Below are 72,089 nucleotides of genomic sequence, written 5' to 3' on the forward strand. Positions count from 1 at the left end.
AATGATTGATTTATTATACTGACAGATCTCACAAAGTTTTGTTGAGTTTTGTGTGTTGAAGTTTTCAAGTTTTTCATGAGATCACGATGGATGAAGCAATAAGGAGCGGCAAGACCCTAAGCTTGGGTATTCCCAAGGTAATATTCAAGGAAGACCCAAGCATCTAAGCTCGGGGATGCCCCGGAAGGCATCCCCTCTTTCATCCCCAATCCATCGGCAATATTACTCGGAGCTATATTTTTATTCATCAAAGATCCATTCGATGTAATCTTTCCGGAGTGTTTATTGGGATCTGATGAATTGTGGGTTTATGATCAGATTATTCACTGAAAGTAATTGAGTCTTTTCTGAGATTTATTATGTGTGATTTTATAGCCTTGTATTTCTCTCTGATCTATCTATCTTCTTTGGCCAGTTAAATTGATTTATCTTTAGTGGGAGAGGTGCTTGGTAGTAGGTTCAATCTTGCGGTGTCCTTACTCTATGAGAGGAGGAGTTGCAAGGAACGTGTTTGTATTATTGCTTCTAAGGGTAAAACGGTGGGGTTTAATCATATTGATTGATTCTACTTTGTCTACATTATTTCCTCATGCTCCAAGAATTGCTTTATTTTTTATGAACTTAAGTTGAGGATATTTCTTATCATTAGCGTCTCGATCAGCTAGGGATTAGAGATTAATTGGAAAATGATCGATTAATCAATTTTATCGGTCGACTATTAATCGGCTATTTTTTGCAAATCCTAGGTTCCTGACACTAAAATATGTTATATTCAACAACAAAACAATATTGGAGAGAAGTGTTATCTTGATTCCTAGCCTTTGAATCCTCGTATAATGACAAACAAAATAGGACAACAGTACATATTACGTAACAAGGTCCACAAAATTCAAATAAACATAGTTTTTGCAAACATAATGCTATGGATGGGCCCAATTTATTGGTAGATTCCTTATAAATCGCTTGTCATAGCGATAAATCGGGCCAAACGATAAATGGTAAAGATAAGGCAAAATCTTATCGGTCACCCCAAGAGAAGCGAAAAATCGGACGATAAATCGCTGGATCGGAAGATTTTTTGAACAGTGCCTCAAGATGCGCTAGATAGCGGTTGAGGAGTGGAGTAATAGTAGTAGATTTATTAAGATTACCGTTCTACTTGTCTCGGGCGTAATGCCTATATACTGGTCATGCCATGAATAACATCATAACTATGCGCTTTTTTATCAATTTCCCACAGTAATTTGTCTATCCACCATTATTATGCTCATGAGAGAAATGCCTTTAGTGAAAGCTATGGCCCATGGGTCCATTCATTTCATATTTACTAAAACCCTAACAGTTGCTACAATTATTTTCTTTGCAAGTTATCTATCTACCACTACTAGAAGTAATCATTGTAATTAACGAGTATAAGGGGATTGATAACACTTTTGCCTGCATTGAGTGCAAGTATTTGTTGTGCGCGTAGGTACTGTTGACATTTGTTTGCACGTGTCTCCTAATGTTTCGATAAACATTGATTCTTAACTAAGGAAAATGCTATCTGCTGCTATAATACTTCACCCTTCCTCTTCGGAGAAATCCCAATGCCTATAACAAATAGCACTAAACCACCATTCGGCAGTGCCTCGTGGTGCTTTGGGCAGGTACGTACAAACAGGCTACATCAGGCTCACACTGTAAAAAGAAGCCCACAAAAGTGTTTGTCAACTTTGGGCCTTGCAAGCATATCGTCGACTTGGTACAATGATTCTTTTTGTCACGAACGCACTGCAAATCCTATTTGGCGCCCTTAGGGTCTGTTATAGGCATTTCCGCAAACAAACGCACACCCACTAAACCACCTTATGATGAGCCAGGGCATCCCTCTAAAGAGCTGCAACCTCGTGTTCCAATATAGCCTGATCTCCATCGCTCTACATACCTACCCAATATCACATAAAGGAGCAAGCATAACACACAAATTCACTTGAAGATCTCACAAGTTTCTTATCAAACCAAGCTCTATTGCAAAGTTTTCACAAGGACCAACATATATCTGAAAGCCCCACTATTTGCACATTTTCACTACCAGGAACAAACTCACGTATCCACCCAAAATATTGTGTGAAACATCCAGGTCTGTTGCTGGCCCCAACACATTTATAGAAAAATCCCTAGACATACTTGGTTGTAGATCATCCAAAAAAGAGATGATGGAAGCTCTCAGCTTGAGGACCTAACAGGCAAGTAGGGTCACCTATCCAATTCCACTTAACATTGTTATCTTTGGTCACCTATCCAGATTTTGGATTGCAGTTTGGATTTCCGCACATGCTTAAAGGATTTGTCTAGTCCCACATCGGACAATTCCTCATACAAGGTTTTAGGAGTGAAATTGCCATTCTTATTTTTATCCACCAATGCATATCATCGGTCCGATTCAATACCGGGAATGGCTATGAGCTAATCAACCGAATCTCGTTTTGAGTCAGTCGTTTTGGCCTGGATGAATTTAAAGCGTTGGATACAGAACGTACAACTCATATTATGTCTTCCTCCTCCCAACAGTTTTCCCTGCGAAACAGATCTCCCGCACGCCGCCTACTGCCATCGGCTGGGCCGCCTGCTGCCGCCTCCCGCAGCCAGCGGCACTCCCGACTGTCTGGCCGCCCCGCCCTCCCCTAAACCACCCCCACCGTCGATCTTCCGCCACCTCGGCCATCCCTCTAGCCCCCCCCCCCCCCCCCCCACACACACACACACACACCGAACTTTTTCTCCGCCCACCGCCCCACCACTACCGGCTACCACAGCCCCCACCCTGAACCCTAAGATAGATAATGGGGTGATGACGGCGAGCCCATTCCTTCTCTCCAGCGAGGCCCTTCCTTCTCCTTCCATGATTCGAAAATCGACTGACCCAAACTTGAATAGTCAGTCGACTGAAATCTAGCTAAACTGTTCGATACCACCCTAGCTAGCATAGAACGCATGACATCATTAAAACATGTTGATTAGTATTTAGCCATCTGCTAAACCGTACACACCATATCATTGCTTATTTCATATGAAGCGCATAGTTTCACCTTGAAGCTCTCTTCACCACACTAGACATCCTCCCAGAAATGAGCATGTTTTTCATTCCCACTACCATTCATGTTATCAGTATAGTACTTCATTTTGATTAGATCATACCAACATGCGGAGTCTAATACAAGGCTAGTGATTTGTGTGGTCCCACTTTGGATTTTGCTTTTTTCTAACAATCTCATGTCACATTCCTTTCTTCTTCTCCAAACTCCACCGTCACTTAGAGATTAAACTAACATTGAATTTTTTTTTTCTATATTATGCATCCCCAATACACCTTTTCTCTTAGGCCTACAAATCAGAGGCATCCTAACCATGTAGTACTTTTTTCACGTGTTTGGTTCCTTGCCAGAAGAAACTTCTGGTAGACTTAGTCATTATTTCAATATTTGTTTTTGGGAATCTGTACATCAAGAAGTGATAAATTGGCATACTAGTCAGACATGCTTTGATCTTAGTGATCCTACCACCCAAGGATAGGTCCCCTGCCTTCCAGCTATCCATTCCCTGCACTAGTTTGTCCTCAATCGACACCCAGTCTACCACATGCAACTTGCTGCCATAGGAGAGACACCCCTAAATATTTTATAGGCCAATATACATATTGACAACTGAACATACCAGCATCTATGTGTTGCTTTTCATCATCATGCAACACCATCAGGACCTTACTTATGGAAATTAATCTTTAGGCCAATCATCTGCTCAAACAAATATAGCAACAACTTCAAGTTCATATTGCAAGTTTGCCATCACTTTTTTAATTAACTGTGGAATCAAGCCCACAATTTGTCCACTGGGTTGAGCAGTATGCGCCATTTTTTAGACAACAAGCAACAATATTAAATAAAAAAGATGAGAGTAGACCATCTTGTCTCAATCCCTTTAAACTCCCAAAGTTCCTACTCACAATATCATTTATCTTACATTCAAGGTACCACCCCTTGCCACAATCGATAACCACTTCATCCATATTTCATTAAAGCCCATCTCCTACAAACTATGAAAGAAAAACGGCTTCACCTTATTATAATCCTTCTCAAAATCTAACTTTAACATTATCCCTGGTTGTTTCTTTATTTTAGATTCATGCAAAATTTCATACAAGGAAGTCACCCCATACATAATATTTCTTCGTTTAATGAAAGCTCTTTTAATCCGCAAGGAGAAATCAATTTACCCATGTAAGGAGATATCCCCTAAAAGCCCTTCTAGTCCGCAAGTCTAAGAGTAACTCCAACAGATCTCTTATCCATAAAAAATTACCGTTTAGAAAAAATTTGGGCCAAAAAATGCCTCCAACAAATCATGTAAACGTGGAATATATTTAGAGGATCATGTAAGCTAGCCCCCAACTCCCCTCTGATTTACGGGAAGATCTCTGTCTCCTAAACTTTTGGCGGGCAGAAAACTGCGCCAAACTTCACGCCGCACTCGCCGAACCACCGCCAAACAACCATGCCCCGCCGCAGCTCGCCATCGCGCAGCTCCGCTCCACCACCCCGTACCCCGCCATCGTGTGCCACCACCATGTCGCCACGCGCCGCCCCACCGTAGCTAGCCGACGCGCACTGCCGCCGCACCGCACCGCCCCACCGCTCGCCTATGTCACTGACTTGCGGTCTCTATGCTTGTTTAATGGAAAAGTAGAAAAACCCACAATTTTAGGGGAAGAAGTTTACTGGATCTGACAAAAATTGCTCCCACGAAACTTCTCTAAAATTTACTGTCATCCGGTAAAACCAACTTTTAAGGGAAGTTGAAACTGTGGGAGTTGCTCTAATTCCATTCTATGAACCGAAGAGACCCCGAAACACTGCGCTTGAACACCCTTCCATTCCTCTCAATGGATGTAAGCCGAATGACATTTGAGCTTGAATTTCGTATTTTATGCAGCACCCCAATCCGGACCAAAATGTTCACCTCGTGCTCGTTTGGATGGCAAGGAGCCACCGGTGACCGGTGAGACGGCGACCGCCGGCCGCAGTATTTAAACGATAAACCTCGTCCACGCCACCATGAACCGCATCTCCAACGCCAAAGATTCCCCGTCTCCCCAGCCCCCAATGCCAAAGTAATTCCGGCGCACAAAAAAACGCTGCCTTTTCTCGCATTCCGCGGCCAAGAGAAAACCCCGAAACTCTACTCGGCCGCTGCGCTATCTCGCCCACCGGAGCGCGACGACATGGCCTCCGCCTCCTCCCTCTTCCTGGCCTCCCCCATCTCCACCGCGCCAGGGATCCGCACACCCTCCTCCCCGTGCCCCGCTCGGCCGTCCCTGCGCCCCCGGCGGCCGTCCCTGGCGGTGGCGGCCGCGCTCCAGGCGGAGCACCAGCCGGCCGTGGCCGCGGCGCCGAAGCCGCCGGCCCTCCCGTTCCGCGTGGGCCACGGCTTCGACCTCCACCGCCTTGAGCCGGGCCTCCCGCTCATCATCGGCGGCGTCAGCATCCCCCACGACCGCGGCTGCGACGCCCACTCCGACGGTGCGTGCCGTTTTTAGCACCGTTGCTTGCTCTTTTCCTTATGCTTCCGTTCGTTCGCTCGTTGCGTTACCGGGCGTGTGGGATTTTTGCCGCGTGCGCAGGGGACGTGCTTCTGCACTGCGTGGTGGACGCCATTCTCGGCGCCCTGGGGCTGCCGGACATCGGGCAGATCTTCCCGGACACCGACCCCCGGTGGAAGGGTGCAGAGTCCTGCGTGTTCATGAGGGAAGCTGTGAGTTTCTCAAGTTCACCCCCGAATTTCATTCTCTCGTGGCAATTTCCTCCTGCTTCTGTGAGCATCACTGTGTGTAGTTGGATCATGGAATGTCTATTCAGAACAGAATTTACAGTTCGTGTGTTGCTTTTGTTCTATGATTCTAGATTGTTGTCTTATAGTTGTATGGTGCTTAATCAGAACAAAACCTAGAGTTTGTGTGTTGCTGTTGCTGAATGATTCTAAATTGCTAATCATATAGCACTTGTGTGTCGGAAAATTAGTTTTCGTTCTACTTGAATTAGCGATAGCTAAGTCTGAAGTCTAGACACCTACGTAAGTGTTACGTGACCCAACTTGTTCATATCTTCTTTGGGGAAACAAGTTTTTCTTCCCCTTACTAAAATGCATCCATTTTATGGAAATTCTCCAAAAGCATCCTTCCTTGAAGACATCGCAGATCATCACCTGCTTATTTTCTGTTTGACTATTTCATTCCTGCATCAACACCATGCTGACTGCAAATTCGGTCTTGACTTTTCTCCTCTTCCAGGACAAACAGTATTGCACGTTTTGGAATTTGTACAAAGGCATGTACCATGTGCTTTGAATGTTGACTGCATTCTGGACTTTTGGATAGAATATCCCTATGCCTTGGAATTTGAGCTCATTATGTGCTGCTTTTTCTACATGATCCCATCGACCATTGAAATCATTCTAGTTTCTCTTCATTTAGCATCAAGCAGTATTTTTGTCGTTTCACCAGATGTTATGTAGAATGTATCCAGTTGGAGCATTATTGGTTCCTATATTCACACCTGAATCTGAATTTTGTGCTGCTTTTTCTTCATGATCCCATCGATAAGTGAAATCACCTTGTTTTCTCTTCAGATTGACATCACGCAGTATTTTTTGTCATTTCACCCCAGTTTAAATCGAACTGCCAAAATGTCTTATATTTAGGAACAGAGGGTGTAGAATGAGCATTATTGGTTAGTATATTCGCACCTGAATATGAATTTTGTGTGATACAATGCCATCGAAGTATTCCAGTTCTGAAGATATGAGCTGATGAAAGTATCGTTTGGTGCTAGGTTGATGCGATTTAACCGAGCATGTATCTGCTTAACATATTTTTTTTATTGTTATGCATCAGGTAAAGCTAATGCATCAAGCAGGCTATGAGCTGGGGAACCTTGATGCTACACTGATCTTGCAAAAACCAAAAATTAGCCCGTTCAAGGAGACTATCCGATCTAACTTGTGTGAACTACTCGGGGCGGATCCATCTGTTGTCAATCTCAAGGCCAAGACACATGAGAAAGTCGACAGTCTAGGAGAAAACAGGAGTATAGCTGCTCATACCGTAGTTCTCCTGATGCGGAAGTAGAGTGTTAGAAGTATACTACATAATACAGGAATTGTATTGTATTGTAGTGTTGCTGTACAAGAGGTTACTACACTATCCCTGTGGTATAGTCAATACGGAAGCTTCAGGGGAAAGTAGTAAAGCTGAGTACACAAGAGAAATGTGTATCCAGCCTGTGTCTCCTGTTATTGTTCCAAAATTGTATTCTTGTCTTGCAGGGTACTAGATATCAATCATTTTGGAAGTTCTTGTTATTTTCTTACCGACCTTAAGAACCATTCACAAATTATACAGCAATATACTAGTATGAGGATTTTACATGTGATCATTTGTCTTGACTTAACTGGCTTAACAGGTCTGTGAACTCTGCTCATTTTCTGAACTCCAGAAATAAGACTTGTTTCCAATTGTTTTATTTTTTTGAAACAAAGCTTGTTTCCAATCGTTGACTTCAAGTGAAGGGTCTATATTCAAATGGATATGCAGTCCAATTTTTGCAACAATTTGATAACATATATACCAACTAGCATGGAGCCCGTCATTGCTATGGAACTAAAATAATCCCATAAAAAATAAACAAAATTAGTTAGAATATGGCTTGAACATCTCTAGATATATATCCATAGGGGTGTAGGGTGTGCATGCGTCTGCACTCTGAAAAAACCAATGTAAAACTGATAATACATGGATATGCAGTACAGTTTCTCGAATAAATTCATATCATTGCGATATTGGAAGTATACTTCATAGCACATGGGTACACACAAGATTGTTTCACCAGTATACACTATATGAGCTAAAATTTGAACCCTACAGAAATTGAGCATCCTATATTTCGTATTACCGATCCTTGCTGCTTTCAGCAACCATATTATCTTTCCTACTTATAAATATTGTAGTTGGTGGTGAATTCACATGTGTGCCCAACATCCTTTTCAAATAAACAAATACACGCATCCTCACATGTGGAACTAGCAATCTTTCAAGAGACTTATAAACAAATGTACTTTACTCACATGTGCGATCTATCATACATAAATAAGTACACAACTTTCATATGAGACTAACTTTTTTGTAGAAAGCACAAATAACAAACACAAAAGTACACTACTTTCAACTCAAAATCGATGATATCAGCAAGATTTCCCTCTCCATCTCAGCTGGCATATGGCAATGTTGGATCGTGACTCATGAAGACTATTAATGTTTACAACACACGCAATTTAGATGACTACACCAAGATCACGAAACATAGTTTTATGTTAACATGCTAAGTGCAGCATCCTCAGTTTCCCTTCCAGAGTCAATTATTCGTAGTTGCCAGTTTTACTGATAGTTTCATGCTACACACAGAACACGAATTAATAGATCTGGTGCAATTTCAAGTCAGTAAGTTCACAGTCTAGTGAATTACAAAAGGTCACCTTTGTAAGTCTGGCATAACGAAACCAAGCATTTGTCATCAACTAATTTACACTCACCAGACTCAGTTGATGCACATCACCAGCTACATCTGTCATGTGCTTGTTCATACTGTGCCATACTGCATACATTTTTTCAGCGTCAGGATGCCTTGAATCCGCCGACACAAACTTAAAACCCTCAACCCCTCCTACATCTACAAAGCTCCAACCAGTCTCCTTTCTCAAACCGACTCTCTTCATTTCAGTCCTAATCTTTGCAGAGTCTTTCCATCTCCCAGCCGATGCATAGATATTTGACAAGGAGACTCTCCATATATCACTGTCAGGTTCCAAGGCTAGTAGTTCTTTAGCAGCCTTTTCTGCAAGATCAACATTCCCATGAAGTCGGCAACCAGCCAGCAAGGGTCCCCAAATGGAAGAGTTGGGAGGAACAGGCATATCCCTGATAAATTCTTCTGCCTCAGAAAATCTCCCAGACCTTCCAAACAGATCCACTACACAAGCATAATGATCCATGCAAGGCTCAATTCCATGGTCCCTTCTCATGCTTTCAAAGCACTTGTATCCTTCTGAAATCAAACCAGAGTGACTGCAAGCAGATATCACATTCAAAAACGTGATAGCATTAGGAGCATGTGCTCCAACATCTGTCAGCTGGTGGAAATACTTTAGAGCTGACTGCCCATCTCCGTGTATCCCATAAGCATTAATCATCGAATTCCAGGAAACAAGGTCCTTAACATCCATCCGCCCGAAGATCTTCTCAGCGAAATCGATTCTTCCTAACTTAGCATACATGATTATTAGAGCATTGGAGATCGACACATCGTGCACAAAACCATATTTTACAATGTATCCATGGAGCATCTGCCCTTGTAGAAGTAATCCAGCATTGGAGCATGCCTGAACTACGCTCAAGACCGTGACGAAATCAGGCACAAGCCCACTACCACCACTATGGAGAGTGCTGAAAAGGTCCAAGGCTTCATTTACATGGTCACTCTTGGCAAGGCATGAGATCATGGTGTTCCACGAAACAATATCTTTAACTTTCATGCCTTTAAACACCAAATACGTTGCGTCAACTCGCTCGAATCTAGCATACATGCCCATGAGGCAGTTTTTAATGCTGATGTTTGGAAGAGCACTCAGTTTAATCAAGTGTGCATGGATTTCTCTCCCATAAAGCAGGGATGCTGAGACCGTGCAACCATAAAGAAGCGCGCCAAGAACATCAGCATTAGAGCACACAGTCCCTCTCCTGAGGTACAGATCCTCGTAAAGCCGTGCAGCCTCTTCGATAAAGCCATTCTTTGCATACATCATGATGAGAGAATTCACCACCGAAACATCGTCCTCGAGGCCCACCCGAGTAACAAGAGCGTGCACCGGACTGAACAACCCTGAGTGGCCCATCAAAGAGCATGCCTGAATGACACTCAACATTGTAACATTGTTGGGAAGGACACCATCTTCCAGCATCATGACAAACACATCGAGAGCCTCTCCTAGCATCCCGTTGAGCACGCACCCTGATATAACAGCAGTCCAGGAAACAACATCCCTGAAAGCCAATCTGAGAACCAGCCTCCGCGCGCTGACCACATCCCCAACCTTGGCGTACATATTGACCAACGAGCCGACCACAAAGGGGTCGGCGCAGAAGCCATTTGTCACGAGGTAGCCATGCACCATCCTCCCCAGCCTCCCATCCTTGGCGAGGCCACAGGCCTGCAGGAGCGCGGCCATCGTGAACTCGTTGGCACGGACGGCGGCGGCGTCGTCCTCGTCTGCGGCGTGGGCCAGCAGCATGTCCACGAAGGCGCGGACGGCGTCCAGGGGCGCGCCGAGGCGACAATGGAGCGAGATGAGGGTGGAGTAGGTGGCGGCGTCACGGCGCGGCGTTTCGTCGAGCAGGTTGAGCGCGTGGGAGTGGAGGCCGCATTGGAGGTAGGCGTGGAGGAGGGAGTTGGACGCGACAAGGGGCTGGAAAGAGTGGAGCGCGCCGGACTTGAGGAGGACGGCGTGGAGCGCGGTGGTGAGCGGCGCGTCGCGCCGCCCCGCGGCCCCACGAAGGAGGCCGACGGCGGTGGGAGCGGTGGTGGTGCTGCGGGTAGGAGGCGAGGGCGGGGGCGAGGAAGGAGCCGAGAGCGAGAGCATCGGAGCTCTGAGTGAATGGATTAACCACTTTGAGGTACAGCACTGGAGTGAGCGGAGCGGCAATGTTTTTGAGCGGAGACGGCATTTGGATAACCAGTCTCTCTCTCTCTCTTCCTTTTTTTAAAATCATTAAAGTACTAGAAAATGACCATGCATTGCAATGGGATATAAATATAGCTTGTGATTTACTTGTCCATATCAATGCAATTGTGCAATAAATGTTTATTTAATGACCTCGATAACGCCCAAAAAACCGGGACGATTTCAATGTCAATTTTATTTACGCTAGGATGGCAAGTTAGTTGACAAGCATGACAGTCATGTGTGTCAACTAAACTTGCCAACCTCACTTCATTAAAATTGCCATAAAACCGTTCTATTTGCCATGGTTCAATCACGAACGATCGGGATTTTCTGTTATTAAGAGTTGGGCGATGACTTTGCTAGCAATGGCTCGAAGGAAGAGGTTGGCGAAGAAGATTAATGTTGGCGCCGTCGATGCACGTGGAACCATGTCGACGGACAACATAGACAACCAATGCGGTATCCATGAAGTGGGAACAAAACTCCGAGGCTCCTCAGCAACACCGAACCAAGCGTCGTCGGGATAGGATTGGAGCCAGGGGACTTTTATTCGAGATGACGTCGTCACCACTGTCAGAGCGCCACCACCTTGACCCAAAAATCTACCGCACAAAGGTAGAGAGAAGACAATCTCCTCCCCTGCACTTAACACGCGGGACGACAACCGGAGGCAGAGGGGAGAGGAGATTGACTTTTTGACGACTAGGGTTTCTCCAGGGAGGAGACTAAATATTATTACATGTGTAGCCAGCAATATTTTTCTGGCGTTTTCTATTCTTCAGCGCTGCTTCGTTAAAAAAACATCAATCAAATCCGCGCAACCTTTGAGGCAGAGACAAGGGCGCGCTATTCCTCAGCGCTGCTTCGTTCAAGAAAAGAAAAATCAGTCATCAATCAAATTCAAATCCGCGCAAAACTTCGAGGCAGAGACAGGGGCGCTGCTGGCAGTTGAATCTGCGCAACGTTCGAGGCAGAGACAGGCTGCCATGGTGAGCATCGGGAATGACATGGAGGGGAGTCGGAGGTTGATGGGTTCAGGTGCTGGGAGGTTGTCGGCAACAGAATCATGGTGGGGCTTAGAGAGAAGGCCAGGGCGACAGTAAAGCACGTGCAATAACGTCACTGGTCGCAAAAGCCGGTGGGTCAGCCAGTGTCGAAAGAGGAAGAAGACCATGGTCTATTGGATGTACTCCCTCTCTCCCAATAATATAAGAACGTTTTTTTACACTAGCGTGTAGTGTAAAAAAAACATTCTTATATTAACACTACACTAGTGTAAAAAACGTTCAACTAGTGTAAAAAAACGTTCTTATATTAACACTACACTAATGTAAAAAATGTTCTTATATTATGAGACGGGGAAGTAGATCCGACAGGGGAATTCAAACTGATATTTTTTTCAGAAACGCATGATAAAACTCTGTTGCACAAGAGACAATTCTAATACAGCATTACTGTAAGCATGGTTATAGAAGGTCAAGGTAACACGTCAACTTGGAAGGCAGAAGATGCGCCAGCGAATATGAACATCTCGTAGCTGATCAACTTCTATTTGTCAATGTTAAAGGACCAACAATCCTGTGTGTATAGGTCAATAAGACAGTAAGTCAATCGACGAACAATACATATCTGAATCTAGAGGTGCACGTTTTCATACGGATCCCTGTATGCATATAAATAATCCCTCTAAATATCCATATTACATTGAGATTGAAGCTATGCCATGACAGTTGGCATATGCGCATCAAGTATGAGATCATCTTCCATTAGTTCTCTTTCTTGCTGTCCAGGTCTTCAAGAGCAGACAGTCTTTCAACAAGGGGTGGATGGGAGTAGTGGTATGCTGAATACCACGGATCTGTGTTCATTGCAGATAAGTTCTCTTCCTGAAATTTTTAAGCATATATAAGTTAATTAACCCAAATCTCCGCACCTCTATACTACATTAATGGTACGTATAAGTTTAGTAAAAGAGAGCTGTAAGAACTTCCAAAAAAAGAGGCGTAAGGAAATAAAGCAAGAGTAAACAAGAGGATGTTAGTAATTTCTCAAACCAGCATTGAATTTTGAGAGAGAGTAAGCTGCTTGATCTAGTGATCGGTTATGGTCAGATCTTGAAGTAAGGTGTCGATGTCCAGTAGAAATAACACCGACTCCATGGTCAACAATAAGAAAAGCAGAAAAAATAAATCAAAAGGGCCTTTAAATAGTTACCTGTAGTTTAACAAGGGCTCCCCTGAGCTCAGGAGCATACCCAAGGTTCTTGGCAAAAGCATCAGCCTGGGCATGGAGATAGGGTTAGGTAAATGCAACCAAATGTTTGAAAGCTGTCACAGCGGAAAACTTGAGATGAATAGAAGAGTGAACCTGAAATTCAAATGCTCTGCTGACGAGGTTGAGGCAAAAACTCAGAAGGTGTTGGACGGGTATAATAGTGTGCTGTCATGAAAAGAATGTATGTGTCAATCGAGTAACAATGCTGGAAATCTGTAGGGAGTGCATCTCACTGCAAGTTTAAATGAAAGATGTAAACAGCTGATGTTCGATCTCAAAAAGATACTACCTCCGTCCCATAATATAAGAACGTTTTTTACACTAGTGTAGTTTCAAAAACGTTCTTATATTATGGGACGGAGGGAGTACTACTGCTAGGGCGGAAATTGTACTGAAAACATCTCCACGCAAAGATAATAGCACGATAATACTTCTTAAAAAATAACGAGCATGACATACCATAAAAATGATCAGTCCAATGATTACCGGCTGATCCTCAAAACCAAAACTTTCAAAGAGATCTTTGGAATTCCTTACAAGAGTGTATCCTCCGAATTGCATAAATGTAAGCACCTGCAAGTAGAAAATGAGGTGAACAAAAGAATTTTCAACATCTAAAAAATGCTTGAGATGCGTGCTTTTCTTTTTTTAATCAAATCAAATAATAGTTTCCCAGGAACCAATGCAATGGGGACACAAACTGATTTTATGATGCATCATTGCACAAATTCCATCAGTAACACTAGAACAATACACATGAAGGTGCCTAACAGTATAACCCCTTGCATGCTTAAAATCGATTTCATGTTAACTTATGCTACAAATAATTTTGTTAAATATTCATTCATCTAATTAACCGTTCTCGTGAGTAGCTACTCATGACTCGTCACATTACATCTACTGTATAGATTAGCACCACCCCTAGGGGCTTCATCAGAAGAAATATCTTGCACTTTTTACTAATAAACAGGATACTTTATTAGAAACAATACTGCTTGAATTTTATACCAGTTCTCAAAACTAGCTGCGTCTTCAAATCATATAAACGCGTTCTTATCAGTGCCCCCGGCCAAGCTTAATTTTGTTTCTTCCCTTATAATTCAGTATACCATAGGCCAACTGATGCAACAATAAGAATGGCACAATGAACCTCCAGGAAAAACAACAGAGGATTTCCGGGCTAAGGAATTTTCACTTGATGACTACCATATCTTCACGTAGCATTTGGTTGCTTGGATGAAGTTGTATGAGAGATGACCATCCAGCTTTTAGAAACCATGATTTTATTTGTTTGGTTAGACTGGGTAGGTCTATACCCCATTAAAGTGAATATAGCTCCAACAACCAGGCTAAATCCAAGCAGTAAAAGAACTCGGAAGAGCCGAGCCATCTATTGCCCGCACTGTCACGCGACAGCACATGAGCCTAGTGCACAGCTTGTCAGGCCTATTTTTCTTTCCTCACTGTGACACTTCTCTCTGTCTCAGCACTCCTCTGTCGTTTCTCATCAGGTCGGCATTCCGGGTCTGTAAATTTTGGTGATGTTCTTTGTTACATTTGCACAGTTGTATTGGAGCAGCAATATGTGTTGTTTATTATTGTGTACATGGACAACATAACACTTGAACGGGGAAAGACTACAATAGAAGCTGGACATATGGTAGAAAAACTGAAGATGAAAAGATCCAACGGCTCCAACTTCGTTTTTTCTATTTTCATATCCTATGCCCAGCTAATCTTGTTTAGGGATGTAAACCAGGTCCCATTTAAGCCCCCTTATGGTCTAAAAGTGAAATAAAGTTTTTTTTCCCGGGAAAATGAACTATCGAGCTAGCTAAAGCTAACCAAACACAATTCTAGGTAATCCTATCCACATCTATCCCTCACCCAAACATAAAAATGGCTCACCAACTCACTCAACCAAACACATATTTGACTGCCCACCATCCCTACCAACCCTCCGTATGGCCATCTCACATCCAACTTCATCCATGCAACCAAACGGCACCTTAGCTGTCTAGTATGCAAATGCTAATGCACCAAAACTAATTGGCTGACTGGTGCGCAGAGGACATACTCCCTCCATTTTTGTATACAAGGCCACTATGGAAAACATATTTTGCATCTATACAAGGCCACCAACAGTAATCGAGGCAAATATTAATGATGTTTCCTCGTACTACTAACCCATGGCTTATTTACTAGCATGCATGTAGTGATGATAATGACACACTCACCCACCTCCTCTCTCACGGCCACTCAGTTTTCTCTAATGTGCATGCACCCTATTAATTAACCCGATAAACGAGAAAACAAATTGGCTTCTAAAGTACACATTAATTTTTACTTGGTACCTGTAATTTGAGTCTGTGGCCTTGTATATAAAAATGGAGGGAGTGATTAGTTATCTGGATGAGAAAATACCTGCACAGCTACAAAGGAATATGCAGTGTGATTGAGTTTCCAGTGCCCAAGCTCGTGCGCAAGAACAGAAACGATCTCATTATCATTACTACACTGAAACAAACACAGTCAAGTAGTCGAACCTGCACATGAGTTCCCAAATCACAATGGAAAAATAATGAACACAGTACAAAAAATGGTGGTTTGTTTGAACCTGTTGTATCAATGTGTCATAGAGAACAATGCGCTTATTCTTGAAAAACCCATACATGTAAGCCTGAAAGAGATTGACAGTTGAAATCATATCAGAAGACCGTCAATAACTAGTTAGCAATGAAACAAACTCCAAAGGTAGAGCAATTAACATATACATTACTGTGGCTTGATCGAGTAGACCCATCCACCACAAAAAGCTTTTTCAGAGGAAACTTGAGGGAATCTGCTAACTTCTCTATTTTCTCCCTGAGCGAGCCTTCGGGAAGCTGTTGAAATCAGCAACTTCAAGTTCAGTCTTACCATGAAGTTACTATGTGGATACAGATGCAGCATTGATGTACTACATACCATTCTCACACGAAACCATATTGAATGAGGAAAATGACGGACGCAGTGCAACAAGAAAAGATACTCACAGGAGTGAATTTGTTGAACAGAGGAGCTATCATGATAGGGTAAATTGTCATCATCAGCAGAGCTAGCGCAAACATAAAACCCCAGAGATATATTGCTAGGTAAGGCCCTCCATTCTGAAGCAGTACAGGAAAAGGAAGATCAATAAAGTAACTCGGTTAGGTGACATATGCGTTCATCTGATTGCGAAAAGGGTTAAAGGCACGGTTAATAAAGATGCATGTTAGCATGTAGTTCAGAATAGAGGCTGGCACAACATAAAAATATGGTGTACCTGTACTATAACGATGATAGCAGCCACAATTGGTGGTGCGAGTACAACGGACAGCAAAATTCCCTTGATCATGTCCCAAATGAAGAGCCAGAATGTTTGCTGAGAAAGGACAAGAGAAAAAAACAACATAAATACGTGAGGAAATGAAGATATCAAATTATTAAGTGCTCCAAAGCACCACAAGTTGACACGATTCAAGCATATAAATATATTCCTTTATGTTCGAATTAAGTGCTCCAATGCACCACAAGTTAACAAAATTCAAATACATCCATATGTATATTTGCTTTATGTTCACAAACGGAAGTGCAGAAATTGAAAATTAAAGACGGACCTTGTTAAACCCGTGTCGAGCCTCAATAACAAAAGTAGAGTACAGAGAGAATGGCAAGTCTGTGATCTGTATTGCATCAAGTATGTATTAGGCAATCACATTGACATAAAAAATTGGATCACCAGAAGAGAAAATATTGATAGACAATGAACACGGGTCAACGTTGAGGTTACTGCTAGGTGCCATGGAAGCATTCAAAAAGAACTGCTGATCAATCGATCTAAAGAAATCAGAATCTTGATTGATGCACGTTTGAACAAAACAAATGCACCTTATGTTATAGGTTAAAAAGAACATCTAGTGAAAATGTTGAAATGGATATGGGCTAGTAGGTGAACTCTGATAAAAGCACCAATCATTCCAATTGTATTCCACTAAACATAGCTATTCTAGATGTGAAAGCTGTGCCGCATCGGGTGTTCCACTTAATTTTAGAAGTATCTCTGTCAGGACCAAAATCAGCAGAAAGGAAGACACGTCAAGGAGTTTATAGGTGTAAAAAAAAAACTATGAAATTAACTCCTGATTCTTAGATTCCTTCCTGCAATAGCTAGCATATAATCAAGCATTTGGTCCTTCAGAGCTAAAGCTAATGCGTCACATATACCTAATCCAACTAAGTGCAAAAGACTCTTGAAGATAATTTAAAACAACTGAATATGAAAGCAGAGAAAATTAATAAACACATGGCCTTCTGAAACAGGCAAACAAATTGATAATACCTGTGACCAAACCATGACACCTGCTAAGAATGCAAGGGTGTGTATTATCTCATTTTCTGCATTCAGGCCAACATTGGTTACTAACACTCCAGATTTCTATAAAAGGAAGAGGATAGTTAGAACCAAACTCCTGCACAAAAAGGGTAAAGAAAAGCAAGTTGAAGAGTTTGTATTACCGTCCAAAACCAAGGAAGAACTTTATAGTACAGTATCACGATATCGCATACTATAGTTATGGCCTCACGTACAAAATTGAAATTGCTGCAAGAGGAAGTATACCTGTCAGTACAGACAATCTAAAAAGATAGAGAGAATATTAAGTGGGAACGCAGCTAATGAAATTAGGTGTCAGGAATGGTTTCTAAACGAGGTATGGTTGCAAGGACTGAGTAGTTATAAGCACCTTTTGTCCAGGCTATAAGCTCTCGCCTGCTCAAATTTTTCATGACTAATTACCTTTGCCAGGGATTTTGGCAATGTTGGTAACTTAAGGGCTCTATGCTGCCTGATGTTAAGATATGTCTCAAATATGTAATTGAGAGTCATAAAGCCTGCAGAAGGGGCATACAATGAGACGAGCATGTCATGAATAGACAATAGCTACAATAATCATGATGATGATATAACAAGGTAACTAAAAATACAAAATCTTGACTTTGTACATACGATATGTTCACACAATTTTGACAAACTTATGTTAAGCACTACTGCTTGTAACTTAGTTCAGAAATATTGGCTCGCTTCGTTCTGGTAAGTGATCATCAAATCTGCACAGTACCACATTTTGTGTTCCATAAACAAGTCCAGTGATCAGGTGACAGTGACCATCTTCAGTCAAATGTAATTTTGCCGATGTTCCTGCCATGCTGAATACTCTACACTAACAGGTAGCTCAATCTATCCAAAACCTCAGATCACTGCACCTGGATAACCTATCGCATCCACACGACTCACACCAAAGCCATCAAGATCACTCGGCTACACCAGAGAAATCAAACTGCCCAGACGTCACACCCAACGGTTCCGTGGCACGGGCAAATCCAGCAGCGAAAAGCCCCCGACCCCCACTAACCCCTAGCTAGGGTTTACACGCGGATCCCGCGCCCATCGAAAGCCGACACGCCCCCGGGGATCGAGCGAGCAGACGAGCGAGTATGGGGAATAAGCAGCGGAAAGGCGGAATCTTACACAGGACGGCCTCCAGGTAGGGCAGCGCCATTGGAGCCGGGGGCGTTTCGGAAATCGAGGCGCGGAGGCGGCTTGTGTGCCGAGCGAGGGACGGGCCGGCGGGGAGGGGGTCGAGCGCAAAGACGATGGAACAGTGGGAAGAGGAGGAGGTGGGGTGGGGGGCGGCGTGATGTGGAGAAGGAGCGGATACTTTGCTCGGGCCAGTTGCTCGGAGTCGGGGGAGGAAGGTATCGCGGCTGCAGCCACGCCGGGACCGGGGGGAAACGGCCTCGGAAGCAAAGGGCTTCGTATGTGGCTGTCGCCTAGCAGAATTTTCTTGAACTTCACCGTTTCTTCTGAAAAAATGAATGGGACCGAATTACTCAAAAAAAAAGGCGAAGTATCGAGTGAAAATAGGTACTCAGTGAAAATCTGAAAATTCACACATGGTCCATCGGATATATAATGAACGGCACCGATCAAAGGTGGGATCTTTAACTATCCACTTAAACACAATTAGCGATAACCCCCGTTCTCTCGGTGATTAACCAATATCATGTGGGGGATTGCCTTGCCCAACTCCAATCTAACTCTTCCCTGGCCGATCCATAGGGCTGCTTCCGCGGGGAACGCCACGGCGATTTCGAGCCTTCCTGCAGCCGCAAGGCCCGAGGCGGGGCGGACAGAACCGGCGGCGAAACGGGCACGCAGCGCATCAGAGCTCTCATCGGCAGGCAGGGCTCCCAAGGACTTGAGGCGAGGACGCCGCCCCGGCGGAAGGCAAGGTTATCCGCGACGTCCGCCCCGGCAGCTTCGCCGACGACGCACACCGTGTAGCGGAGGAGTGGGACTGCATAGGTGACACGCACGCGACAGACCAGCCGCAGTGGTGAAACTGAGCGGCCTGGTGTTTCCAGTGCATCCGAGATGCTGCGCCACGATGACAGTGGTCGGCGGGTGTGACCTGCAGGGTAGCCGCGTCCATCACAGTAGCGTCCAAATGCGTCGACCTCGACCGGCGACACGCGGACGCGGGCTGCCCCATGCTATGCTTTTCTCTGAAAATTTGTAGCTCAACTATATAGTTCTCTGAAGAAACGTCCGCACAACCTCTGTTATTTCAGAAAATGTACCTAAACATGCTGAAGCTTTTGCATTGAAATTTGCTATATTGTTAGTGTTGGAGTTGTGCAACTCTCCTGTGGTGATTGTTCGGTGGCATCTCGTTGGAAATTGTGTCATGAACTCAAGAGATATCAAAGTGATGTGTAGTCGCTTGCCTAACTGAATGTTCCAGCTCGCTGGAACCAAATTTTACTGTAACACAGTGTACGAGTTAGCTGCGACAATCACAGTAGCATCCAGATGCGTCAACCTCGAACGGCAACACGCGGACGCATGCTGCCCCATGCTACGCTTTTCTCTGAAAAATTGTAGCCAACTATACAGTTCTCAGAAGAAACGTCCGCACAACCTCTCTTATTTCAGAAAATGTACCTGAACATGCTAGCTCGATCATAAGAGTTGTGCAATGTTTGGCTGGGGCTTGTCCCTCTGTTTGTTTCTAAACTTGCTTGTAAAGACTGTAATTTGGGCCCATGTACATGTGTCTAGCTACAAAAAGATTAAGATTGATTGGGTGGTGGGCTCGTTGCAAAAATCTCTGTGTAGGAGGCAAAAGAATATGAATACAGAACTTCAGAATTCTTGCACAGTTTCAGCTTGATAAAATGTTGGCATGAAGCCCATAAACTAACATCTTTGTAGAGTTTTGCACAGTTCAACTTGATAAAATATTGGCACAATGTCAATTGACAAATCACGCAACACATGAACTTTATCAATGTAGTTCACCAAAACAAGCAACTAGCAATGTTTCTCTACAGATAAAGAAAATTCAGTAGCAGGTAACAAAAGGAGTTCTGAAAGAACGACATTGAAGCTCTCAACGGAGGCCCTTTCACGACCGACGGCGTTGAGTACTCTGAAGATTGAGATGCAACCGACGAAGGGTGAGCAGCCAATGGAGACCTGTCACGACAGACGGAGGAAAGGTCATGGCTTCAGTCGCCACCGGCCGAGGATGAGTTGTAGCCGATGTAGGGCCCGTCGCTGCCGTCGGAGGGAAGGACATAACTCGAGTCGCCACCGGCGGAGGATGAGCCGCAGCGGACAGAGGGCCTGTTGCTGCCATCGGAGGGGCCGTCGTTGCCGTCGAAAGGCAAGGGCTCACGGCCGCCGAAACGTGATTCACGTTAAGATTGAAACGTAAACCACCTTGATGGTGAACAAGCCAGGGGGTTCTCTGCTAACTGTGTTTAAGTGGATCATTAGAGATCCCACCTTTGATCAGTGCCGTTCGTTATATATCTGATGGACCACGTGAGAATTTTTAGATTTTCACTGAGGACCTATTTTCACTTGATACTTCGCCAAAAAATAGACTTCGAAATAATAATAAAAAAACTGCAGCCCGTGTACGCGCGCGGCGGCCGAAAGCTTTAGGCCCGTGCGAGCTTTTCTCCTTTGTTTCGTTTATTTTTCGTCTATATTTAGTCCTACATTGCCTAGCCTTTGACCCCTAAACCTCTTTTTCACCTATTAATATAAATTTATAGGGCCCAAAAATCATTCGATTCAGGTTAAATCAATATTTTGATTTGACTAAATTCACTAAAAATATATATTTCTCCTCTCCGACGGAAATTCTGAAAGTCGTCTTCTTTCTGTGAAGTCGTCTTTTCACTACCTTATAGAGGTATCTTTCTTCGTATTTTTTTATATAGTTACTCTTTTAGCTTATTATTCTTAACTAGTACGGTAGAATAATTCGATTTATAAATTGATCCCTGTATTTACATTTTTGGACTATAATTCTTTTAGCCATAGCTCGTTTTCTTCCGTAAAATAGCTTGACCTTGATTTTTCAAATAGCCATAACTTTTTACTCGTTCATTCAAATTAGATGAAACCAGCGCCTACATTTTCGTCTTGATTCCACCTATCCACTGAACCTATCCAACAACTTTTTAAAATTTTCAAAATTTGAAATTTGTTCAAATTCATACTTAAATTTCTTTTGATCATATCTTTTTATTCGTAACTCCGTTTTTGATGAAACCAACGCCTAAATCTTCGTAATGATTCCCTCTGTCCAGTAAACTAACTTGAACATGTTTTTGACAATTTAAAATTTGAGTTTAGTTCAGATTAGTATTCGATCTTGTTTCGTCTGTTTCTTGAGTTTCGTAACTCCGTTTTAGTTGATTCTTTTTTGCAAATCGAAGCTCTTGACCTAAACTTTCTGATAAGGCCAAATTCTCTTAATTTTGGTACTGTTAGAAATTGTTTTATGTTACAAGAGTAAGTTGTTTGTTTTCGAAGTTTTCCGAGATCTTCTCTTCGATTCTTTTGCAAGAGTGCTTATGTATGCAATCGCTTGCTCGCAATAGATTGACCGAAGTGTGACGAGTAGAACTATCAGGAGTTATGAGTGCGAATCATCTTCATTCAATAGTACAAGGCAAGTCCACACTTTCATCATATCCCTTTCATACCCAGTTTTTATGCATTAGTTTCACCCTCAAATATTGCATGGTTAGGATCTGATTAACATGTGGGTATTGGGAAGTAGTTGATGAGGTAGGAACCTATTGTCCTGCATTCAAACCTTGGGAGTTACTTCTATGTTGCTTATATTGCTATTGCTATGCTAGTAGACGTGGATTGGGTTTGAGTGTATCCATGACAGATGTGAGATTGTTAATTAATGGTTCAACTTAAGGTGGCTACTTAAATACACATCTGGGTGGATTGGTTGGGGCACCCTGGAGCACCCAGTGGTTTGCCCGGGCACCTGGAGAACCCAGTGCTTGCCCAAGGGAATCCCGGAGGACCCATGTGATTACCCTATGGAGTACCAGCCAGGCTCAAAGGGATAATAAGATTATTCATGCTAGAAACTTCCGTGTGCAGCCACAAGCTATTATGGGCTCTAGCATAGTTGATTAAGTCGTGTGAACTCTTACAGTGGTAGACTAGCAGATGTAGGGGATGTAGGTGGTACTGTCTACCCATCGTAAGGTGCTAACGCTTCTGGAAGACTGTGTCTCGGTCATCCGTTTCTCAAACACCATGTAGTGCAAGAAATCCAACGGAGGAGATCGAGTCTTGTGGGGAAAAGTGCGCAAACCTCTGTAGAGCGTACAAACTAATCATGGTTAGCTGTGTCCCCGGTTATGGACGTTTTGAGTATCTAGTTCTTGGATTATCATGTTGATCTCATAATGTTACTTAAATAATTTGTTGGGTTGATGATTATTAATTTGGGATTGAGTTGGAGGAACCTTCTCAATGTTTTTAACAAACTTTATAGTTAAATAAAATATATTCCTTTGTTGTAGGGAAAAACTGGCTTTATGCAAAAATAAACTTAAAGCTTTCCACCAGCCAAATATGCATGTAGTGATAGCTATTATTCATCATTATCTTTTGGTGTGAATTTGCCAGTACATTCAATGTACTGACCTACATGGCTGCAACATCTCATGTTGCAGGATTTCTTACGACGAGTAAGTGATACGTTAGGGTTATGATTTCTACACTCAACCTTGTCGTTGGTGTTGATGGGAATCCACAACCTTGTTGTTTCTTCCGCTTTATGGATTGAGGTAATAGTATTTACGTTATTTTATACATGTGATTTACCTTTGTTATAAATCCTCGAGTACTGTGTGTGTTAGCATACCGATCCAGGGATGACAATTAAGCACAGAGACTTGACCGTTTGAGGTCGGGTCGCTACAAGCTGGTATCAGAGCACATGTTGACTGTAGGACGTGACCCTAGAAACTGGCAAGCCCATATGACAGATTTTCTCTACTACTTTTTTTTCAGAAAGATCTCTTACCTCTCTTCTCTTCTAAGCTTATTCAAATATTCCCTTTTAGTTAGACTATACCCTTTCCCCTTTTTGACCACATGAAGATTCGGCTGATGAGACCACTCCAAGAAGTACAAGATATCGGACAACTAAGACCACTTCAGAAGGAAGCGGATTTTACCGTGCATTTTAATAATGGAAACTAAAACGGTTGAAGACTCTGAAGACTAGGAGAATTTGAAGGCTTTGAAGAAATTCCAGATTTGTATGACCTAGGAAGGCACCCCTTATGGAACTTGGTAGACTAAGGAAGCTGTCAGTACCCCAGATCAAGGTGTATCGAAAAAAGACCGGAACATGGAGCTTTAGAACTTAAAGTTTTGTCAAGAAAACCCTAAGACAGGAGATATCATTATGGAATGAAAGCGCATGGCAGTAACATGGGCATAGACACGGCTAACCATGGTGTTATTGCCCACTTATGCTATTGTCACCGTGTGGAGTTAAGCATGCATATGCATGAAAGGATTGGATGGTAGAAGGCTGATGGAGCATCTGTCAGCAAAGGATGCAGTTTTAACCTTAGCTGGTGCATCGCCAGGATCTGGAGTATACATGAAGAATTTTAGAGGAACCTTTAGGAAGTCATATTTGACAAGGAGGCAATTCGTGAAGTACTCAGGAACCAGAAGCTGAAAGTAGCCAAGCTGGAGGAGCTAAACCTCGAGATACCGGAGAATTGTCAGGAACCGAAGGACAGTAGGACCATGGCTCATGCAAAGGATGTTGAAACCCAGAAGTTTGGAACGCAACTCCAGAAATATTAAAGGATGTCACTAGAGATTCCACGTCAATAGAGATCTGGAAGAGGAACTTGAGAAGGACAAGCATGATCGGAAGAAGCCATCGGAGACATGCACAAGACCTGAAGAGCTTGGTGACTTGAAGATTTATTGACCTTTAGAGGACCAAACCCCTGCTATATACTTACTTTAGAGGCGATGATAGTGAGCTGTCATTTGTTTTTTGTTTTTCCGACGGCCACAAAATAAAAATCTGTCTTTTCAAAACTATTGTTTGTATTGTGTGTATCCCTCTCTATCTCTCTTATCTCACCCCAAAACCCCTGGACCCAATAGAGGATGAATGGAGATGAGGTTATATTTTTTGGACCGATGAGTCAATTGGAGACAGACCGATGGATTCAGAACATGGAGGATCACATGAAGAATAAGCCGATAGCCGGAAAGGATATGGCCCAGCATGCTCTTCAATGCTTTGAAAGAGGTGCTGCTACTTGGTGGAGGATGTACCAAACCATCAACGGATGGCAATGAGTAACCACTTGGGAAGAGTTTATGTTGACTCTGCTAAAGTCTTGGCTTGTGTTCCAGAAGATGAAGTCTTATGGAAAGGATATGAAGAAACCCTGTGCATGCAAGCTTTGTGGAGAAATAGGACACAACCTTAAAGACCACAAGGATGAATGCCCAAATTGTGATGGAAGTCACCCAGCTGAAGAATGCCCAACTAGGCAGATCACTTGTTTCTTGTGTGAAGGGACTACCCACTACCCTGCTCAATGTCACATTTACCCCATCGTACAAAGGACCCTCCAACAGAAGAAAGAAGCAATGAAAGGAGTCTTTATGAAAATTTGAGAAGAACCTGTGATGAAGGAAGAGGTGGAGGACACACACAAAGGAAACAAAATTAAACCCTGCACCAAGTCTTGTTATTCATGTGGAGAAGAAGGACACATCTCCCAGGATTGTCTGAATGGGGACCTAGTAGAATTCCCGACAGAGGAAGTAGAGTATGACCCTCAGGAAATAGAAGCCCTGATTGGAACGGAAAAGTCCAGGAAAAGAGGTAGATTGGATACCAGGAAGGACCTGAGTCATATCACCTGTTTCAGGTGCAAGGAGTCAGGGAACTACTTCAGCAGTTGCCCAAAAAGAAAGCCGAGGACCCAAGGAGGCTATGTAATGACAAGGAAACTTCGAGACTTGTCAGAAGTAATATGTTTTTGTTGTAATGGAGCAAGGCACTTTGCTAGAGATTATCCCAAAGAGAAGGAGACTTGTGATAAATAGTTGAGTTTGCAACAAAAATAATGTAGTACTAATAGTAGAGGGAACATTTCTTTTATATTGAGGTGTTGAGTTGAGGCATGAAATGGAAGTGCAGGAGATTGTAATACTTTGAGAATCAATGAAGGTAGCATCGTTGGTGCTGATTTGGACCTTATGAGTTGTTACTCTATGAAGAAGAATTTTGACCAATTTTGAGGATATGAGAAATATGGTCTATGGATAAGTTTGTGCATTTCAAGGGTGGTAGTAATTGTGAGAACCCTTGGCCCCTGGAAAAGAAAATGATATTCCACGAAGTGGACTATAGACGAAATAAGTATGAGTTTTATCTCGATATGTGGGACATCCCAAGAGTATGAAGGGATGAAGTACTATTGGATATAACGGAGGTATGATGTTGGTAATATGGAGCAATTGTAACTCCATGATGAGTATGAGTAATCACGTTTTAGTTTGGTACCAAGAGAAGGAAGGGAGACAGTACAATTGGATGGATTTAAGAATGCTAGGAAACTGGATGTTGGAATAATGATCGGTTGCCCCGATGATGAGTTCAAGGTTTACAAGTGATGAGATGGGCCATAACCCACAGGCCCCAGGACCTGCCAAGAAGCAAGCACATTCTTGTTGAAGGAAAAACCCTGGAAGAAGATACGACCTTACCCACTGACGATCTTATAGGAGTTACGCAAAACATGATAGTAGTGAAGAACGATAGATGTTTGTTTTGGCTTGCAGAATCCATGGATTTAACCGAACTTGGTTCATTGACAAGAGAAATTCTGCAATGCTTGTGAGGATGACCGAGTGTTAGAATGCGAGATTCACTAAACCATATACAAGGTAATGATTTGGGTGCGGGATGGATTGATCACCATACCGACTTACTCTTATTTTTTGTCTTGCTATATGGGACGGTAAATCTGAGTGACTTACCTATAGTAGAGCGATGACGATCAAAACCTTGTTTAAACCTTAGAATGGTATGACAATTTTCCCCTTGTACAAGGCAGTTGTTGCCAATCGTAGGACATACGGTGAGGTTCAACCCATACCCGTTTTCTGCAAGAGAAACCATAAATTGTTGACCAGCATGAGATATTGATAGTTGATTAGTATTGGCGCAAGACCCGTCAGCTAAGAAGACCCAGTCTCGGAATAACCGTACCAAGATGAAGGACAGAAGAATTGTGGTAAAGGTTATGCCACCACCGGAAGAGCCCAGAGAAGGAATTATCCTGAGGATCTGAGAAGACCGACACTGTCAAGAATAAGGATGGAGTATATGAGTTTTGGTGGAACAGTAACAATGCTTCTAAGGGTGGTAGCACCCGAGACCCCCGATCGATGGATTTTGAGAAGACCCCCAAACCCTAAACTATTTCTTTCTAGCCTCTCTGAATCTCGAGGACGAGATTCATTTTAAGGGTGGTAGGTTTGTAACATCCCAAAATTCTAAATTTTGGAATGTTATAATAATAGAAAGTTTTGATTGATTGTTTGATTGTTGTGTGATTGATTGACTGAAAGTGAGTGAAATTTGAAACTTTTTGAAACTTAAATGAGAGGGAATAAAAGGACTTTCCCAAACTTTCATTTTGCATTGTAATCTTCGTGAATTCAAATTCATTTCATCATAAAACCCTAGAGAGAAGATGACATGACTTCTTCCATTAAATTAAATGAAAAAGGGTTTTGAAAGGATTTGAATTTCATTCGGAAATATTTCCAATTCATAAACTTCATGCAACTCAATAATTTTCATGAGAAAAGATAAAGTGACTTCTTCAAAACATATGGAATATGAGTTGGGAGTTTCGAAGAATCAAATTGAAAATCCCTTTTGGAAATTATTTTCAATTCGGAGTTATTTGGATTTTATTAAAACTATTTTTCTCCAAAATTAAAATATATGAAAAATAGGGTAACATGATTCCCTACAGTAGAAAAATGGAGATAAATAAATTTGATATAATTTTGGTATTTTTAAAATGATTTTATTGGATTTTATTATAGCTGTAGCACTGTTTGGATTATTTAAATTTGTGTGGATTCTATTTGATGCTACGAAAATGTTCATATTGTAGAAAATCTTTTTCCGCAAATTTTGATATATAATATGCCTATATAATATTTTATGTCAGTTTCGTTATTCAGTATGTCCTTTTCTGTTTCTATTAAAAAATGCACATGCGCCGGCAATTAACCATCGCCCTTGAGCGTAGCATAGTAGCAGCAGGCCGGCCCGTTTTTTCTTTTGTTTTCCTTCTTTTCATTAATGTTTAGTTTTTTTTTCTTTTTTTCTTTTTGAAACAAATTTAAAAAAAATAGGCTTCGAAATAATAATAATAAAAAGTGCAGCCCATGTACGCGCGCGGCGGCCGAAGGCTTTAGGCCCGTGCGAGCTTTTCTCCTTTGTTTCGTTTATTTTTCGTCTACGTTTAGTCCCACATTACCTAGACTTTAACCCTAAACCTCTTTTCCACTTATAAATATGGATCCATAGGGCCCCAAAATCATCCGATTCGGGTTAAATCAATATTTTGGTTTGACTAGATTCACTAAAAATATATATTTCTCCTCTCCGGCGGAAATTCTGGAAGTCGTCTCCTCTTCATCTTTTCACTACCTTATAAAGGTATCTTTCTTTGTATTTTTTATATAGTTACTCCTGTAGTATGGTAGAATAATTAGATTTATAAATTAGTCCCTGTATTTACATTTTTGGAATATAATTCTATTAGCCATAGATCGTTTTCTTTCGTAAAACAGCTTGACCTTAATTTTTCAAATAGCATAACTTTTTACTCGTTCATTCAAATTAGATGAAACCAGCGCCTACATTTTTGTCTTGATTTCACCTATCCAGTGAACCTATCCAACAACTTTTTGAAGTTTTCAAATTTCGAAATTTGTTCAGATTCATACTCAAATTTCTTTTGATCATATCTTTTTATCCGTACCTCCGTTTTCGATGAAACCAACGCCTAAATCTTCGTAATGATTCCCTCTGTCCAGTAAACTCAGTTGAACATGTTTTTGAAAATTTAAAAATTGAGTTTAGTTCAGATTAGTATTCGATCTTGTTTCGTCTATTTCTTGAATTTTGTAACTCCGTTTTAGTTTATTCTTTTTGCAAATCGAAGCTCTTGACCTAAACTTTCTGATAAGGCCAAATTCACTTAATTTTGGTACTGTTAAAAATTGTTTTATGCTGCAAGAGTAAGTTGTTTGTTTTCGAAGTTTTCCGAGATCTTCTGTTCGATTCTTTTGCAAGAGTGCTTATGTATGCAATTGCTTGCTCGCGATAGATTGACCGAAGTGTGACGAGTAGAACTATCAGGAGTTATGAGTGCATATCATCTTTATTCGACAGTATAAGACAAGTTCACACTTTGATCATATCCCTTTCATACCCAGTTTTTATACATTAGTTTCACCCTCAAACATTGCATGGTTAGGATCTGATTAACATGTGGTATTGAGAAGTAGTTGATGAAGTAGAAACCTATTGTCCTGCATTTAAACCCTGGGAGTTACTTCTGCGTTGCTGATATTGCTATTGCTATGCTAGTAGACGTGGATTGGGTTTGAGTGTATCCATGACAGATGTGAGATTGTTAATTAATGGTTCAACTTGAGGTGGTTACTTAAATACACATCTGGGTGGATTGGTTGGGGCACCCTTAAGCACTCAGTGGTTTGCCCGGGCACCTGGAGAACCCCGTGCTTGCCCAAGGGAATCCCAGAGGATCCGTGTGATTACCCTATGGAATGCCACCCAGGCTCAAAGGGATCATAAGATTATTCATGCTAGAAACTTCCGTGTGCAGCCACAAGCTATTATGGGCTCTAACATAGTTGATTAAGTCGTGTGAACTCTTACAGTGGTAGACTAGCAGATGTAGGGGATGTAGGTGGTACTGTCTACCCATCGTAAGGTGCTAACGCTTCTGAAAGACTGTGTCTCGGTCATCCGTTTCTCAAACACCATGTAGTGCGAGAAATCCAGCGGAGGAGATCGAGTATTGTGGGGAAAAATGCGCAAACCTCTGCAGAGTGTACAAACTAATCATGGTTAGCCGTGTCCCCTGTTATGGACGTTTTGAGTATCTAGTTCTTGGATTATCATGTTGATCTCATCATGTTACTTAACTAATTTGTTGGGTTGATGATTATTAATTTGGGATTGAGTTGGAGGAACCTTCTTAATGTTTTCAACAAACTTTGTAGTTAAATAAAATATATTCCTTTGTTGTAGGGAAAAACTGACTTTATGCAAAAATAAACTTAGAGCTTTCCACCAGTCAAATATACATGTAGTGATAGCTATTATTCATCATTATCTTTTGGTGTGAATTTGCCAGTACATTCAATGTACTGACCTACATGGCTGCAACGTCTCATGTTGCAGGATTTCTTACGACGAGTAAGTGATACGTTAGGGTTACGATTTCTACACTCAACCTTGCCGTTGGTGTTGATGGGAATCCATAACCTTGTTGTTTCTTCCGCTTTATGGATTGAGGTAATATTATTTATGTTATTTTATACATGTGATTTACCTTTGTTATAAATCCTCGAGTACTGTGTGTGTCAGCATACCGATCCAGGGATGACACTTAAGCACAGAGACTTGACCGTTTGAGGTCGGGTCGGTACAAAGACTGATGCTGATGGTAATGTTACTATCTACAAAGCTCGACTTGTTGCGAAAGGTTTTCGACAAGTTCAAGGAGTTGACTAGGATGAGACTTTCTCACCCGTAGCGATGCTTAAGTCTGTCCGAATCATGTTAGCAATCGCCGCATTTTATGATTATGCAATTTTGCAAGGATGTCAAAACTGCATTCCTGAATGGATTTCTGGAAGAAGAGTTGTATATGATGCAACCAGAAGGATTTGTCGATCCAAAGGGAGCTAACAAAGTGTGCAAGCTCCAGCGATCCATTTATGGACTGGTGCAAGCCTCTCGGAGTTGGAATAAACGTTTTTATAGTGTGATCAAAGCATATGGTTTTATACAGACTTTTGGAGAAGCCTGTATTTACAAGAAAGTGAGTGGGAGCTCTGTAGCATTTCTAATATTATATGTGGATGACATATTGCTGATTGGAAATGATATAGAATTTCTGGATAGCATAAAAGGATACTTGAATAAGAGTTTTTCAATGAAAGACCTCGGTGAAGCTGCTTATATATTGGGCATCAAGATCTATACAGATAGATCAAGATGCTTAATTGGACTTTCACAAAGCACATACCTTGACAAAGTTTTGAAGAAGTTCAAAATGAATCAAGTAAAGAAAGGGTTCTTGCCTGTGTTACAAGGTGTGAAGTTGAGTCAGACTCAATGCCCGACCACTGCAGAAGATAGAGAGAAAATGAAAGATGTTCCCTATGCAACCATAGGCTCTATCATGTATGCTATGCTGTGTACCAGACCTGATGTGTGCCTTGCTATTAGTTTAGCAGGGAGGTACCAAAGTAATCCAAGAGTGGATCACTGGACAACGGTCAAGAACATCCTGAAATACCTGAAAAGGACTAAGGATATGTTTCTCGTTTATGGAGGTGACAAAGAGCTCGTAGTAAATGGTTACATCAATGCAAGCTTTGACACTGATCCGGACGATTCTAAATCACAAACTGGATACGTGTTTATATTGAATGGTGGAGCTGTCAGTTGTTGCAGTTCTAAACAAAGTGTCATGGCAGGATCTACGTGTGAAGCGGAATACATAGATGCTTCAGAAGCAGCAAATGAAGGAGTCTGGATGAAGGAATTCATATCCGATCCAGGTGTCATACCTAGTGCATCGGGTCCAATGAAAATCTTTTGTGACAATACTGGTGCAATTGCCTTGGCAAAGGAATCCAGATTTCACAAGAGGACCAATCACATCAAGAGATGCTTCAATTCCATCTGGGACCAAGTCCAGGTGGGAGACATAGAGATCTGCAAGATACATACGGATCTGAATGTTGTAGACCCATTGACTAAGCCTCTTCCATGAGCAAAACATGATCAACACCAAGACTCCATGGGTGTTAGAATCATTACTGTGTAATCTAGATTATTGACTCTAGTGCAAGTGGGAGACTGAAGGAAATATGCCCTAGAGGCAATAATAAAGTTATTATTTATTTCCTTATATCATGATAAATGTTTATTATTCATGCTAGAATTGTATTAACCAGAAACATAATACATGTGTGAATACATAGACAAACAGAGTGTCACTAGTATGCCTCTACTTGACTAGCTCGTTGATCAAAGATGGTTATGTTTCCTAGCCATTGACGTGGGTTGTCATTTGATTAACGGGATCACATCATTAGGAGAATGATGTGTTTGACTTGACCCGTTCCGTTAGCTTAGCACTTGATCGTTTAGTATGTTGCTATTGCTTTCTTCATGACTTATACATGTTCCTATGACTATTAGATTATGCAACTCCAGTTTACCAGACGAACATTTTGTGTGCTACCAAACTTCACAACATAACTGAGTGATTATAAAGGTGCTCTACAGGTGTCTCTGAAGGTACTTGTTGAGTTGGCATATTTCGAGATTAGGATTTGTCACTCCGATTGTCGGAGAGGTATCTCTGGGCCCTCTCGGTAATGCACATCACTTTAAGCCTTGCAACAATGTGACTAATGAGTTAGTTGCGGGATGATGCATTACGGAACGAGTAAAGAGACTTGCCAGTAACGAGATTGAACTAGGTATTGAGATACCGATGATCGAATCTCGGGCAAGTAACATACCGATGACAAAGGGAACAACGTATGTTGTTATGCAGTTTGACCGATAAAGATCTTTGTAGAATATGTAGGAGCCAATATGAGCATCCAGGTTCCGCTATTGGTTATTGTCCAGAGACTGTCTCGGTCATGTCTACATAGTTCTCGAACCTGTAGGGTCCGCACGTTTAAAGTCCGGTGACGATCGGTATTATGAGTTTTTGTGTTTTGATGTACTGAAGGTAGTTCGGAGTCCCGGATATGATCACGGACATGACGAGGAGTCTCAAAATGGTCGAGACGTAAAGATCAATATATTGTACGACTATATTCGGACACCAGAAGTGTTTCGGGTGATTTCGGAGAAAACCGGAGTGCTGGAGGGGTTACCGGAACCCCCGGAGGAAGTATTGGGCCTTAGTGGGCCTGAGGGGAGAGAGAGGGCAGCAGCCCAGGAGGTGGCGCGCCCCCTCCCATGAGGAGTTCGAATTGGACTAGGGAGGGGGCGCGGCCCCGCTTTCCCTCTCCCTCTCCCACTCTTTCCTTCCCCCTTCCCTCTTCCTAGTTGGACTAGGAAAGGGGAGTCCTACTCCTACTAGGAGGAGGACTCCCCCTCTTGGCGCGCCCCAATGGCCGGCCGGCCTCCCCCTTGCTCCTTTATATACGGGGGCAGGGGGGCACCTCTAGACACACAAGTTGATCTGTTGATCTATTCCAGCCGTGTGCGGTGCCCCCCTCCACCATATTCCACCTCGGTCATATCATAGTAGTGCTTAGGCGAAGCCCTGCGTCGGTAGCAACATCATCACCATCATCACGGTGTCGTGCTGATGGATCTCTCCCATGAAGCTCTGCTGGATCAGAGTTCGCGGGATGTCATCGAGCTGAACGTGTGCTGAACTCGGAGGTGCCGTACGTTCGGTACCTAGATCGGTCGGATCATGAAGACGTACGACTACATCAACCGTGTTGTGCTAAGACTTTCGCTTTCGGTCTACAAGGGTACGTGAACACACTCTTCCCTCTCGTTGCTATGCATCACCATGATCATGCGTGTGCGTAGGAATTTTTTTAAAATTACTACGTTCCCCAACATCGGCCACCCGGAGTGGTTTTTAACTTAGGCAAGTACGGGGTTGCAGCTAAGCCCCCGAGTGGGAGGATTGCTCTCCACTCGAAGGCTTTTTTTAACTCAGGCGAGTACAGGGTCGCAGCTAAGCCCCCCGAGTGGGAGGATTGCTCTCCACTCGGAGGATTTTTTAACTTAGGCGAGTACATGGTCGCAGCGAAGACCCTGAGTGGGACGATTGCTCTCCACTCAAAGGATTTTTTAACTTAGGCGAGTACGGGGTCGCTGAGGGAGTCCTGGATTAAGGGGTCCTCGGATAGTCGGACTATATACTTTGGCCGGACTATTGGACTATGAAGATACAAGATTGAAGACTTTGTCCCGTGTCCGGATGGGTCTCTCCTTTGCGTGGAAGGCAAGCTTGGATATTCGGATGTGTAGATTTCCTTCTCTATAACCGACTTTGTGTAACCCTATCCCCCTCCGGTGTCTATATAAACTGGAGGGTTTAGTCCGTAGGACAACAACAATCATAATCATAGGCTAGCTTCTAGGGTTTAGCCTCTACGATCTCGTGGTAGATCAGCTCTTGTAATACTCATATCATCAAGATCAATCAAGCAGGTAGTAGGGTATTACATCCATCGAGAGGGCTCGAACCTGGGTAAAACATCGTGTCCACTGATATGTCTCCAACGTATCTATAACTTTTGATTGCTCCATGCTACTTTATCTACTGTTTTGGACTATATTGGGCTTTATTTTCCACTTTTATATTATTTTTGGGACTAACCTATTAACCGGAGGCCCAGCCCAGAATTGCTGTTTTTTGCCTATTTCAGTATTTCGAAGAAACGGAATATCAAACGAAGTCCAAACGGAATGAAACCTTCGGGAACGTGATTTTCTCACCGAACGTGATCCAGGAGACTTGGACCCTACTGCAAGAAGCTTCCGAGGAGGTCACGAGGGTGGAGGGCGCGCCCCCCCTGGGCGCGCCCCCTACCTCGTGGGCCCCTCGGAGCTCCACTGACGTACTCCTTCCTCCTATATATACCTACGTATCCCCAATAGACCAGGGGGAGCCAAAAACCTAATTCCACCGCCGCAACCTTCTGTATCCACGAGATCCCATCTTGGGGCCTGTTCCGGAGCTTCGCCGAAGGGGGCATCCACCACGGAGGGCTTCTACATCATCACCATAGCCCCTCCGATGAAGTGTGAGTAGTTTACTTCAGACCTTCGGGTCCATAGCTAGTAGCTAGATGGCTTCTTCTCTCTTTTTGGATCTCAATACAATGTTCTCCCCCTCTCTTGTGGAGATCTATTCGATGTAATCTTCTTTTTGCGGTGTGTTTGTTGAGACCGATGAATTGTGGGTTTATGATCATACCTAGATAACCTCATAACTATGCTCAATTCTATCAATTGCTCAACAGTAATTTGTTCACCCACCGTAGAATACTTATGCTCTTGAGAGAAGCCACTAGTGAAACCTATGGCCCCCGGGTCTATTCTCATCATATCAATCTCCATCACTTTATTTACTTGCTTTGTTTTTACTTTGCCTTTACTTTTTACTTTGCATCTTTATATCAAAAATACCAAAAATATTATCTCTATCAGATCTCACTCTCGTAAGTAACCGTGAAGGAATTGACAACCCCTAAGCGTTGGTTGCGAGTTGCTATCGTGTTGTGCAGGTACGAGGGACTTGCGCGTGACCTCCTACTGGATTGATACCTTGGTTCTCAAAAACTGAGGGAAATACTTACGCTACTGTGCTGCATCATCCTCTCCTCTTCGGGGAAAACCAACGCAAGCTCGAGACGTAGCATCCACTGCCTCCTGTTACCATTAGCCTTAGACGCACAGTTCGGGACCCCCTACCCGAGATCCGCCGGTTTTGACACCAACATTGGTGCTTGCATTGAGAGTTCCACTATGCCGTCGCGGTAAGGCTTGATGGCTCTGTGGATCATCTTCAACGATGCGGTCCAGGGGGAGGTTTTCCTTCCCGGACAGATCTTCGAATTCGGAGGTTTCGTATTGCGGGACAACTCGCTTGGCCATCTGGAGCAGATCGACAGCTATGCCCCTGGCCATCAGGTTAGGTTTGGAAGATTAAACTATACTGCCGACATCCGCGGAGACTTGATCTTCAACGGATTCGAGCCCATGACAGGTGCGCCGAACAGTCATGACGGACATGACTTTTATCTGCCGTCGGACAGTATTCGGGAGATTGCACCCGCGTTGGCGCCGGGAATCAATCCGGAGCAGATCGTGCCTTCCGAGGACGGGTGGATGGACCCCGCCATGGAGGCCGCACATTCATCTGCGTCGGAGCCGAACACTGATCCCACCTCCTATGAGAGTGGCATCATCGGACCACCGGACTCGTCTCCGGCTGCAGGATCTGAACCGCGTGCATCTGTGCCTATCGAATCAGACTGGGCACGGTCATGGAGTTCACCGCCGCGGATATTTTTCACCACTCACCCTTGGGTGATGTGCTGAACTCATTAAGGTCTCTGTCCTTGTCAGGAGACTCTTGGCCGAACTATGTCCGGCGCGAGTGGGGAGCGAACGACGAAGAAATTAGTCCCCCAACCACCACCCACTTTATAGCCACTTTTGATGATTTAACTGACGTGCTTGACTTCGACTCCGAAGACATCAACGGCATGGACGACGATGAAGGAGAAGAACGGGAACCACCGCATACAGGGCGTTGGACCGCCACCTCATCATAGGATATTTATATGGTGGACACCCCTAAAGAAAACAATGGCGATGAGGCAACAGAAGATAACCCCCTGGGGAAGCAATCCAGACACCGGCGTCATCGGTGCCACTCCAAGCCCCGCCACAGCAAAAACAGTGATACCGGCACAAGAGATAATAATCCGGATGGTGCCGAAGATGAAGACAGTCCTGCCCAGCCAGGCCTCGAGATGGCCGAGCAAGAGGATGGGCAAGCAAGCCCTAAAGAACAGGCAACTGATGGAGAATCAGAGGATGATAATTACATGCCTCTCTCCGAAGACGAAGTGAGCCTTGGTGACGAAGAATTCACCGTGCCGGAGGATCCCGTCGAGCAGGAGTGCTTCAAACACTGGCTTATAGCCACTGCAAAAAGCCTGAAGAAAAAGCAGCAACAGCTTCAAGCTGATCAAGATCTGCTAACAGACAGATGGACAGATGTCCTGGCCGCAGAGGAATACGGACTCGAGCGCCCTAGCAAAAGCTACCGAAAGAGCAGGCTACTACCTCAACTTGAGGAGGAGGCTTTAAAGCCCACACTACCAGCGCATGATGCGGCTGACCGGCCACCCCGTTCCTGCGACAAAACGACATACCAGCCCAAAGTCCAAACCGCACCCCGTGGCCAATCAAACGATAACACCAAGGCCCGGGGCTACATGAAGGACCTGCGAGAAGTATTGGAAAACAAAGCAGGACAGTCAAGATCGATCTACGGATCAAGGGAGCGCGCCACAAGACGTGATGATGACCGTCACGCCGGATATAATAATCTAAAGTCTGGCCAGGCCGAATACAATAGACCAGACTTATTTGAACTACGCCGGGATGTAGCCCGGCATAGAGGCGCCGCACACCCCCTATGCTTCACCGATAAAGTTATGGATCACGAATTCCTAGAAGGGTTTAAACCCGTAAATATTGAATCATACAATGGCACAACGGACCCCGCAGTATGGATCGAAGACTTTCTTCTCCACATCCACATGGACCGCGGCGATGACTTACATGCCATAAAGTACCTACCACTTAAGCTCAAAGGACCGGTTAGGCATTGGCTTAATAGCCTGCCAGCAAGCTCCATTGGCAGTTGGGAGGATCTGGAAGACGCATTCCTCGATAACTTCCAGGGCACTTACATACGACCACTGGATGCTGATGACTTAAGTCACATAACCCAACAGCCCGGAGAGTCAGCCAGGAAATTCTGGACCCGGTTCCTAACTAAAAAGAACCAAATTGTCGACTGTCCGGATGCCGAAGCCCTAGGGGCCTTTAAACATAACATCTGTGATGAATGGCTTGCCCGACATCTCGGTTAGGAAAAGCAAAATTCCATGGCAGCTCTCGCAACACTCATGACTTGCTTTTGAGCGGGCGAGGATAGCTGGTTGGCCCGTAGCAACAATACAACAAGCAATCCAGGCACATCGAAAGCTAAAGATAGCAACGATAAATCACAGCGCAACAAACACAAACACCGCAAAAATGACGATAATGCCGAAGACACGACAGTCAATGCCGGATTCAGCGGCCCCAAGGCCGGTCAGCGGAAGAAACCATTCAACAAAAACAATTCAGGCCCATCCAGTCTTAACCGCATACTCGACCGTCCATGCCGAATTCATGGCATCCCTGGAAAACCAGCCAACCACACCAATAGGGAATGCTGGGTCTTCAGACAAGCCGGCAGGTCAGACGCCGAAAACAAGGGGAAGGGGTCTCAAAGCGACAATGACGAGGAGGTGCCGCGATCACCGAATATAGGAGGAAAGATGATATTCCCTCCCCGGGTGAAAACAGTGAATATGATATACGCAACCCATATCCCCAAGCGGGAAAGGAAGCGTGCACTAAGGGATGTCTACGCGATGGGGCTAGTCGCCCCAAAATTCAACCCATGGTCCTCTTGTCCGATCATTTTCGATCGCAGGGACCATCCTACCAGTATCCGTCATGGCGGTTTGGCCGCATTGGTCCTTGACCCCATCATTAACGGATTCCACCTCACACAAGTCCTTATGGGCGGAGGCAGCCGCCTGAACCTGCTCTACCAGGATACAGTGCGCCAATTGGGCATCAACCCTTCAAGGATCAAGCCCACAAAAAATGCCTTTAAAGGTATCATACCAGGTGCAGAGGCCTGTTGCGCGGGCTCAATCACACTGGAAGTGGTATTCGGATGTCCGGACAATCACCGTACCGAAGACTTAGTCTTCGACATCGTCCCCTTATGCAGCGACCATCAGGCACTGCTTGGACGAACCGCATTTGCTTGGTTCAATGCGGTGCCACATTATGCCTACCGTTGACTAAAGATGCCCGATCCACGCGGCGTCATCATAGTTAATGGCAGAAACAAATTCCCCCTCCCGGCCAAAGAGTCTACCTCCACTTTAATAGCAAGAACAAGGAACAACACCTTACAGTCGAACCTTGAGTCGAAGGCAAATCTCCCAGACACCACCAAAGGAATCCGAACTACTGCGCGGCAAGATAGATCGGCCCGCCCGGAGATAAATTAAAAACACTCCGGACAAGGATAGAACAAGCCACATGCCGCGGCTCAACCGCCAGGTGGCGCAAAACCATTTCTTACGTTTTCTTTACAGGTTCACCTCTATGTAGGTTATGATGGAAGGCGTGGGAATAGCTCGAGCGCGTCAAGGAATCTCTAGATATTCCCCTATAATCATCCGACTACACCCCGGATCTGAACACAACCCCCGCACGCCTGGTATCAGCAGGTTCCGCAATCATATTGCTTTTTATCACATCACCTGTACTCATACGAATTGACGCATTACTCAAATACAACATGCGGATTTATATGATGCTCACCTGTTCCTATTTAAAATTCCTTTGTTAAAAGGCGGCTGCTTATCGCGATATGCCTCAATATGCCAGAGGCTTCATCACGCCCATATTACGGTAAAAAAGTCCGAACACCTTCACGGTAGTTCGGCACCCCGAACTTATAGTATTATATGCATCAGCTCCGAATCATGTCTTGGGTTAATAGTTGGGTTTGCCCGGCTCCTATGTTTTGGTACCTTACGTTCCGCTATATCGGCTAAGGTAGCACTGGGAGAATTACTGCGATTGTGTCCCGGTTCTTCCGGACGAGCACCTCAGTAGAGAAAGCCGAAAATTGACTGTCATGATGTAGCGAGAGCTGGTCAGCTGTTCGAGAGGTTCTAAAATCTTTAAGGATTTGTTCCGCATAATGCTATAACCAATGCAGCATGTGATGGATCGGCCTTCTCCGATCAGGCACTTATAGAGCCCCTCGTGCGGACTTCCGAATACTAGGGGCTGCGCCTACCATCCTCGAAACAACTCCCATGGCTAAGTGAGAGCGATAAAGCCCTATAGTCCCATTGCCTGGTTCGCTGTGCTGAACACCTCCTTCAGGGACCCAAAACTGGGATAAAGAGTGCTCAGGTTTATCCCGAACACCCCCATACTCACTACGTGGGGGCGAAAGCCGACGACTGGCCGACTCTCAGAATTATTATATACAACGGCCGCACAGGATGAAAAACATTCATACGACAAAGCAGTGGATGATAAGAATGCTCTTGTTCAAATATTACAACGGACGAACTCGACCGTATTCATGGAAATATAATATCCTTGGTGCATTGCTCCGCTGCAAGGCGAGCTCCTTTCAAGACACCTTCATAATATAGTTCGGGCTTGTGGTGCTCCTTCCCCTCCGGCGGTCCCTCGGTCATCAGCTTCTCCGCATCCATCTTCCCCCAATGCACCTTGGCACGGGCGAAGGCCATTCGCGCACCCTCTATGCAGACCGACCGCTTGATGACTTCGAGTCGAGGGTAGGCACCTACAAGCCGCTTCACGAGCCCAAAGAAGCTGCTTGGAATCAGCTCAGCAGGCCACAGCCGGATAATTAAATCCTTCATGGCTAATTCGGCCGCCTTGTGAAGCTCGACCAGCTGCTTCAGCTGACCCGAGAAGGGCACCGGATAATCCGGCGCCAGATACTGCATCTAGAAGAGCTTGCCTGCAGTATTCCCCCCTTTGACTTGGTAGAATTGGGCGGTATCAGATATGCTGCACGGCAGCTCCGCAAATACCTTTGTATACATCCAAACTCAAGATTGTCAAATTTGATTTTCTCACTTCCTATACTTGCTTTTTACAGAAAAAGCCTTACCAGCCGCAATCTTCCTCGCCTCCTGGATTTCCTTCAGGGCACCATGGGCTTCGCCCTGGGCATCACTTGCGGCTTGGCGAGCCTGGGAGTGTTCGGATTCTTTCCCTGCTAAACTCTGCTCCAGGGTCTCGCATTTCTGCACGGCCTCTTGAAGCTCTCACTCAGCCTCAATAACTCTGGCCTCGTGCTTCTCACGGAGCACCTGCTCTGCGGCTGCTTTCCTCTCGGCTTCGGCCAAAGCCTTCTTCAAGGTCTCAATTTCGGCCAACGCCCCTAGAGCACATTATCAAAAGATTGTTATTATGCACACTCATCCTTTCGTGCTACATAAACAAGGTTTCTACATACCTTGATTATCCTCCAGCTGTCTCTTCAATTGGACAAGTTCTCCTTCGGCCCGCTTCAGACTATGCCTCAGGCCGGATACTTCCTTAGCTTGAGAGGCCGCAGTCGCTACGGATACCTACTGATTAAAAAGAGTGATAAATATCATCAAGTGAGTCTCTTGCGAACATGAAATTAATCCCCTGTCCGGTTCTCTCCTTCACCGAACAGTGTATCAGGGGCTACTATCTATACCATGACATTCTCCCAAGAACTCATAAAACATACCTCAAAGCCTCTTATGAGGCTGACACAGGATTCGTTCAGTCCATTCTCAGCGGACTGAATCTTCTCAATCACCGCACCCATGAGGGCACGGTGTTCATCAACAATGGAGGCACCCTTCAGCGCCGCCAATAAAGTACCCGGCACCCCTAGCTGAACAGAGGTGGCCGGTGGATGGGACTTGGGGACCTTATGGGTCTCTAGAGTCGTGTCCGGCTTGGGTCCAGATTCAAGATGACCTCCGCCGTTGACACCCACGAGATTTTTCTCTCCCGTGTAACCGGCCCCACAAGCATGGCCTCCTGGCGCCGCTTTCGCGACCTTCTCCCCCCTCCGTGGCCTGGGTCCTTCTTGGATGAAACCTCGGTTTCATTCCTGTGTTTAGAAGAAGAGGCCTTCAGGGGTGTCCCGCTCCCCATAGCGTCCGAACCCGGCAGATCCTCTGATGAGGATTGCTCGGCGCGGGGCTTCGCCGGACTGAAAAAGAAAAGCACGGCTCAGATTGGAATGTGATGCCACGACAAGTCCAGACGCATGTGTGTGTTCGGATTTTATGCTTACGAGTTCACCAGGGGCTCGGCCCTGGGATCCCACTCCGGGCTGCTATCGGTGGCGCCGGTCGACTCCTCTTGAAGAAGAGTTTTCCCCCTCTTAGGCGAATCGGCCTCCAAGGAGCTGGAGGCCGTTCTTTTCTTCTTCCCCCCTGCGGGGGATTCGTCCTCCTCCTCCCCGTCCACTTCGGAGGAAGAATGGGCATTAGAGTCTTCGGATTTTGTGTCCGTGGTACCACAGCGACGAAGGCCGCCCTGGTCTTCTTGGCCTCTTTCTCGGTCTTTTTCTTCGGTGCTTTATATGGCGCCGGGACCAGCATCTTCGTCAGGAGTGGGCCCGCCGGTTCTTCTGGCAGAGGGGCAGGACAGTAGATCCGCCCCGCCTTTTTCGCCCAACCCTAGGAAAAATGATGGGAAATACGTTAAGTGTCTCCCTGAGGATGTACGGACAAAATGCATGAATTATCAAACATTCAGTTGCTTACCGAACTTGCGGGGCGGGACAGCTGGTATCCGCGGTCCTCGGCAGAGTCCGGCCACGGTTTACCGGACTTGAAAAGCACCTTCCAGATGTCCTTGTGTGTAGAGCCAAAGAGCTCTGACAGGGTCTGGTGCTTGGCCGGATCGAACTCCCATAGATTGCGAGCTCAGTGTTGACATGGTAGAATCCGGTGAACCACCATCACCTGGACTACATTGACGAGCTTGATGCTCTTGTCTTCCATGTCTTGGATGTGAGTCTGGAGCTCTGATAGCTCGTCAGACGAAGCCCAACTCAGGCCCTTCTCGTGCCATGACGTAAGTCGCAGGGGGGCACCGGATTGAAACTCCAGAATGGCGGTCCACTCCTTGCCACGCGTCTCGGTGATGTAGAACCACTGCTGCTGCCACTCCTTGATGGAATCATTGAAAGTCCCTGTCGGCCATGTGACATTAGGCATCTTGCTCACCATGGCGCCTCCGCATTCGGCATGCTCGCTGCTCACTACCTTGGGCTTTATATTAAAATCCTTCAGCCATAAGCCGAAGTGCGGCGGAACACGGAGAAAGGCCTCACACGCGACTATGAATGTCGAGATGTTGAGAAAATAATTTGGGGATAGATCATGGAAATCAATCCCGTAATAGTACATGACACCGCGAACAAATGGGTGGAAGGGAAACCCCGCAGACAAAATTAGGGAGAAATACCACCCTCTCATGGGGTTCCGGGGTGGGGACTATCTGTCCCGCCGTCGAAAGACGGTGGCCAATTCTCTTGGCCAGATACCCGCCCCCCCGAAGCTTTTTGATGTCCTTCTCCCGAACGGTAGAGGCCATACATTTGCCTCCTGCTCCAGATCTGGACATCTTCGGGAAACCTTTTTGGGCGAAGAAGAGAAACGCTTGGGCACTAGGGCTCGGGCGGAAAGGAATGGACGAACAGGGAAGGGCGTGGGTGGAAGGGAAGACTATCATCCCTTTATAAAGGCAGCAAATATCCTGTGCCTCCCCACTTGCCCGCTAAAATCGCTTATTTCCCAAGCGCCACGATTGGTGGCGCGGTTGGGTTACCCATACCCGTATTGATGAGGATCCCGTGATAAGGGGACACGATCTCTGCTTCGACGAGACGTGCCGCTAAAAACCGCTCCGCAATATGAGCGGTGTCTGGTTGTGAAAAATGGTTCGAATAATGACCGAACCATGGCGTGATGTCATGCTATAAAAAGCTGTCAGCATATTAGATTTGTGGAATATTATACTCTCTACAGTGGAATGTGAAATTTGTTTTACAGAGCCGGGCACGATCCTTGTGTTCTAAATCTTCTATGGGGTATTCGGAGAAGGAACCTGCCTTGCAATGCCGAAGACAATATGCGCGCCGAACTCATCGTCATTGAAGCCTGGTTCAGGTGCTACTAAGGGAGTCCTGGATTAAGGGGTCCTCGGACAGCCGGACTATATACTTTGGCCGGACTGTTGGACTATGAAGATACAAGATTGAAGACTTCGTCCCGTGTCCGGATGGGACTCTCCTTTGCGTGGAAGGCAAGCTTGGATATTCGGATGTGTAGATTTCCTTCTCTATAACCGACTCTGTGTAACCCTAGCCCCCTCCGCTGTCTATATAAACCGGAGGGTTTAGTCCGTAGGACAACAACAATCATAATCATAGGATAGCTTCTAGGGTTTAGCCTCTATGATCTCGTGGTAGATCAACTCTTGTAATACTCATATCATCAAGATCAATCAAGCAGGAAGTAGGGTATTAGCTCCATCGAGAGGGACCGAACCTGGATAAAACATTGTGTCCCCTGCCTCCTGTTACCATTAGCCTTAGACGCACAGTACGGGCCCCCCTACCCAAGATCCACCGGTTTTGACACCGACAGTCGCAGCTAAGCCCCCGAGTGGGAGGATTGCTCTCCACTCGGAGGATTTTTTAACTTAGGCGAGTATGGGGTCACAGCTAAGCCCCCGAGTGGGAGGATTGCTCTCCAGTCGAAGGATTTTTTAACTTAGGCGAGTACGGGGTCGTAGCTAAGCCCCCGAGTGGGAGGATTGCTCTCCACTCGGAGGATTTTTAAACTTAGGCAAGTACGGGGTCGCAGCTAAGCCCCTGAGTCAGAGGATTGCTCTCCACTCGAAGGATTTTTTTAACTTAGGCGAGTACGGGGTCGCAGCTAAGCCCCAGAGTGGGAGGATTGCTCTCCACTTGAAGGATTTTTCTAAACTTAGGCGAGTACGGGGTCATAGCTAAGCCCTCGAGTGGGAGGATTGCTCTCCACTCGGAGGATTTTTTAACTTAGGCGAATTGGGTTCGCAGCTAAGCCTCCGAGTGGGAGGATTGTGTTGGAAATATGCCCTAGAGGCAATAATAAAAGTATTATTATATTTCATTGTTCATGATAATTGTCTTTTATTCATGCTATAACTGTATTGTCCGGAAATCGTAATACACGTGTGAATACTTAGACCACAATATGTCCCTGGTAAGCCTCTAGTTGACCAGCTCGTTGTGATCAACAGATAGTCATGGTTTCCTGACTATGGACATTGGATGTCGTTGATAACGGGATCACATCATTAGGAGAATGATGTGATGGACAAGACCCAATCCTAAGCATAGCATAAAAGATCGTGTAGTTCGTTTTGCTAGAGCTTTGCCAATGTCAAGTATCTCTTCCTTCGACCATGAGATCGTGTAACTCCCGGATACCGTAAGAGTGCCTTGGGTGTATCAAACATCACAACGTAACTGGGTGACTATAAAGGTGCATTACAGGTATCTCCGAAAGTAGCTGTTGGGTTGACACGGATCGAGACTGGGATTTGTCACTCCGTATGACGGAGAGGTATCTCTGGGCCCACTCGGTAATGCATCATCATAATGAGCTCAATGTGACCAAGGTGTTGGACACGGGATCATGCATTACGGTACGAGTAAAGTGACTTGCCGGTAACGAGACTGAACAAGGTATTGGGATACCGACGATCGAGTCTCGGGCAAGTAACGTACCGATTGACAAAGGGAATTGCATACAGGGTTTGATCGAATCCTCGACATCGTGGTTCATCCGATGACAACATCGAGGAGCATGTGGGAGCCATCATGGGTATCCAGATCCCGCTGATGGTTATTGACTGATAGCGTCTCGGTCATGTCTGCATGTCTCCCGAACCCGTAGGGTCTACACACTTAAGGTTCGGTGACGCTAGGGTTATGAAGATATGTATATGCAGAAACCCGAATGTTGTTCGGAGTCCCGGATGAGATCCTGGACGTCACAAGGAGTTCCGGAATGGTCCGGAGGTAAAGAATTATATATAGGAAGTGCTATTTCGGGCATCGGGACAAGTTTCGGGGTTATCGGTATTGTACCGGGACCACCGGAAGGGTCCCGGGGGTCCACCGGGTGGGGCCACCTGTCCCGGGGGGCCACATGGGCTGTAGGGGGTGCGCCTTGGCCTTCATGGGCCAAGGACACCAGCCCCTATAGGCCCATGCGCCTAGGGTTTCCCCCTAGGAGGAGTCCTAGTGGTGGAAGGCACCCCTAGGTGCCTTGGGGGGGAGGGAAACCTCCCCTAGGCCACCGCCCCCCCCTAGTAGATCTCATCTACTAGGGCCGGCACCCCCCCTTGGCACCCCTATATATAGTGGGGGAGAGGAGGGACTTCATACACCAGCCCCTGGCGCCTCCATCTCCCCCCCCCGTTACGTCTCTCCCTCGTAGTCTCGGCGAAGCCCTGCTGCTGTGACGCCCTGCATCCACCACCACGCCGTCGTGCTGCTGGATCTTCATCAACCTCTCCTTCCCCCTTGCTGGATCAAGAAGGAGGAGACGTCTCCCGTCCCGTACGTGTGTTGAACGCGGAGGTGCCGTCTGTTCGGCGCTGGTCATCGGTGATTTGAATCACGTCGAGTACGACTACATCATCACCTTGCAAGCTTCCGCACGCGATCTACAAGTGGTATGTAGATGCAAACTCTCTCCCTTGACTCGTTGCTTAGATGAACTCATAGATGGATCTTGGTGAAACCGTAGGAAAAATTTTAATTTTCTGCAACGTTTCCCAACAGTGGCATCATGAGCTAGGTCTATGCGTAGTTCTCTTTGCACGAGTAGAACACAATTTTGTTGTGGGCGTGGATTTTGTCATCTTACTTGCCTCTACTAGTCTTTTCTTGCTCAACGGTATTGTGGGATGAAGCGGCCCGGACCAACCTTACACGTACGCTTACGTGAGACCGGTTCCACCGATTGACATGCACTAGTTGCATAAGGTGGCTGGCGGGTGTCTGTCTCTCCCACCTTAGTTGGAGCGGAATCGATGAATAGGGCCCTTATGAAGGGTAAATAGAAGTTGACAAAATCACGTTGTGGTGATTCATAGGTAAGAAAACGTTCTTGCTAGAACCCAATTGCAGCCACGTAAAAGATGCAACAACAATTAGAGGACGTCTAACTTGTTTTTGCAGCGATTGATCATGTGATGTGATATGGCCAGAAGTTGTGATGAATGATGAATTGTGATGTATGAGATCATGTTCTTTGTAATAGGATTCACGACTTGCATGTCGATGAGTATGACAACCGGCAGGAGCCATAGGAGTTGTCATTATTTTTTTGTATGACCTGCGTGTCATTGAATAACGCCATGTAAACTACTTTACTTTATTGCTAAACGTTAGTCATAGAAGTAGAAGTAGTCGTTGGCGTGACAACTTCATGAAGACACGATGATGGAGATCATGATGATGGAGATCATGGTGTCAAGCCGGTGACAAGATGATCATGGAGCCCCGAAGATGAAGATCAATGGAGCTATATGATATTGGCCATATCATGTCACAACTATATAATTGCATGTGATGTTTATTATGTATTATGCATCTTGTTTACTTAGGTCGACGGTAGTAAATAAGATGATCCCTTATAAAATTTCAAGAAGTGTTCTCCCCTAACTGTGCACCGTTGCTACAGTTCGTCGCTTCTAAGCACCACGTGATGATCGGGTGTGATGGATTCTTACGTTCACATACAACGGGTGTAAGACAGTTTTACACAGCGAAAACACTTAGGGTTAACTTGACGAGCCTAGCATGTGCAGACATGGCCTCGGAACACGGAGACCGAAAGGTCGAACACGAATCGTATAGAAGATACGATCAACATGAGAATGTTCACCGACGATGACTAGTCCATCTCACGTGATGATCGGACACGGGCTAGTCGACTCGGATCGTGTAACACTTAGATGACTAAAGGGATGTCTAATCTAAGTGGGAGTTCATAATTTGATTAGAACTTTGTTATCATGAACTTAGTCTAAAACCTTTGCAAATATGTCTTGTAGATCAATGGCCAACGCTAATGTCAACATGAACTTCAACGCGTTCCTAGAGAAAACCAAGCTGAAAGATGATGGAAGCAACTATACGGACTGGGTCCGGAACCTGAGGATCATCCTCATAGCTGCCAGGAAACAATATGTCCTAGAAGGACCGCTAGGTGACGCTCTCGTCCCAGAGAACCAAGACATTATGAATGCTTGGCAGTCTCGTGCTGATGATTACTCCCTCGTTCAGTGCGGCATGCTTTACAGCTTAGAACCGGGGCTCCAAAAGCGTTTTGAGCACCACGGAGCATATGAGATGTTCGAAGAGCTGAAACTGGTTTTTCAAGCTCATGCCCGGGTCGAGAGATATGATGTCTCCGACAAGTTCTACAGTTGTAAGATGGAGGAAAACAGTTCTGTCAGTGAGCACATCCTGAAGATGTCTGGGTTGCACAACCGTATGACCCAGCTGAACATTAACCTCCCAGATGAGGCGGTCATTGACAGAATCCTCCAGTCGCTCCCACCAAGCTACAAGAGCTTTGTGATGAACTACAACATGCAGGGGATGGAAAAGACCATTCCTGAAGTGTTCTCGATGCTGAAGTCAGCAGAGGCTGAAATCAAGAAAGAACATCAAGTGTTGATGGTCAATAAGACCACTAAGTTCAAGAAGGGCAAGGGTAAGAAGAACTTCAAGAAAGACGGCAAAGATGTTACCGCGCCTGGTAAGCCAGTTACCGGGAAGAAGTCAAAGAATGGACCCAAGCCTGAGACTGAGTGCTTTTATTGCAAGGGGAAGGGTCACTGGAAGCGGAACTGCCCCAAATACTTAGCGGATAAGAAGGCCGGCAACACCAAAGGTATATTTGATATACATGTGATTGATGTGTACCTTACCAGTACTCGTAGTAACTCCTGGGTATTTGATACCGGTGCCGTTGCTCATATTTGTAACTCACAGCAGGAGCTGCGGAATAAACGGAGACTGGCGAAGGACGAGGTGACGATGCGCGTCGGGAATGGTTCCAGAGTCGATGTGATCGCCGTCAGCACGCTGCCTCTACATTTACCTACGGGATTAGTTTTGAACCTCAATAATTGTTGTTTAGTGCCAAGTTTGAGCATGAACATTGTATCTGGATCTCGTTTAATACGAGATGGCTACTCATTTAAGTCTGAGAATAATGGTTGTTCGATTTATATGAGAGATATGTTTTATGGTCATGCTCCGATGGTCAATGGTTTATTCTTAATGAATCTCGAACGTAATATTACACATGTTCATAGTGTAGATGCCAAAAAATTTAAAGTTGATAACGATAGTCCCACATACTTGTGGCACTGCCGCCTTGGTCACATTGGTGTCAAGCGCATGAAGAAGCTCCATGCCGATGGATTTTTAGAGTCTCTTGATTATGAATCGTTTGACACGTGCGAACCATGCCTTTTGGGCAAAATGACCAAGACTCCGTTCTCCGGAACAATGGAGCGAGCAACCAACTTGTTGGAAATCATACATACCGATGTGTGCGGTCCAATGAGCGTTGAGGCTCGCGGAGGATATCATTATGTTCTCACTCTCACTGATGACTTGAGTAGATATGGGTATGTCTACTTAATGAAACACAAGTCTAAGACCTTTGAAAAGTTCAAGGAATTTCAGAATGAGGTAGAGAATCAACGTGACCGAAAGATAAAATTCTTACAATCAGATCGTGGAGGAGAATACTTAAGTCACGAATTTGGTACACACTTAAGGAAATGTGGAATCGTTTCACAACTCACGCCGCCTGGAACACCTCAGCGAAACGGTGTGTCCGAACGTCGTAATCGCACCCTATTGGATATGGTGCGGTCTATGATGTCTCTTACCGATTTACCGCTATCATTTTGGGGATACGCTCTAGAGACAGCTACATTCACTTTAAATAGGGCACCGTCTAAATGCGTTGAGACGACACCGTATGAATTATGGTTTGGAAAGAAACCTAAGCTGTCGTTTCTAAAAGTTTGGGGATGCGAAGCTTATGTCAAGAAACTTCAACCTGAAAAGCTCAAACCCAAGTCGGAAAAATGCGTATTCATAGGATACCCTAAGGAAACTGTAGGGTATACCTTCTACTTAAGATCCGAAGGCAAGATCTTTGTTGCCAAGAACGGATGCTTTCTGGAAAAAGAGTTTCTCTCGAAAGAAGTAAGTGGGAGGAAAGTAGAACTCGATGAAGTACTACCTCTTGAGCAGGAAAGTGGCGCAGCGCAGGAAACCGTTCCTGTGATGCCCACACCAACTGAAGAGGAAAACAATGATGATGATCAAGGTACTTCGGATCAAGTTACTGCTGAACTTCGTAGGTCCACTAGGACATGTTCCGCACCAGAGTGGTACGGCAACCCTGTCCTGGAAATCATGTTGTTAGACAACAATGAACCTTCGAACTATGAAGAAGCGATGGCGGGCCCGGATTCCAACAAATGGCTTGAAGCCATGAAATCCGAGATAGAATCCATGTATGAAAACGAAGTATGGACTTTGACAGACTTGCCCGATGATCGGCGAGCGATAGAAAACAAATGGATCTTTAAGAAGAAGACGGACGCGGATGGTAATATTACCATCTATAAAGCTCGACTTGTCGCTAAGGGTTATCGACAGGTTCAAGGGATTGACTACGACGAGACATTCTCTCCCGTAGCGAAGCTGAAGTCCGTCCGAATCATGTTAGCGATTGCCGCATACTATGATTATGAGATATGGCAAATGGACGTCAAAACGGCATTCCTTAACGGGCATCTTAAGGAAGAACTGTATATGATGCAGCCGGAAGGTTTTGTCGATCCTCAGAACGCTAACAAAGTATGCAAGCTCCAGCGATCCATTTATGGACTGGTGCAAGCATCTCGGAGTTGGAACATTCGCTTTGATGAGATGATCAAAGCGTTTGGCTTTATGCAGACTTATGGAGAAGCCTGCGTTTACAAGAAAGTGAGTGGGAGCTCTGTAGCATTTCTCATATTATATGTAGATGACATACTCCTGATGGGAAATAATATAGAATTTCTGGACAGCATTAAGGCCTACTTGAATAAGTGTTTTTCAATGAAGGACCTTGGAGAAGCTGCTTATATATTAGGCATCAAGATCTATAGAGATAGATCGAGACGCCCCATAGGTCTTTCACAAAGCACATACCTTGATAAGATTTTGAAGAGATTCAGAATGGATCAGTCCAAGAAGGGGTTCTTGCCCATGTTACAAGGTGTGAGACTGAGCTCAGCTCAGTCACCGACCACGGCAAAAGATAAAGAAGAGAAGAGTGTCATCCCCTATGCTTCATCCATAGGATCTATTATGTATGCCATGCTGTGTACCAGACCCGATGTAAACCTTGCCGTAAGTTTGGTAGCAAGATACCAGAGTAATCCCGGCAAGGAACACTGGACAGCGGTCAAGAATATCCTGAAGTACCTGAAAAGGACGAAGGACATGTTTCTCGTTTATGGAGGAGACGAAGAGCTCATCGTAAAGGGTTACGTCGACGCTAGCTTCAACTCAGATCTGGATGACTCTAAGTCACAAACCGGGTACGTGTATATGTTGAATGGTGGAGCAGTAAGCTGGTGCAGCTGCAAGCAGAGCGTCGTGGCGGGATCTACGTGTGAAGCGGAGTACATGGCAGCCTCGGAGGCAGCGCATGAAGCGATTTGGGTGAAGGAGTTCATCACCGACCTAGGAGTCATACCCAATGCGTCGGGGCCGATCAAACTCTTCTGTGACAACACTGGAGCTATTGCCCTCGCCAAGGAGCCCAGGTTTCACAAGAAGACCAGGCACATCAAGCGTCGTTTCAACTCCATCCGTGAAAATGTTCAAGATGGAGACATAGAGATTTGCAAAGTGCACACGGATCTGAATGTCGCAGATCCGCTGACTAAACCTCTCTCGCGTGCAAAACATGATCAACACCAGAACTCTATGGGTGTTCGATTCATCACAATGTAACTAGATTGGTGACTCTAGTGCAAGTGGGAGACTGTTGGAAATATGCCCTAGAGGCAATAATAAAAGTATTATTATATTTCATTGTTCATGATAATTGTCTTTTATTCATGCTATAACTGTATTGTCCGGAAATCGTAATACACGTGTGAATACTTAGACCACAATATGTCCCTGGTAAGCCTCTAGTTGACCAGCTCGTTGTGATCAACAGATAGTCATGGTTTCCTGACTATGGACATTGGATGTCGTTGATAACGGGATCACATCATTAGGAGAATGATGTGATGGACAAGACCCAATCCTAAGCATAGCATAAAAGATCGTGTAGTTCATTTTGCTAGAGCTTTGCCAATGTCAAGTATCTCTTCCTTCGACCATGAGATCGTGTAACTCCCGGATACCGTAAGAGTGCCTTGGGTGTATCAAACGTCACAACGTAACTGGGTGACTATAAGGTGCATTACAGGTATCTCCGAAAGTAGCTGTTGGGTTGACACGGATCGAGACTGGGATTTGTCACTCCGTATGACGGAGAGGTATCTCTGGGCCCGCTCGGTAATGCATCATCATAATGAGCTCAATGTGACCAAGGTGTTGGACATGGGATCATGCATTACGGTACGAGTAAAGTGACTTGCCGGTAACGAGACTGAACAAGGTATTGGGATACCGACGATCGAGTCTCGGGCAAGTAACGTACCGATTGACAAAGGGAATTGCATACAGGGTTTGATCGAATCCTCGACATCGTGGTTCATCCGATGACAACATCGAGGATCATGTGGGAGCCATCATGGGTATCCAGATCCCGCTGATGGTTATTGACTGATAGCGTCTCGGTCATGTCTGCATGTCTCCCGAACCCGTAGGGTCTACACACTTAAGGTTCGGTGACGCTAGGGTTATGAAGATATGTATATGCAGAAACCCGAATGTTGTTCGGAGTCCCGGATGAGATCCCGGACGTCACAAGGAGTTCCGGAATGGTCCGGAGGTAAAGAATTATATATAGGAAGTGCTATTTCGGGCATCGGGACAAGTTTCGGGGTTATCGGTATTGTACCGGGACCATCGGAAGGGTCCCGGGGGTCCACCGGGTGGGGCCACCTGTCCCGGGGGGCCACATGGGCTGTAGGGGGTGCGCCTTGGCCTTCATGGGCCAAGGGCACCAGCCCCTATAGGCCCATGCGCCTAGGGTTTCCCCCTAGGAGGAGTCCTAGTGGTGGAAGGCACCCCTAGGTGCCTTGGGGGGGGGGAGGGAAACCTCCCCTAGGCCGCCGCCCCCCTAGTAGATCTCATCTACTAGGGCCGGCCCCCCCCTTGGCACCCCTATATATAGTGGGGGAGAGGAGGGACTTCATACACCAGCCCCTGGCGCCTCCATCTCCCCCCCGTTACGTCTGTCCCTCGTAGTCTCGGCGAAGCCCTGCTGCTGTGACGCCCTGCATCCACCACCACGCCGTCGTGCTGCTGGATCTTCATCAACCTCTCCTTCCCCCTTGCTGGATCAAGAATGAGGAGACGTCTCCCGTCCCGTATGTGTGTTGAACGCGGAGGTGCCGTCCGTTCGGCGCTGGTCATCGGTGATTTGAATCACGTCGAGTACGACTACATCATCACCTCGCAAGCTTCCGCACGCGATCTACAAGTGGTATGTAGATGCAAACTCTCTCCCTTGACTCGTTGCTTAGATGAACTCATAGATGGATCTTGGTGAAACCGTAGGAAAAATTTTAATTTTCTGCAACGTTCCCCAACAGATTGCTCTCCACTCAGAGGATTTTTTAACTTAGGCGAGTATGGGGTCGCAGCTAAGCCCCCGAGTGGGAGGATTGCTCTCCATTCGGAGGATTTTTTAACTTAGGCGAATCGGGTTCGCAGCTAAGCCCCCGAGTGGGAGGATTGCTCTCCACTCGAAGGATTTTTTAACTTAGGTGAATCGGGTTCACAGCTAAGCCCCCGAGTGGAAGGATTGCTCTCCACTCTGAGAATTTTTTAACTTAGGCGAATTGGTTCGCAGCTAAGCCCCCAAGTGGGAGGATTGCTCTCCACTCGGAGGATTCTTTAACTTTGACGAATTGGGTTCGCAGCTAAGCCCCCGAGTGGAAGGATTGCTCTCCACTCGGAGGATTTTTTAACTTAGGCAAATCGGGTTCGCAGCTAAGCCCCCGAGTGGAAGGATTGCTCTCCACTCGGAGTGTTTTTGAAACTTTAGGCAAACCGGGTTCGCGACTAAGTCACCCACTAGGGGATTTGAACACATGTGTTTGGAACAATCGTTAAGATACTGCACAAATCTTGTCTTTGATAAGCAAACTGAATGATCCTTATTACAACTCGTCGACTCAAGTGTTTAGGTATAAAAACGGCGGAGCAGATTCGCATTCCACGAGCGTGGCTCGTCTACTTTCTTGGCTACATTGTAAAGGTGATAAGCTCCATTGTGGAGCACCTTGGTGATGATGAAGGGACCTTCCCAGGCCGGAGCAAGCTTGTGAGGTCAAATAAATTCCATAAACAAGCTTTTGATAATGCGGATATCTCTGTTTGGATGGAGTCAAGACCTCAGAAATATAATACACCGGGCGTTGAACTTTGTAGGCTTTGCCTTCTTCTTCCCGCTCGACCATGAGCACCATGCTGACAACTTGTCCAGTGGCTGCAATATAAAGCAGTAAAGGCTCTTTGCTGATTGGGGCAGTAAGCATCAGCTGGATGGAAAGCAGGGCTTTGAGCTCTACAAACGCTGCTTTAGCTTCAAGAGTCCACTCGAACTTGTCAGATTTCTTCATCAGTCGGTAAAGAGGCAATGCCTTTTCACCGAGACGAGAGATGAATCGGCTCAATGTAGCCAAACAACCAGTAAGCTTCTGAACGTTGTGCACACGCACGGGGCGTTTCATTCGGAGGATTGCACCAACCTTCTCTAGGTTTGCATCGATCCCTCGTTCGGAAACGAGGAAACCGAGTAACTTTCCACCTGGGACTCTGAATGTGCACTTTGACGGATTAAGCTTGATATCATATCTTCTCAAATTGGCAAAGGTTTCAGCGAGGCCATTCAGTAGGTCGGAACCTTTACGTGACTTGACCACAATGTCATCCATGTATGCTTCCACATTCCGACTTATTTGAGTGAGCAGACACTTCTGTGTCATGCACATGAATGTGGCGCCAACATTCTTGAGACCAAAAGGCATGGTAACATAGCAAAAACACCCAAATGGGGTGATGAAAGCCGTTTTTATTTCATCGGGGCTATACAGTTGGATCTGATGGTACCCGGAATATGCATCCAAAAAGGACAGACGCTCACACCCTGCGGTCGAATTGACAATTTGGTCGATGCAGGGTAGAGGGAAGTGATCTTTCGGGCAGGCCCGATTGAATGCTTGAAGTCGATGCATAGACGAAGTGAATCATCCTTCTTAGGTACCATGACAACATTGCCGAGCCACTTGGAGTGGTATATCTCTCTGATAAACTCAGCTGCCAGAAGCCAAGCCACCTCCTCACCAATTGCCTTCCTTTTCTCCATCGCGGACCGATGTAGATGCTCTTTGATAGGTTTTATTTTTGGGTCGACTCGCAAATGGTGCTCAGCCAGCTCCCTGGGTACACCTGGCATGTCGGATGGTTTCCATGCGAAGATGTCCCAGTTCTCACGGAGGAACTGGATGAGCGCTTCTTCCTATTTGCTGTCGAGTGTTGTTGAGATATGAGTCGGAGCAGCATTGGGGTCGGTCGGGTGAATGTGAACTGGCTTTGTTTCCCCGGACGACTGAAATGCAGACTCTGAAGCAGGCTTCTTAGCACGCAAAAATTCACTCAGATCTGCATTCTTCTGGTATTCTTGCATCTCCACTGCTGCCATTGTTCATCGACAATCTTTGAGCCCTTCTGGAGGCACTCTTCTGCTCTTTGCTGATTTCCAATGACTATGATCACACCTTTGGGACAAGGTGTCTTCAGCTTGAGGTACACATAACACGGTTGAGCCATGAATCGAGCATACGCAGGCCTGCCCAGAATAGCATGGTAGGCACTATGAAAATCCACGACTTCAAATGTCAACTTTTCCTTGCGGCAATTCTTGAAATCACCGAAAACCACATCAAGAGTGATCTGGCCGAGTGAATCAGCTTTCTTCCCCGGAATGACTGCTCTCACTAAGCTTGGACATCGGAATGCCCATCCCTCGGAGGGTCTCGGCGTACAAAATGTTCAAGCCACTACCACCATCCATAAGGACTTTGGTCAGTCGGGTACCTCCAACGACTGGGTCGACCACCAACGCTTGCTGCCCGGGGTAGCAACGTGTGCTGGGTGATCGGACTGGTCAAATTTAATGGGAGTTTTTGACCACTTCAGATATGTCGTTGTTGCCGAAGCAACCATGTTCACTTCTCTGTTGATGACTTTCAGTCGACTTTTGCTTTCAATGTCAGCAAAAATCACCAAAGTGGTATTGACATTGGGATAACCATCATCTTCCTCTTTGTCTTCATCCTCATCACATTCTTTTTCCTTCTCACTGGGCTGACCCTCTCGGAAGCTCTGAATTAGGAGTTAACACTGTCGAGTGGTATGCTTGGGATAAATCAAGTTTCCTTCTTCATCCTTCTTGGTGTGTATATGACACGACAAATCTAGCACATCATTTCCTGCTTGATCTTTCACCTTCTTGGGGATCCATGGCTCCTTAGGCTTTCCTTTGAATTTTCCTTGGGTCACAACTGCGGCCTCACTAGGACCTGCGGGTTTGGCTTTGCGCTTCTGCTTCCGACCGAAATTTCCTCCTTCGGTGTCCTGGGCGACTGGCTTGTTCTTGCCACTGCGGAGTCAGTCTTCTTCTTTGCCGTTAGCGTACCGAGTGGATATTTCCATCATTCGGTCCAGGGTCATATCTCCTGCCCAACCGAATTTCAGGTTAAGCTCTCTGTACCGAACACCTCCTTGAAGGCGCAAACTGCTTGGTGATGTGACACATTTTCCACTGTATGATGAAGAGTGGTCCACCTCTGGATATAATCTCTTAAAGTTTCATTAGGCTTCTAGAAACACTGCTGTAATTCAGTCAGCCCCGCTGGTCGTTTGCAAGTACCCTCAAATATCCTAACAAACACTCGGGCCAAATCTTCCCAACTGAAAATACTGCCAGGAGCCAACTGATTCAACAAAACTCTGGCCGAACCCTCCAACATCGGGGGGAGATGTTTCATGGCTACATCCTCATTGCCACCGCCAATCTGCATAGCCTCTCAGTAATCCTCCAGCCAAGTGTCAGGCTTCGACTCTCCGGTGAACTTACTCACTCCCGTTGCCAACCTGAAGTTGGGAGGGATCTCAGCAGCTCTGATGGCTCTGCTGAAGCATTCAGGTCCGGAGACATGAACCATGCTACCAGTCGGACGATCTCTGTCCAGTCCTTCTCTGTGTGCTCGGTTCCTGCCGACCAAACCCTGTACAAGAATTGATCTCGCATCAAACCCGGGCTCTCTTGGGTCGACTGGGACCCTCCGCTCATCGCTATACGGGCGCTTATCATCATACTGCTGGGGCACGTACGATCTGCCCCTCGGAGGGGGCGTAGGCACTCGACGACGGTCATCACGGCCGAGTCGATGATCATACTGCTCATGGTTCTGCCCCAGGTACTGCTCCTGGTGGTGCCCACGACCCTCACGCCGCAGAGGCGATCTTGGGCTGTGAGCCGACTGGACAGTGTCCGCCACCAGGGACCTGCTATGGATCCTCTTGCGAGACTGAGAAATGGCTGTGTTTTTCTCTCCTGCTGCTCAGAGCAGTGCTCGGATCTGCATCAAACCTCTTCCAGCCTTCGATTGGGACGGTTGAATCGACTCTGCTATGCAGTCTGCAGCTATAAGATTCTGGATCGGAGTGCGGTATACCTGAGGTTCAGGAGGAAACAATTGTCACTGACATCGACTGGATTCGGGGTTATCGTCGAGTGCATTCATCGAGTGAATATTGAAGGTTCTCCAGGCGTGCGCGCTCAGCCAAAGTAGCCAGCGCACAGCCTCCAAAGCCCGAGCCTCAAAGGTCTCTCCGATGATGGGAGTGTGAAGCGCCTCCACATTGCGATGGTGCAGCTCATCTCTCTGCTGCGAAGTGAGGGCTTCAGGACGATATTCCTCGTGACCATGCAATGGATCGCCGCCACCATCGCTGCCGCCGCTGCAATGAAAACCAGGCGGGCTACATGGCGTGTCGACCATCAGGACTTCTGCTGCAGGGTTGCTGCTATTGCACTCGGACAGGGTCTCGACAGAGCCAGTCGATAGGTCGAATAGCCCGTAGAGAGATTCGTCGAGCTTGATTGCCGCGACTTGAGGGGTGGCCTACTGACGGGCCACCGCATGTTTTACCTACCACTGAAGCCGCGATCGACTAGCTCACTTGTGACGACGAGCAGCGGGGAGTGAAGATGCTGCTGGAGTCGACCGATATTGAGTCGATGGCTGCCGCAGAAGGACGCCGTGGACGCACGCCTGAAAGTGCGTCGCTGAAAGTGCAATTGTCACTCAATTACATTTTGATGATTGATCACAATATGATTCGCGAGGACTAATGTCGGTTGTCAAGTTTATTTCAGGACATTATCGCCTCTTGTGCATCGACGGGCATCTGTAACCCTATCAAGTCCAAAGAGAGAAAAGACGGTGTTCGGTGTCAGCTTGAGAAGTTTTTCGGTTTCTTTTTGAGTCATAGGAACATCCGTACTATCAAGAGGGGTTGATATGATCTTGGAGTTGGGGAACTCAAACTTCTCTCTTCCTTCTTTGTTATCTGCTTCAGGCATTATCGGGAGTTTCTTCATGTGCCGGGGCCTCCTCCCTCTCGTCTCCACCACCTCATGATCCTCTCTGATCGGTGCGGGTGCCTGGGGTCTAGTGCCCCGGGTGCCCGGGCCCTTCTCCACCTTCACCTCGCCCCTCTCTGCCTAGTGCGGGTGCCCGGCCCCCTGCCCGCCGCCTCCTCTCCACCCGTGCATGGTGCGGGTGCTCGGGGTTTGGGGCCCCCGGGTGCTCGCCTCCTGCCCGCCGCCTCCTCTCCACCCCTGTATGGTGTGGGTGCCCGGGGTTTGGACCCCCCGGGTGCCCGCCCCCCTGCCCGCCGCCTCCTCTCCGCCCCTGCATGGTGCGGGTGCTTGGGGTTTGGGGCCCCCGGGTGCCCGGCCCCTCCATAGTGCCCATCGTCTGCACCTCCTTGTTCACTCCGGGTGCCCAAGGCCTTGACCCTCGGGTGCCCGGACTACTCTGCTTTTGTCCGGGCGCCCGGACCCCTTTAGTCTGGGTACCCGGGGCAGCGGCTGCATAACAGGCAAATATCCCATGGGGGTATTTATACCCCCGTTCTTCTTCCTCCCAACCCTAACCTTTGCCCAAGCTTTGCTCCTCCATTCCCAAATCACCAAAGTCTTGAGATCTCCCTCCTCAACTACCCAAACTTCACGATACTTGGAGGATAGAAGGAGGTTCCCCCGATCTACACTTCCACCAAACCGATTTGCGTTCCCCGGCTTCTACATCATCATCAACTTGTTACTCTTGGGTGTTTGACACCCTAGACGGAAGAGGTATCCTCGGAGCCACAATCCATTGAGGTGAAGATTCGTGGAATCGTTGGGAGCCTTCAATTAAATTGTGGAGATAACCCCAACCTTGTTTGTAAAGGTTTGGTTACCGCCTTCAAGGACACCAATAGTGGAATCATGGCATCTCGCATTGTGTGAGGGCGTGAGGAGAATACGGTGGCCCTAGTGGCTTCTTGGGCAGCATTGTGCCTCCATACCGCTCGACCGAAGACGTACTTCCTCTCAAAGGGAAGGAACTTTGGTAACACATCCTCGTCTCCACCGGCTCCACTTTTGGTTATCTCTTGGGGAGCAAGCTTATGTTGTGTTGCATTCCTTGATTGCTTGTATGCTTGTTGTTGTTGCATCATATAGGTTGTCCACCTAATTGCATTTCTAGACAACCTACTTTGATGCAAAGTTCAATTTGGTAAAGAAAAGCTAAAAATTGTTAGTTGCCTATTCACCCCCCTCTAGTCAACTATATCGATCCTTTTAATTGGTATCAGGGCCTCGTCTCTTTATTAAGGACTTTGCCATCCAAAGAGTATGGTTGAAACCGTAGATGGTGAGGAGGAGCACCCCGATGTGATTCCATCCTTGTCTACGACCGATGGAGAAACCTCGGTCTCACGTGAGGAGTTCAATGTGGCTTTGGACACACTGAAAACCTCCATGACGGCCGATGTCAAAGGCATGCTTAAGAACTTTCTTGATGGTCTCAAATTATCCTCCACACCGTTGGAAGTGGTCGATCCCACTAACAAGGTGACGGATGCTAATTCCGACAAGGGGGAAGCTACTAGTGAGAAAGTTCCTTTGTCTAGTGGTAGAAATGGTTGTGGAATCTTTGCCCATGTGGAACCTCCACTTACTTATGGAGGACTGATTCCCTCTACTCATTTAAATCATGCTGGTTCTCCCCCTAAGATTGTGAAAAATGAGGATTGAGGGAGTCCTGGACTAGGGGGTGTCCGGATAGCCGAACTATCATCTTTGGTCGGACTCCAAGACTATGAAGATACAAGATTGAAGACTTCGTCCCGTGTCCGGATGGGACTTTCCTTGGCGTGGAAGGCAAGCTTGGCGATACGGATATGTAGATCTCCTACAATTGTAACCGACTCTGTGTAACCCTAGCCCTCTCCGGTGTCTATATAAACCGGAGGGTTTTAGTCCTTAGGACGAACAACAATCATACCATAGGCTAGCTTCTAGGGTTTAGCCTCCTTGATCTCGTGGTAGATCTACTCTTGTACTACCCATATCATCAATATTAATCAAGCAGGAGTAGGGTTTTACCTCCACCGAGAGGGCCCGAACCTGGGTAAAAACATTGTGTCCCTTGTCTCCTGTTACCATCCGCCTAGACGCACAGTTCGGGAACCCCTACCCGAGATCCGCCGGTTTTGACACCGACATTGGTGCTTTCATTGAGAGTTCCTCTGTGTCATCACCTATAGGCCCGATGGCTCCTTCGATCATCAACAACAGCATGGTCCAGGGTGAGACTTTTCTCCCCGGACAGATCTTCGTATTCGGCGGCTTTGCACTGCGGGCCAATTCACTTGGCCATCTGGAGCAGATCGAAAGCTACGCCCCTGGCCATCAGGTCAGATTTGAAAGTTTGAACTACACAGCTGACATCCGCGGAGACTTTATCTTCGACGGGTTCGAGCCACGGCCGAGCGCGCCGCACTGTCACGATGGGCATGATCTAACTCTGCTGCCGGACAGTGCCCTGGAAGCCGCACATGTGTCTGCTCCGACCCTTAGTTCGGAGCCGACTGCGCCGATTGAGGATGGGTGGCTGGACACCGCCTTGGGGGCTGCTACCTCTATGGCGATAGAGCCGAATACCAAGCCTGTCCTTCGTAAAGCCCGTGACTCCAAGGTGTCGGACTCCTCTCCGGACTCCGAACCTTCCGCTCCCCTGCCAATCGAATCTGATTGGGCGCCGATCATGGAGTTCACTACCGCGGACATCTTTCAGCACTCGCCCTTTGGCGACATCTTGAATTCACTAAAGTCTCTCTCTTTATCAGGAGAGCCCTGGCCGGACTATGGCCAGGAAGGATGGGATGCGGACGGCGAAGAAATTCAACGCCCACCCACCACCCACTTTGTAGCCACTGTCGATGATTTAACCGACATGCTCGACTTTGATTCCGAAGACATCGACGGTATGGACGGCGATGCCGAAGACGCCCAAGAACCAGCGCCTACAGGGCACTGGAAAGCCACCTCAACTCACGATGTATATATGGTGGATACCCCTAAAGGAAGCGATAACGAGGAACAATGGGACGCTGCAAAGGATAATTCCCTCGAAAAGCAGTCAAAACAGCGACGTAAGCACCGCTCAATGTCCCGCCTCGACAAAGACATCACCTATACAGACCCAGCCATAGAGCAGAGCGAACCGGTGGACGACGAACATGCCCTCGAGCAACCATCCAAACAGGATAACTTGGATAGACAACCCGTCCCCGGCGAAAACAACAGTCTGGACGATCTCATGCCGGACACATCGTTGGAGCAGCAGAACCTCCACAAAAGGCTTATCGCCAATGCACATAGCCTGAAGAAGCAGAAGCGGAAGCTCAAAACAGCGGAAGACGCACTCAGAATGAGATGGAGCAAGGTACTCAACACCGCAGACAAATACGGCGATAGTCGCCAAACAAAGAGCTACCCGAAGCGCAAACTTCTGCCCGAATTTGACGAAGAGGCCGTAGAGCCCCCACGATCAAAGAACAAAGAGGCCGCCCGGTCGGATAGACGACCACATGACAAACAAAGAGCGGCAAGCGGCGCCGCACACAAGCCAACACGCGATCCGCATAAAGATTCGCGCCAAAAGGATGGCCCAGTCAGGTCTATCTACGGGCCAAGAAAGAAAGCTCTAGAAAGCAATACAACACGTCGAGTATTCGAACATCACGGCACACCCAAATACAGGGGAGCCGCTCACCCCCTATGTTTCACCGATGAGGTGCTGGATCATGAATTTCCAGCGGGATTCAAGCCCGTAAACATAGAGGCATACGACGGAACAACAGACCCTGGAGTCTGGATTGAGGATTACATCCTGCACATACATATGGCTAGAGGAGATGACCTCCACGCCATAAAATACTTACCCCTCAAGCTCAAAGGGCCAGCCCGGCATTGGCTCAAAAGCCTCCCAGAAAATACCATTGGAAGTTGGGAAGAGCTCGAGGATGCGTTTCAGGCAAATTTTCAGGAGACTTATGTCCGCCCTTCGGATGCAGACGATTTAAATCACATAAGTCAACAGCCCGGAGAGTCAGCCCGCAAATTTTGGAACAGGTTCCTCACCAAAAAGAACCAAATAGTCGACTGTTCGGACGCCAAAGCCTTAGCAGCTTTCAAACACAACGTCCGAGACGAATGGTTCGCCAGACACCTCAGCCAAGAAAAGCCGAGAACAATGGCCGCACTAACAAGCCTCATGACCCGCTTTTGCGCGGGAGAGGATAGCTGGCTGGCAAGATGCAGCACCAGCGACCCAAGTACATCCGAGGTCAGGGATGGAAATGGGAAACCACGACGCAGCAAGGACCAGCGCCCAACCAAGGGAAATCGTCCGAAGAGCACGACAGTCAACGCCGGATTCAAAAGCTCTCGGCGAAACAACAAACAACTGCCTTTTAAGGACAACAGCGATGAGCTGTCCAACCTAAACAAAATCTTGGACAAGATATTCCAAATCCACAGCACCCCCGGGAAGCCTGCAAACCATACCCACAGAGATTGTTGGGTCTTCAAACAATTCGACCGACTTAACGCCGAACACAAGGGGCTCGACACACCAAGTGAGGATGATGACGAACCCCACAAGCAAAGCAACGAGAAACAAAAGAATTTCCCACAAGAGGTCAAAACAGTAAACTCACTTCAAGTGACAACAGGGAAAAATAGAGTGGCACCCATTAAAGTACGCGCCGCACGGTGTACCCCAACGGAGTCCCAACACTGGTTGTCAAAACCAATCACCTTCGACCATCAGGACTACTCTGGAAGTATCCGGAATGCAGGATGGACTGCTATGATATTAGATCCTATAATCGACGGACTACAATTTACACAAGTCCTAATGGACGGCGGCAATGATCTAAACCTGTTATATCAGGACACAATCCGCAGAATGGGGATAGACCCAACCAAAATTCGCCATAGCAACACTTCCTTTAGAGGAGTGATGCCAGGCCCATATGCCCATTGTACGGGCTCTCTACTACTAGAAGTTGTGTTCGGCTCATCCGACAACTTCCGTCGTGAAAAGTTAGTCTTCCACATCGCCCCATTTAGAAGTAGCTATCAAGCACTATTGGGACGCGAAGCTTTCGCCCGCTTTAACACAATACCGCATTATGCATCTCTTACACTTAAAATGCCCGGTCCACGCAGCATCATCTCATTAAAAGGAAACTTCGAGTGTTCCTCAAAAACGGAAGAACGTGAGACTGCCTTGACAGCCACGCATTAATCTGGCCTTGCTGATCAAAGCACCTAAACAGGTCATTGAGACCCCAGACACGGTTAGGCGAGTCCGGCATAAATAAACAAGGGGCTTACTAGCCGCGTACCCCCTTACAAGGGGCTGCACGCATGTACAATAAGAGATAATAAAGCTCAATTTTTATTCATTTCTTGAATTATACTCTGTTTATACATTTTTCGCATGATCCTTTTTTCCAACTAAGTTCTTCTCTTTTACAGATGAACACCGTGCTACACCCGTCTAGGATGCGGCACAATAGAGACACAGGCGCAGACGTGCAGTAGGGACCCGTTGCAAGGATTCTTTTTAGATTAAGACCCTGCATAAACCTTTCTTACTGTCTCTTGTTGATACACAACCCCCGGTTTTTACTATAACCGAGGAGGAGGCTGGCGTTTTGGCATCGGCCGCGTCAGAAATTTTTGCGCGTACCTGGACATTAGGGGCTCAGGGCATTGTTCTGCCCGTTTTCATAAAGACCGAATACCTTAGGGAGTGTTCGGTGTCTCAAGTTAGGCCTTATATGCATCATCTCCGAATCATGTCTTTGGTCAAATGTTGGGTTTGCCCGGCTCCTGTGTTTTGCTGCCTTACGTTCCGCTCTATCGGCTAACGCGACACCAGGAGAACTACTGTGATTGTGCCCCGGTTCGTCCAGGTGAGCACCTCAGTAGAGAAAGCCAAAAACTGACTGTCATGATATAGTAAGAGACTGGTCAACCACTCGATCGACCATCAGAATGTTTAGAATTCCTCTGCTTTAACGAAGGACCGTTTCCCGGTCAGGCACATACGCGCCCCGAATTCGGAGAGCGCGGTGCCCCTAGGGGCTATATAGTAGCCCCACCATCGAATTCCTATGGCTAAGTGAAAGTGATAAAGCATTATAGTCCGGTTGCCTAGTTTGCTACGCTATCACCTCCTTCACAGGACCAAGACGTTGGATTAAGTGTGAAAATGCGCTTTTTTGCAAACACCCCCGCACTATGTGCGTGGGGGATGAAGCCGAAGACTGCCATCTTTCAGGTTATATACACATATATAGTAACGGCCGCACAGGAGGTATTTCAATACTTGAACGCACAAGTATAAAAAGCCATTATATTATATTTGAAACATGGTTTCACAAATCATACATGTCATTTGAACATAACATTTTTCGAGCACTGCGTCTCTATTAAACGAGCGCCCTGCAGGACTTCCCCAAAATAGTGCTCGGCAGGTACTCGGCTTCTGTCCGAATCCCTGGGACGCAACGTTGGTGGCCTTCATCTCTGCCCAGTATGTTTTGACACGGGCAAGAGCCATCCGTGCACCCTCTATGCATGCCGACCGTTTCATTGCATCGATATGTGGCACCGCATCAAGGAACTGCTGCACCAAGCCAAAATAACTTTCGGCTCAGGCCTTTTCGGCCACAAATGAGTCACGACATCTGAGGGAGTCCTGGACTAGGGGGTGTCCGGATAGCCGAACTATCATCATTGGCCGGACTCCAAGACTATGAAGATACAAGATTGAAGACTTCGTCCCGTGTCCGGATGGGACTTTCCTTGGCGTGGAAGGTAAGCTTGGCAATACGGATATGTAGATCTCCTACCATTGTAACCGACTCTGTGTAACCATAGCCCTCTCCGGTGTCTATATAAACCGGAGGGTTTTAGTCCATAGGACGAACAACAATCATACCATAGGCTAGCTTCTAGGGTTTAGGCTCCTTGATCTCGTGGTAGATCTACTCTTGTAATACCCATATCATCAATATCAATCAAGCAGGAGTAGGGTTTTACCTCCATTGAGAGGGCCCGAACCTGGGTAAAAACATCGTGCCCCTTGTCTCCTGTTACCATCCGCCTAGACGCACAGTTCGGGACCCCCTACCCGAGATCCGCCGGTTTTGACACCGATATTGGTGCTTTCATTGAGAGTTCCTCTGTGTCGTCACCTATAGGCCCGATGGCTGCTTCGATCATCAACAACAACGCGGTCCAGGGTGAGACTTTTCTCCCTAGACAGATCTTTGTATTCGGCGGCTTCGCACTGCGGGCCAATTCATTTGGCCATCTGGAGCAGATCGAAAGCTACGCCCCTGGCCATCAGGTCAGATTTGGAAGCTTGAACTATACGGCCGACATCCGCGGAGACTTGATCTTCGACGGATTTGAGCCACAGCCGAGCGCGCCGCACTGTCACGATGGGCATGATCTAGCTCTGCTGCCGGACAGTGCCTTGGAGGCCACACAAGAGTCTGCTCCGACCCTTAACTCGGAGCCGACTGCTCCGATCGAGGATGGGTGGCTAGACACAGCCTCGGGGGCTACTACCTCTACGGCGATGGAGCCGAATACCGACCTTGTCCCTTGTGAAGCTCGTGACTCCAAGGTGCCGGACTCCTCGCCGGACTCCGAACCTCCCGCGCCCCTACTAATCGAATCCGATTGGGCGCCGATCATGGAGTTCACCGCTGCGGACATCTTTCAGCACTTGCCTTTTGGCGACGTCCTGAATTCGCTAAAATATCCCTCGTTATCAGGAGAGCCCTGGCCGGACCACGGTCAGGACGGTTGGGATGCGGACGACGAAGAAATTCAAAGCCCACCCACCACCCACTTTGTAGCCACTGTCGACGACCTAACCGACATGCTAGACTTCGACTCTGAGGACATCGACGGTATGGACGACGATGCCGGAGACGACCAAGAACCAGCGCCCACAGGGCACTGGAAAGCCACCTCAACTCACGATGTATACATGGTGGATACACCAAAAGGAAGCGATAATGAGGAACAACGGGACGCGGTGAAGGATAATTCCCCCGAAAAACAGCCAAAACGGCGACGCAAGCGCCGCCCGAAGTCCCGCCTTGATAACAACAGCACCCACACAGACCCAGCCGTGGAGCAGGGAGAACCCGTGGACGACGAACATGCCACCAAGCAACTGTCCGAACAGGATGAATTGGACGAGCAAACCATCCCCGGCGAAAACAACAGTCCAGATGATCTCATGCCGGACACATCACCGGAGCATAAGAACCTCCACAAAAGGCTCGTCGCCACTTCAAGAAGTTTGAAGAAGCAAAAGCGGAAGCTCAAAACAGTGGAAGACGTACTCAGAATGAGAAGGAGCAAAGTACTCAAGACCGCAGATAAATACGACGATAGTCACCAAGCAAAGAGCTACTCGAAGCGCAAGTTGTTGCCCGAATTTGACGAGGAGGCCGTAGAGCCCCCACAGTCAAAGAACAAAGAGGCCGCCTGGTCGGATAGACGACCACATGACAAGCAAAGAGCGGCAAGCGGCACCGCACACAAGCCGACACACGATCCAAAAAAGGATCCTCGCAAAAAGGATGGCCCGGTCAGGTCCATCTATGGGCCAAGAAAGAAGGCTCCAGGGAGCAACACAACACGTAGAGTGTTCAAAAATAACGGTACACCTAAATACAGGGGCGCCGCACACCCCCTATGTTTCACCGATGAGGTACTGGATCATGAATTTCCAGTGGGATTCAAGCCCGTAAACATAGAGGCCTACGACGGAACAACAGACCCCGGAGTCTGGATTGAGGATTATATCCTACACATACATATGGCTAGAGGAGATGATCTCCATGCCATAAAATACCTACCCCTCAAGCTCAAAGGGCCAGCTCGGCATTGGCTCAAAAGCCTCCCAGAAAATACCATTGGAAGTTGGGAAGAGCTCGAGGATGCGTTTCGAGCAAATTTTCAGGGGACTTATGTCCGCCCTCCGGATGCAGACGATTTAAGTCACATAACTCAACAGCCCGGAGAATCAGCCTGCATATTCTAGAACAAGTTCCTCACCAAAAAGAACCAAATAGTCGACTGTCCGGACGCCGAAGCCTTAGCAGCCTTCAAACATAACGTCCGAGACGAATGGCTCGCCAGACACCTCGGCCAGGAAAAGCCAAGGACAATGGCCGCACTAACAAGCCTCATGACCCGCTTCTGCGCGGGAGAAGATAGCTGGCTGGCAAGATGCAGCACCAGCGACCCGAGTACATCCGAGGTCAGGATGGAAATGGGAAGCCACGACACAGAAAAAACCAGCGCCGGACTAAGGAAAATGGCCCATAGAACACGGTGGTCAACGCCGGGTTCAAAAGCTCTCGGCCGAACAACAAAACACTACCTCTTAAGGACAACAGTGACGAGCTATCCAACCTAAACAAAATCTTGGACAGGATATGTCAAATCCACAGTACCCCCAGGAAGCCTGCAAACCATACCAATAGAGATTGTTGGGTCTTCAAGCAATCCGGCCGACTTAACACCGAACACAAGGGGCTCGACACACCAAGCGAGGACGATGACGAACCCCACAAGAAGAGCACCGGAAAACAAAAGAACTTCCCACAAGAAGTCAAAACAGTGAATTCACTTCAAGTGATAACAAGGAAAAATAGGGCGGCACCTACTAAAGTACGCGCCGCATGGTCCACCCCAGCGGAGTCCCGAAACTGGATGTCAAAACCAATTACTTTTGACCATCAGGATTACTCCAGAAGTATTCGAAACGCAGGATGGACTGCTTTGATACTGGATCCTATAATCGGCGGAATACAGCTTACACAAGTCCTAATGGATGCCGGCAGCGATATAAACCTGCTATACCAGGACACAATCCGCAGAATGGGAATAGACCCTACCAAAATTCGCCATAGCAACACTTCCTTTAAAGGAGTAACGCCAGGCCCTCACGCCAATTGTACGGGCCACTTACTACTAGAAGTCGTGTTCGGTTCATCCGACAACTTCTGTCGCGAAAATCTAATCTTCCATATCGCCCCATTCAACAGTAGCCATCAAGCACTATTGGGACGCGAAGCTTTCTCCCGCTTTAACGCAATACCGCATTACGCGTCTCTCACACTTAAAATGCCCGGTCCACGCGGTATCATCTCATTGAAGGGAAACTTCGAGTGTTCCTCGACCGCGGAAGAACGTGAGACTGCCTTGACAGCCACACACTAATCCGGCCTTGCTGATCAAAGCCCCTAAAACAGGTCATTCAGACCCCGGACACGGTTAGGCGAGTTCGGTATAAATAAACAAGGGGCTCCCTAGCCGCGTACCCCTTTACAAGGGGCTGCACGAAGGAAGAATGAGAGCCAATAAAGCTCAATTTTATTCATTTCTTAAATCATATTCTGTTTTAAATACATTTTTCGCACGATCTTTCTTCAAACTAAGTTCTTCTCTTTTACAGATGAACAACATGCTACACCCGTCCAGGATACAGCACAACGGAGACACATGCGAAGACGTGCAGCAGGGACCCGTTGCAAGGATTCTTTTCAGATTAAGACCCTGCGTAAACCTTTTTTACTGTCTCTTGTTGATACACATCCCCCGGTTTCTTACCATAACCGAGGAGGAGGCTGGCGTTTTGGCATCGGCCGCGTCAGAAGATTTCGCGCGTACCTGGACACTAGGGGCTTAGGGCATCGTTCTGCCCATTTTCATAACGACCGAATACCTTAGGGAGTGTTCGGCGTCTCGAGTTAGGACTTATATGCATCAGCTCCGAATCATGTCTTTGGTCAAATGTTGGGTTTGCCCGGCTCCTGTGTTTTGCTGCCTTACATTCTGTTTTATCGGCTAACGCGGCACCAGGAGAACTACTGCGATTGTGCCCCGGTTCGGCCTGGCGAGCACCTCAGTAGAGAAAGCCGAAAACTGACTGTCATGATATAGCGAGAGACTGGTCAACCACTCGATCGACTACCGGAATGTCTAGAATTCCTCCGCTTTGACGAAGGACCGTTTCCCGGTCAGGCACAAATGCGCGCCCGAATTCGGAGAGCGCGGTGCCCCTAGGGGCTATATCGTAGCCCCACCTTCGAACTCCTATGGCTAAGTGAAAGTGATAAAGCATTATAGTCCGGTTGCCTAGTTTGCTACGCTACCACCTCCTTCACAGGACCAAGACGTTGGATTAATTGTGAAAATGCGCTTTTTTGCAAACACCCCCGCACCATGTGCATGGGGGCTGAAGCCGAAGACTGCCATCTTTCAGGTTATATATACATATACATTAACGGCCGCACAGGAGATATTACAATACTTGAACGCACAAGTATAAAAGGCCCTTATATTATAAATATGGTTTTACAAATCATACATGTCATTTGAACATAACGTTTTTCGAGCACTGCGACTCTATTAAACGAGCGCCCTGCAGGACTTCCTCAAAATAGTGCTCGGCGGGTAATCGGCTTTTGTCCGAATCCCGGGATGCAACGTCGGTGGCATCCATCTCTGCCCAGTATGTGTTGACACGGGCGAGAGCCATCCGTGCACCCTCTATGATGCCGACCGCTTCATCGCCTTGATATGCGGCACCGCATCAAGGAACTGCTGCACTAAGACAAAATAACTTTTCGGCTTGGGCCTTTCCGTCCACGGATGAGCCACGACATCCTTCATGGCAAGTCCAGACAATCTATTCAGCTCAGCCCACTCAGCCAACCGATCGGTTAACGGAAGTGGACGCTCCGGACTATGGAACTGAGACCAAAAAAGCTCTTCCATTTCGTGATCCTTTTGGCTTCAGAAGTGCATGACTGCGTCCGCCGCACTCGCCGCCAAATTCAGATAAGCATCCTCCGCACCCCACAACTGGCCCACTGAGCATACTTTGGATCCGTGAACTTCCTACACAGCAGAAAGGGCTTTCTCGCCGCAATGTCTCCGGCCTGATGCAGCTCCTCCTTTATAGCCCTCATCGCAGAGCGGGCATCCTTGGCTTCGACGGTGGCCTTCTTCAGGTCCTCTTGCCCCGCTCGGCGTTCTCTTTCAAGAACCTCATAGCGGTCGGTCCCATCCTTCAGCTTCACGGCCATTCCGGCCATCTCCTCCCTGCTTCGGCAGTGAGCAGCCTTTTCGGCTTTTAGCTCTTCGGCTGCCTTCGAGGCAGCCGCATCACTCCTTCTGGCTTGCTCCTTGGCTCGAGCAAGCTCTGCCCCAAGGTCCTCCATAGCAGCGGCGCCATCTGCATCAAGCATACATGTTCTAAGGCGTGGGCATCAGCTCCCTTATCAGCCGACCGCGGAGAAACCACATACCTTGTGACTCGTCAAGTCGCTTATTGAGCAGCGCGATGTCCGCATCCGCAACGTCCAGTTGCCACTTCAGTTCGGCAACTCTATCAGTCCGGCTGGCCACCGAACGCTCCGCCCCCTGAATAGGAACGGCGACATCTTAACACTGAGATTATGATCCTCGGCACACCGTCACTTCTAACAACATACCGAGTCTCAGGGGCTACTATCTATACAGGGCGCACTCTATGCGCAAAACTTCCTTCAGCTCCTCCGGCCGTACACCAGTTGGTGCCGAACTCTCCGGCCCCGCCGGACTCGGGGAGACCCTCCACGACGACACCTCAGGGTCGTCCGCCCCATCTGACGGTGCGGCAGATGGAGGCGTCTCGCTCTCCATCATCTCCAGACGAAGATCCCCCGAAGATGAGCTCTGTTGGGAAGGGCTGAGATCCGAACTACAAGGTAAGAACTTCGGTCATCCTCAGAAATAAAACAGGGATGTCCCTTATTACGAAACTCCCCTTTTTTCTACTTACGGCTCGCTGGAGGGCTGATTCCCTTGGGGAAATAGTGCGGCCAGGGCTTCTCCCGGCGCAGGACCCTCCGGTGAAGATTTCTTCCCCCGCTTTGAGGCCTTGGCCTCCGGATCTTCGGAAGCGGTCCTCTTCTCCCCCTGGAGGGAGGGATTCTCGATCCCCCCTTCCTTGAGCGCCTCCTTAGCAGAGGCGGTAGTTTTCCTGTTTTCCTCTTCGCCCTCTTCTAAAGGCGCAACCTCCAGCATCTTGACTAACACGGGATCCGGCGTGGTCTCAGGGAGGGGGGCCGGTCACCGTATCAGTTTTTCTTTCGCTATCCACTCCTGTTCAAGGGATAGCTGGTTAAAAGGCAAATCTATGATAAATAAACAGACGGTATGTCCGGACACAGGACTACTTACTTGAGTATCCGGGCGATTGCAGCTTAGGCCGGCGTCCTCGGTCGAGTCCGGACACATCTCTTGTGATCCGAAGAACAGTTTATACATCTCCGTGGGTGTCGTACCCATGAAGTATTGAAGAGCTCGCGGTCCCTCTGGATTGAATTCCCACCGGCGGAGGGGGCGGCGTTTGCAGGGCAGAAGGCGCCGAATCAGCCTAACCTGCGCCACTACGACCAGATTGATCTCCCTCTCTCGAAGGTCTCGAATCCGGCCCTGCAATATTGGTACGTCCTTGGACGCCCCCCAGTTAAGCCCTTTGTTGACCCATGACGCCAGCCGTTGTGGAGGGCCCGAGCGAAAGGCGGGTAGCGGCACCTGCCTGCTGCCCCTGGGAGCGGTGATATAGAACCACTCCTGTTGCCACAAGCCAAGATCCTCTTGAAAAGAGCCCTCGGGCCATGGAGCATCGTCCCTCTTGCTTATGACTGGCCCTCCGCACTCTGCCTGTCGCCCCTCGATCATCTTCGGCTCCATGTTGAAGGTATTGAGCCACAAACCGAAGTGAGGGGTAGTGCGGAGGAAGGCTTCATAGACGACAATGAACGATGAGATGTGGAGGATGGACTCCGGA

General features: G+C 46.7%; 2 protein-coding genes across 2 annotated transcripts; one reads left to right on the top strand and one right to left on the bottom strand.

The window, feature by feature from the left end:
* Positions 1-5,096: 5,096 nt before the first annotated feature.
* On the top strand, positions 5,097-7,461 carry LOC123137618 (2-C-methyl-D-erythritol 2,4-cyclodiphosphate synthase, chloroplastic). The gene is made up of 3 exons (XM_044557437.1): positions 5,097-5,558; positions 5,660-5,790; positions 6,929-7,461. Exons 1-3 carry the CDS (start codon positions 5,261-5,263, stop codon positions 7,160-7,162), a joined length of 663 nt encoding a protein of 220 aa, XP_044413372.1. The 5' UTR covers positions 5,097-5,260; the 3' UTR covers positions 7,163-7,461.
* A 4,871-nt stretch (positions 7,462-12,332) lies between these two features.
* LOC123137619 (CAAX prenyl protease 1 homolog) lies at positions 12,333-18,901 on the bottom strand. Its single transcript, XM_044557438.1, has 14 exons — positions 18,635-18,901; positions 17,850-17,997; positions 17,623-17,707; positions 17,447-17,542; positions 16,725-16,790; positions 16,391-16,489; positions 16,119-16,232; positions 15,858-15,968; positions 15,701-15,763; positions 15,508-15,600; positions 13,543-13,656; positions 13,177-13,248; positions 13,024-13,089; positions 12,333-12,695 (listed from the first exon to the last, which is right to left on the bottom strand). Exons 1-14 carry the CDS (start codon positions 18,663-18,665, stop codon positions 12,576-12,578), a joined length of 1,278 nt encoding a protein of 425 aa, XP_044413373.1. The 5' UTR covers positions 18,666-18,901; the 3' UTR covers positions 12,333-12,575.
* Positions 18,902-72,089: the final 53,188 nt, after the last annotated feature.

Source organism: Triticum aestivum, chromosome 6B (assembly GCF_018294505.1).
Source record: "Triticum aestivum cultivar Chinese Spring chromosome 6B, IWGSC CS RefSeq v2.1, whole genome shotgun sequence".
Classification (NCBI taxonomy): Eukaryota; Viridiplantae; Streptophyta; class Magnoliopsida; order Poales; family Poaceae; genus Triticum; species Triticum aestivum.

Bases quoted from the DNA above. Each gene is read 5' to 3' on its own strand.
- LOC123137618 (XM_044557437.1), top strand. From the start codon at position 5,261: ATGGCCTCCGCCTCCTCCCTCTTCCTGGCCTCCCCCATCTCCACCGCG. The intron at 5,559-5,659 runs GTGCGTGCCGTT...CCGCGTGCGCAG, and splicing joins CTGCGACGCCCACTCCGACG to GGGACGTGCTTCTGCACTGC. The intron at 5,791-6,928 runs GTGAGTTTCTCA...GTTATGCATCAG, and splicing joins GCGTGTTCATGAGGGAAGCT to GTAAAGCTAATGCATCAAGC.
- LOC123137619 (XM_044557438.1), bottom strand. From the start codon at position 18,665: ATGGCGCTGCCCTACCTGGAGGCCGTCCTGT. The intron at 17,998-18,634 runs GTAAGATTCCGC...CCCCTTCTGCAG, and splicing joins CTACCTGGAGGCCGTCCTGT to GCTTTATGACTCTCAATTAC. The intron at 13,090-13,176 runs GTTCACTCTTCT...CTCCATGCCCAG, and splicing joins GCAGAGCATTTGAATTTCAG to GCTGATGCTTTTGCCAAGAA.